The sequence below is a fragment of the Dunckerocampus dactyliophorus genome, chromosome 6 (genome assembly GCF_027744805.1).
Source record: "Dunckerocampus dactyliophorus isolate RoL2022-P2 chromosome 6, RoL_Ddac_1.1, whole genome shotgun sequence".
NCBI classification, from domain to species: domain Eukaryota; kingdom Metazoa; phylum Chordata; class Actinopteri; order Syngnathiformes; family Syngnathidae; genus Dunckerocampus; species Dunckerocampus dactyliophorus.
The window spans coordinates 6,977,547-7,047,860 of NC_072824.1; the positions used below are offsets into that span (position 1 = coordinate 6,977,547).

A 70,314-nucleotide genomic window follows, 5' to 3' on the forward strand; every position below is an offset into this window, starting at 1 on the left:
CTCACGCTTCCTCTTTTTTGTGCGTTTTCCCACTAAACATGTATTTACTTGTCGTCCGAGCACGAGGAGGCGTGTTTGAGAGAAAGCCATAAGATGAGGAGAAGTTAGGGTCGCAGCCCCAAAGACAAATTGGATTAGCAAGTATTGGATTAAAGGTAAAACGGAGGGATAACAAACAAGAAAAGCTGCCTGTGATCACAGGCTTTAATATATTTCTTCTCTCCCTCCTCCTTTTCTCTCTTTCTTTTGGGGGGGACAGAGCCCAGGCTTAAGACAGACTTATTAAAACTGGGATTAATTTGTAATGCTCCCCTAACCCTGAGGGTCAACCACAGATTTGTTATCTAAAGCAAACAGGAAAAAATGTACTAGAACAAGGCAAGGAGGCTTTAAGTGAGTGTCTGTGGGCCTTGAGGGAGATGGAAGCTTTGTGCCGACGCGTCAACCACGAAATATCGACAAGCACCACCACAGGAAACAGTCTGGACCCAAGCAAACAATCATCGTGGACACCAGCCTCATAAAACACGTCAGCAGGAAAAAAACCAAGCAAACTAAGTGACAATCAAGACAGTTTGATAGCTGGAAGTGTAACTGGAAAATCATCTTTAATGAGGAGACCAGTGGTTCCTGCACGCTGTGTTTTTGGGTGATTCTCCAGAAAGGCGCCGGCACTTCGAGGGGCATGATGCACACACTACAGTGATTTGAAGTTATTACCAAATAAAAATATATTGCCAACAGGGGAAAGAGTGTTGAATATTTACATTAGCTCTGATGTGTATAAAACACAATCTGATGTCAATTTCAGCCCGTTTGCGCATCGCCATTTTGTGATATGTAAAGGTTCGTCACAAAGACGATGAAATATTTCATACTTACGTTCGTTGTTCTTTTATTCAGCTAAACACTCTTATGTTATTTACATGACAGCATGTTTCGGGAGTTTATCATCTGTGATGACGTGTCTAGTTAAATGATGATGATTAATAATGATGATGATTAATAGATGTCACTTTCATGACATCTATTAACAATCTAGTTGCATGATGATGTGTCTTATTAATAATGTAGTTACATGATGATTATTATTAATAACAATCCAGTTACATGATGAGTCGTTAATATAATAACGTAGTTACATGATGGTGAGATTAATGAACTGTTTACATGATGACGTGTCTATTAATAGTAATCGATAGGTGATGATTATGAATAATGAAGTGGTTACAAGATGATGATGATTAGCAATAATAATCTACTTACATGATGTCTCTATTGATAACAACCCAGTTACATGAAGTGTATATTAATCATAATCTAGTTCAATGAAGTGTCTATTAATAATAATTTAGGATGTAATAGTGTAGTGGATGTAGCTAGTTGTAGTGGATTAACGTGACTGACTGGTGACAGTGTTCAAATCAATGTATATTAACGCTTTTTAAAGATTAAGTCATTAACATATTGATGACATTTTTGTGCTTGCCTTGGGAGGTTTGAGAGCTGCTCCACTGACAGAAGAACAAGAAGAAGAAGAGCTGCGGGCCTCGTGGTTCTCGTGGTAAAGTTTGGGAGCAAGGCCATCGTCATCATCATCATCGGGAGATAATGTCAAAAAGTGAAAAGTGAGTCATTCAGTTGTTTTTAGGATGCACGGCAGCCAACGCAGATTGATTTTAGCATTCGGCATTGCTGTGGGAGCTCCTCACGGTGATTCCCTCCCGCACCTGATAAGCTAGCTGATCCAAAGTAAATCAATTCTAATTAGTTCTATGTCCTCATAGCCGTCAGCCTGCAGTCATGTGCACATCTGATATCAGCTCATCTGATGATTATTACGTGTGGATTATTGATGGAGGACTTGTCTCTTGTATCAAGGACATGACACTTTTTGTTGCTCTTTTGTCAGCTGGGCTGCAGGCGCCAACGTATGCTCAAACTTAAAATAAAATAATTAAAATAAAATAAAATAAAATACAACCCTGCTGCCAGCAGCAAGTATGCAAGAGATGGAATGTTCGAGTCCACATGAGACATTTCGTTCTGTGATGAACTTGGGTTCAATTCCACCTGCCAATTCTCCTGGCCACCGCTGACCTGTGTCCACACTGATCACACTGATTGTGCTACGACCTGTTTACTTGTCCCATCGCTTCTGCTGTTTTACTGCCATTTCCAATAAAAGGCTGCGGCCACAAACGGCTAACTAGCCACACCTGGTGCAAAGAAACATTGCTCTGACTGCATGTGCCCTTTAGAAAGGCCTTTATTAGCGTATATGACATATGTAATTCATGTAACTGTTGCATACATCAGCGGTGTAATAAACATGTTCCAAATTCAAACACTACAGCAACAACACTGTGTTGTTTTCATTGTCAACAGCTAGTACAGTCTGCAGCAGGGGTGTCCAAACTTCTTCCATGGAGGGGCGCATACTGAAAAATGGACAAATGTGGTGGCCACTTTTATATTCTTCATCTTTATGTTTAATAAGCATGCCAAAATCCATCCAAAGCAGTTCAATACATGCTTTAATAAAAAGCCTGCGTCTCGGCTCTGTTATTTGTATTCTATTCATGTCCGTGTGTCCGACACGGGGGCGATTTACAGCCTGAAGCTTGTTTTTTTTATTGGCCCATGGCATATTAAAAAAAAAAAAACATTAAACACAGTCTGCATCAGAACATAACAGCATGATTCGGGCCACAGTGAAAATAAAAGAAAAAGTTCAGAGGAAAATGTTGTTTGCTGTGTACAGTTTTTTTTTTAAAAGCATTGACCTCAATTTGGATGTTCTAAAATAATTGAAATACAACTGCAAATTCAACTTAAAAAAACACTGCAGTCCATCATCTACAATTATAATTGTCTTGAACTATCCCAAAACAAATCATATTAACCAGGAATTATTGGAATCATTTTTTAAAATGACAGGTTAGAAAACCATCAGTATGAATGTGAGTGTGAATTGTTGTTTGTCTATATGTGCTCTGTGATTGGCTGGCGACTAGCTGGGATAGGCTCCAGCATACCACCGGGACCCTAGTGAGGACCAGCAGCATAGAAAATTAATGAATGAATGACTGAAAGTTACAAAACTTAAAAAAAAAAAGTAAAAATCACTAAATAAATGTATTCATATGATAGCTGTGGTATCGCGGGGGTATGCTGGCACCTACCCCAGCTGGCCATGGACGAGAAGCAGGGTACACCCTGGACTGGTCCATAAAAAAATTATTAAAGAAAATAATGAGACAACTACTTACTTAATGATCACTGTCAATTTCATAGGAGCTGATCAATCCTTTCCATCTTTATCCTTGATGATTGTCGCAACATTTGAGCGGCTTAGACCGGTCATGCAGCCAATGCTGATCAGCATTTCTCCACTTTCTGAGTACTTTACGACGCCTAATTTCACTTTTCACTGTCACTTTCCATAGCTTACACTCCTAGGACGACCACGTATTCTTCTGCCGTGCGCACGCAACTAGTTCTGTGTTTCTTTTTGTACAGTATTAATGATTCATAATTTATGGGAAAGTGTTGTAACACGAGGACTGCTTATCATATCTTGACTTACACAGGAAGTGGCCCTTAAATGAAAAATGTTCACTATGCTGCCCCTGGTGGAAGAGTTTGGACAGCCCTGCTAGACAAATATAATTGATGTGGAGGAAAAACAGATCTTCAGCTAAACAGTCTAAAAAAATCAAGGCGGTAAACATGAGGACCAATGTGGCCCGGCCATGGATTGGTCCACTTTTAGTTTCTCGTGAATGTATTTGTCTCTTAAAAGTTGATGTGGTGCAGGACCACTTTGGAGTCTTTCCAGCTCTGATAAGCTCTTTAGGCGTTGACAATCAATATGTAATCCTGTGCAGGAGCTTATCCGCCGGACCGACCGGGACTTTCGTGAGCCTTTGTTTGGTTCGGGTCGTCTGATGGTTCTGTGCTGCACATTGATTAGCCGCACTGCTACAATCCTATCATGAAGATGGAGAAAACTCTAGTCTGGACTCACCTGCCGACAAGACCAGACCAGGGCTTCTGGCCTCCTGAACACTGTGGGCCTGCCTGGGGGCGCTATGAAGACAAGTCCAGGCGTCATTAGCTTTGCTTCTTCTTTGACTTTTAGTTCTCCAAGACTCAAGCATGAGGTGGCTGATGAAAGGAGCCGATGACGTCATGTGTACCATCGTGTCCAAACATCTTCTCATTTGCATTTGGGCGCAAAGATTGTCGGTCTTCAATATTTCGATGTGGAGTGAGCGTGCATTCCTCAGTCGTAGCAGCGCTCACATGGTTACCACGGCAACGCTTTGTTGGACATTTGTGAATGGACACAAGTTTAAACGTGATCGCCTGAGGAACAACACAGTGAAAGAGACAAGAACGGGGTGGGGGTGAGGGGAAGCATAATCCTAAAAGGATTGGAAGTTAAACCCCCCATCCCAACCCAACACACACAGAGTGTTGGGGGGTGATGGGTACTGGACGGGGTCAGTTGGTCTCATGGTTCTGGTGTCTGATTCCACGCCCCCGTCCCTCCACCCCCTCTTCATTGGTTGTGTTCTTAATGAGAGGGGCGGGGACACTGTGGCTTTGACGGACGGTTTCACCGAGCCCTCTCTGAATTGGTGCTGCTGGTACTGGTTCTGGTACTGCTGCACAAACAAACTTCACTAATGTAAGAAAAAACCACCGCGCCGTGCCGGGCCGAGTCAGATGGGAAGAGTCCCGCCGGCACTGCTAGAGTTTCAAGCTCACATTTAAGCTCCGCCTCTGTGTCTAGGCACCAGCAGCACTTTTAAGGGAGAAAAAAAGTGTCTAACTCTAACACGCAGGTGAGAGCAGGTGAGAGGACACCACAAAGATGATTAGCGGAGGGAAAGTTCAAGCATGAAACAATTTCTACTGGACCTTCGGACTCAACTGTGTGTGTGTGTGCGCGTGTGTGTGTGTTCCTGAGGTGTATTCCATGGAGGAATGGTGTTCAGTGTTTGGACCTGACATTGCATAGCACCACAAGCACCAGCACTTTTTATCATTTTTAGGAAAACAAAGAAAAGCTAAAAACCAACTGCTGCCGGTGTCATCATACTCTAACTTGCTCGTTAGTTAAATTCATATTATACTTCTTTATTTCACTTCTTCTTACACTTGTATAACACTTAAGAATGTTAAAATGTGACTTCAGAGTTTGCCTGTAGACTAGAAAGGTTAGTCCAATGTAAATATGCTAATTAATGATATACAGAACGTCCTGCATGTCGACTTTGTGTTAAAGTGTCCAATTCCTATTATTATTATCATGATTTAACAAGGGCAATATCAATATGTTCATCATTTTCATATATTCATCATTTGTTAGTTTATGTGGTGTGTGCTAAGCATGAACCCAGTAAAGTAGTTTCACTTTCCGTGGCAAATTTCACTTGTGGCTGTTACAGTCCGCTTGCATCGGTGCCAATGGGACACTGACACTAAACTTCACTCGTGTTTATGGAGGTTTTTTTTAAATAACAGAGTGGGGCAAGTGTGCATTTTTTAAAATACCTGTGTTCTTCTCTGTTCATTCCTGCTAGAAATGTTTACTTTCTGAAGGCCGTGAATGTGTCCCCGACGGCTGATTGGATGAGCCAGGAAAAGATGGGGGGAGATGGCTGTGGATATACGACTATGGTTGTTTTAGCGTGGATGTTATTTTCAATAAAGTGATTGTTGTCAAGCACGTCTTCAGTCATCCTCTCAACGTCCGGCCAAAAGCTACAGCATTTTATATCCACACAGAAACATCACAATCAAACCCGGAAGAGTTTGCAGCTGTGGAATGGGCGGATTACGTGTTTCCCGGCATGCTTTGCTGTTGTTAAAATTATAATTTTTGCCAGGCTTATGCCTCTTTAAAGTGTTATTTTGTACAGACGGGTTACAATAGTTTTGAAGTGGTGTCGTTCTTAGTCGTGGACAGTTAAACTATTGTTACTTTGAGTCCGAATCTGGCACCTTTAGTAACAATAATGGTGCAGTTAGTGCTATATATATATATATATATATGTATAATACTGTGGCCAATTTAGTTCAGTAACGCTATGGGCAAAGTTCAAACTGACAGAATTACTTTACAGTTGTCCCTTGCAATAATGCAGTTTAATTATTGTCTTTGTTTTTTCAAAAAATAATTAGTTAATAAATTATCACTGTTTTGTGGTTGACTGTGGCGTATTATTAGTCAAAAAATATTGAAAGACAAAGGTGTATGTAATATTCTGGCCACTAGGCATCAGTAATGTTCCATTATTGAGACATGACATTAGATTACCATCACACTGCATGGAGCCAGCCAAGGCATGTCCAACATGATAGAGTGAAAATAAGTTCTCCTCCAATTTCGTGTGGAAGTGGTACATTTTTTACTTCTTTGTCCATCTTCCCCACTCCGTTTTAAACCCTTTCTTAAGTTTAGAATATTGTAAATATACTGCAAGCTAACTAGTTAGCTCGCGAGCTTGCTAATGTTTAAAGCCATGGCCGTCTCTTGTGTCCCTGCAGTGATCCCCTGGCCTGCACATTACTGTTGAAAAATGTGGCATAAACAAAGAATAATAGGAGTGTAAATAGGAGTGTTTCATGACTACAGGGCTCTAATAATGGTAAAGATTTAATTTAGAAGATCGTGAACAGAAATGTTCCATTTATTAATATTGAATCCTACTTCGGAGAAATTCACTTATTATGGTCTGGAACCAATTAACAGCAATAAACAAAGGATCAACGTATTGTGCAGATTATCGTAAGCACATTGTTTGATGAGTATGGCACAACTTGATGCCAAACTTTTCCAAACAGTTCCGCGGGCCACATAAAATTATGTGGCGGGCCAAATTTCTTCTGCGGGCCTTGAGTTTGTGTGCTAAGAAGTCAGACTATATTTTTGCATTTTTTCCATCGTCAGAATTTGCCGAAGGCCAATAAAAAACAAGCTGCAGGCCACAAATGGCCCCTTGACCGCAATTTTGACAGCCCTGATTTTGCATTATTGCCTGTGGGAATAATTGTGTCTAAATGCAAGCAACTCTGAGGTTGTCCCAGAACAGACAAGTGTAGATGATCTTAAAAGCTGATGTATAGTGAATGTATCCAAAACAACATTTTTGCTGCTTCAACCTAGCTAGCACTTCTCCGCAGCACGTCATGTTTGTCCTCATATACACGCTGGCAGAACAAAGTGCTGTCGTGCATCTTGAATTGTGGAGCAATGAGACAGCTCACTTTTAAGGGCACTACATGTACACTGACAAAGTTTTCATCATTTATGACACAGGTGAGCACGCTAACAATGAATACCTAACATAAACTGCCAACATACACAAGATTACTAAGATTATTCACGACCTCAATCATAAAAAAAAATCTGTTTTCAGTTCTAACTGTATTTGGAAAGAAGTGGTTAGCTTTGTCATACCTGGACCCCAGCAGCTCTTGTCCTAATGCATGCACACATGCCCCTCTGTCTTCCTGCCCAGCTTGTCTTTCTCCTTGCAGCCTGCACACAAACACACACTGCTTTACTTTCTCTTTGCTAAAGTCCACATAAGTGGCAGCATCCTCTGACATTAGTGACAAGCTCAGATTTACTGCGTGGATCGACAACAAGAGCAAGGACAAGGGAAGCCCACCAGCACCTCCTCACACACACTCTGGGCCGCCTGATCCCAGGATTTACTGGCTTAGTATTAAGAAAATACTCCAGCAATTTGGGATTAGAGTCCCCAAAACCCCCACAATAACGACAACTCAGTCCACTTGATATCTTGATACTTGTGGTCAACATGTGGATTAGCTGACATGTAGAACACAGTCTTTTTCTTCCTTCATCACATTCACTTTCAAGGCCTCATTTTCACCTTGCTGTTTTGCACTTTTATTTATTTCCAACTTTTTCTTCGGCTACATGAAGTCACCAAAATATTACAAACCACTGCAAACAATATCAGCATCATATTAAACATATTTTTTAAAGAATATCTTTTCGAGAGGCAATATTATTAGCTTTGTAAAGGAAGATAGAAGAAAAAAGCAAAGTTTATCTTGTAAAAGGCATTTACGTGCATCTGTCACAAGTTATGACAAGTGAAATAGCTATATTATTATTATATTCATGCATAGTGTACTTTTTTGTCATTAAAATGTTAAAATGTTGGTTACATTTTGGTTAACTAAAAACAGTGTTTTTTTATTACAGATGTTTTAATTTAAATAAAAAGATAAATGATTTTATTTTAAGATGCTTTAATTGTGTGGTGTTTTTACTTCAGATGTTTTCATCTAAGTAAGACAGTGGTGGTTTTGTTTTAGATGTTCTAAATTAGCTAAAGAAAACTTGTCGCTTTATTTGAGATGTTTTTTTAAAAACAGTGGTGGTTGTATTGGAGATGTTTTAATTTAGGATTTAAGTTTGTACACTCCTTTAAGCTAGGTGGTTGGATAAAATCGAAAATGCTGTTATTTAGGACAAAAAAAGACATGTCACCGACTTTAGGTGCGAGGAAACATTAATTAAACACAAACCTTATGAGTTGTAGTAGAAATGTGAGAGTGGAGTTGCAGAAAATCAACTTTTTTGTCGTTGCTGTGTTCTCGCGGACGTCGCGCTTCAAGTCAACTTTGTCAGCGAAACTTTTTTGCGCGTCACGTGAACACAGTTTACGACAAGTGGGTGGGAGCTTCGTGATCAATCTGGGAATCTGATTGGGCGTTCAGGTCGCCAGGGGATATGAGAACGCGCTGTGATTGGCTGATGTAAAGAAGGCCAGCTGCTTGCTTGGCTCTTAGGCCAGATCAGGATAGACCAGCGTCAATCAGCGGCTGACAGAAGAGATGCCTGAAGGACCAAAATACTTTTAAAGAAATTGGTATTTTACCTTTTTTTAAATACACTTTAACTCTTTTTTATTGGTTCTGGGACAAACGAAGTTGATTAAAACCTCCTCGATGTGGATATTTGATTTTGTTTTTATGAGGATATCATCGCTTTGACTTTTAGCAGGATTATTTTTTTAAGGAAACCAGCAAAGAAAGGTGAGATTATACTTGACTTGATTTAATTTTTCAAATTTGCCATGACCACATCAACATCCATGAAATAATTATTCCATTGCACTGCAAGTTTTATTGAGTTTTCTTCAGTAAATGTAAATGTGAGAGAAGTGGGGATGGAAATACAAACAGCAGCCATTTAGCATAATAAAAGTTTGTCATTAGTCAACAATAGTGCTGATAGTCGCCCTGTAGATCTCATCTCAATTGTTATGGGATGCATTTGCACACAACATCGCTGGCTTCGGGCCCTTCCTGCGGTGATGGAAATTACTGCTTCTTCTTCTCTTGTTGTTCCAACAAGGCAACATTCTCCTGCTAATTCTCTAACTACATTGTTTTTCACTAACATTGACACTATTCAACACGCAAGTCATTATGCGCAACATCTCAATCTATTTAGTTTTTGTTTCAATATTCAACTCCTCTTTCAATTGAAATTACACTCCTCATTGGTGCTACGTTTTAATTAGGACAGAAATCTCTTTCAATGGAATAGTCATTTTTACAATTATTTAATAAATTATCCAAATGAGCAATCCATTATATTTTAAGACGTTAAGTTAATTATTCAAACCGACACTGAAGAAACAAAACTGGAAGTGCGTTTAAATCATGAATGCGTTTTAACGAACAATATAAAATAATTTCATGACAGGTAAAAATGTGTGTGACTAATTGCCAAGTATGAATTCAAACATGAAGATGAGCGGATATAACTTTTTAACGTTTTTAAAAAATTTTAAATGTTTGAAATTCAACACATTGAAGGGTAAATGGAGGTAATTTAACGCCTGTATTTTTATGAATGTGTTCCACTATCGAGTATTCTTTTGAGTCTTGACAGGCCTGTTAAAATAAATATGATGTATTCAACCTCATCTGAGCATACAAATAATAATAATCACCTGGAAGAATAGTATTTCTTGTTTAGAATATATTCATTCATTCTGTTCGTTTTGTGTAATCATTTGGCTAATTGAAACACAATTAAAATGTGAAATATTGTAGAATGTAGAAATGTATGCAGGGAAAAATTTCACATATGGAAGGTCGAGCAGAACTTTGTGGGACAGCAATTGATTTTTTTTTTAAGAAAGAGAAAAGTTGCGTGGAAGTTTGAGGCCCATGCGTCACGAAATACAAATAAAAGCAGAAAATGTGAAATATTTGTAATGAAATAAATGTCCTGTCCCGTGCAGCAGGACGTCTCCAGGGGATCTGATTTTTCTTCCCCGGCCGGACCGAGCAGGTCTCCCCGCCTGGAGCATGATGTCTTACCTCAAACAGGGCCCGTACGGCATGAACGGACTGGGCCTGAGCGGAGCCGCCATGGACCTGCTGCACCCTTCAGTGGGGTACCCTGGTGGGACCACCTTAACCTTCACCTTTCACCCTTTCTACTTTTAAGAACATTTATTTCAGGTCGATCATGCTGCAAGAATGTGATGAAGCTGTGTCCTCTCGTGCTCACTCTTGCAGCGAACCCTCGGAAGCAGCGCAGGGAGCGGACCACCTTCACCCGAACGCAACTGGACATCCTGGAGGCTCTGTTCGCTAAGACCCGCTACCCAGACATCTTCATGCGGGAGGAGGTGGCCCTCAAGATCAACCTGCCCGAGTCCAGAGTGCAGGTCAGTGTCGATCCGAACCGAAAAAGTTTTAATACTAATTACAATTGTAAAAGGGCGTGACTGATAAGGACATTTAAAGCTGGCAAACTTTTAGGAATTAATTAGGCTGCATATCAATAATAATCAGAATTTAAAAGGATGCAAAGCATGTTTTTTTTGTATCGACAAGATAAGCGTTCATAAATGAGAGCTTTTTTAATGGTCATTCAAACAGACACTTTGAAGATACAGATAGGGAAATTGGAAAACAAAGTATATTATTTTTATTTACAGATAATTCGTTACAGCCGATTTGGGTGAAAGGATGACAAAAATGTCTCCAAGAAAATGGCTGCAAAGTAAATTCAACAAAATGACTTTTCAAATGCAAGAGATGTACTTGAAACGTGCTCCTATAGTGGAGCCTTTAAGTTTGAGCACATTCATTCTGGAATTCTAGTCTACCTCGGATTTGTTTCAATTTAGATTTTTGTTTTAAATAATGTAAATGTTACTGGTCTAAAAAAGCTTTACAGGCAAGGTTGAAGTCGCAGTAGTGTCATACAAATGTAAAAAGATGTGAAGCGGTGTTAAAAAATGTTAACTTTGCTAACAAGTGAGTTAGCCTATGGCAGGTGTGTCCAAACTTTTTCCATGCACTGAGAGCCACATAGTGAAAAATGAAAGGATGCAAGGCCCACTTTGATATTTAGTAAATATGCCTAGAAGTTATATATATTAAAAAAAACAGGATCCCAGCTTTGTGTTATAGGTGAAAAAGCCTATTATTAGTATCAACTTCACTCTTTGTTCTCATTTTTCCCATTTTTGCTGTTTTTAAAAAATTATTTTAGTTTGTAAATACACAGGACTTGATGGAAATGTCCTTTGTGCCAATAGATGGTAATCACATGAGGCCTTAATGTTGAGAGTGGCGTGGGAACTTTATCAGCCACTGGAAGGTTGTACATTTTAGTAGTGTACCTTTGACTCAGTGGGTGTTTCGGCCTTTCAGCACTAAACACCCTCATCAAAGGCAAATATTTCAACTTTTATCTGAAATAATCTTTGTAAATTTTCTTCTTGCTCTATTATGTCTTTATTAAAAGTATATTTTTCTTTTATTCCCATATTAAAACTTTTTCCCCAGGGTAATTTTCTAAAAATCACACCTTTTTTTTTTTTAAGCGTTCTTTTCTTTAATATTTAAACTCTATTAGAATTATTTTTCCTCATAATAGCACACGTTTGTTCTCGTACAATTGCGCCTTTTTTCTTGTTAGAACGCAACTTTTTTCTTTTAATATTTTTACTATATTCTCGTAAAATTACAGCGTTTTTTCATCTCTGGTGGGTTTTTTCTTCTCCCAGCTATTTAAACTTTCTTCTTTCACATTTTGTTCTTGTAATTATGACTTTATTTCCATAATATTTTGACTTTATTCTTGTAACATTAAAACATTTAACAAAAATGACAGCTTTATTGTTGTTTTGTTTATGTTTCATAATATTATGACTTAAAAACCCGTCTTTCTTTAATATTTAATCTTTGTTAAAATGATTTTATTTTTCCTCACAATATTACATTATTCTTTTAAAATGACTTTTTCTCGATAGATTACAAGTTTTTTCTCTTAATATTTTGACCATTATTCTTGTAAAATTACTGATTTTTCTATTTTTGCAATTGTTTTTTTGTTTTGTTTTTTTGTTAACTCGTATTTTTTCAGAATGTGCAGCAGGCCAATAAAAAATGGCCCCCAAATGGCTCCCGGGCAACACTTCAGACACCCCTGGCTTGTGGCACGTCTTTCAGTGTTACATAACTTCTGTCTATATTCTTCTTGTAAAGTTTGTGTGACTTTAGTGGTGTAAAAAGTTTTGTTTTAGTGGATCCAAATGTTCTGACCTCAGGGTCAGAAGTTCTACTGTCCAGGGTGTCCCTTAAGTCTGGACACACTAGTTAAAATCCATATACTGTAGTTTGCAATTAAATTATTATTTTTTAAATCTTCTCTTTTAAATGTGTCAATTTTAATACGTTATACTCATAAATATATATTTTTTAAATTACAATTTAACATTTTTGAAATTACTTAATTTTAATGTTTTAAAATAATTATTAGTTTTAATTATTCATTTCATGAAACATTTAATGAAACCTTTCTGTGTATCACTGTATATGTGTATATTATATGTCCAAAGAATGAGAAACTGTGTGTTGAATGTCCCTCATACAAAGGTGAAAGGTCATGGTTGTGTAGTGTTGGCGTGCAAGCAGTGCTGACCTTTGACCTGTGTGTGGTCAGGTGTGGTTCAAGAACCGGAGGGCCAAATGTCGCCAGCAGCAGCAGCAGAGCAGCAGTAAAGTAAAAGCACTGAAGAAGAAGTCGTCTCCCAGCAGAGACAGCAGCGGTTCAGACAGCAGTGGACAGTTCACGCCCCCCGCCGTCTCAAGCTCCGCCTCCTCCTCCTCAGCAGGCCTGATCAGCACCTCTTCGTCTGTCAGCACCCCCGTGTCGTCCATCTGGAGTCCGGCGCCCATCTCCCCAACGCCAACCACGCTGCCAGACCCCGTCCAGCCCACAGCCACCTCCTGCATGCAACGCGCCGTGTCCTCCGCTTCCGGAGGGACAGCATCCTACCCGGTGTCTTACAGCCAAACGGCTGCGGCGTATGGTCAGGGCTACACGGCCTCAGCATCCAGCTCCTACTTTGGTGGCATGGAGTGTGGCTCATACCTGGCGCCCATGCACGCCCACCAGCTCAGCCCCATGTCGAGTGGCACCATGTCGGGTCACGCCCACCACCACCACATTGCACAGACATCAGGCCACCACCATCACCACCACCATCACCCACCACACCCCCATCAGGCGTACGGTGCTGCCAGCTTGTCCTTCAACTCCTCGGACTGCCTGGACTACAAAGAGCAGACGGCCGCCTCGGCCTGGAAACTCAACTTCAACACCTCTGAATGTTTAGACTACAAAGATCAGGCGTCATGGCGCTTCCAGATGCTGTGACCTCCTTCTCGAGTCATCTGCTGTTGCCGTGACAGTGGAGACCAGGTGGATATGTCCATGACTCAGGGGAGGAAGAAGGAAGAGGGTCTGGGCCATGATTCTTCTTCCAGTCCAGAACTTTCAAGAAAACTTCCTGAGGATTTATTCTTCCAACAAGAAATCCTCCAGAGACAAGGTGGACTTCCATGATGCTGCTAAGACTTCCAGTTTGACCACTTCCACCTCATCCAGAACCCTGTGGCCCTTTTGTGAGGGTCCACTGGAGAGTGACTTGCAGCACTTGTGTGTCAGCGCATACATTGTCATACTTGTTCTTTTCAAAATGTCAATTAGACATCAAGTTTTTATAATAAAGTCAAAGTATTCAAACCTCTTTCTATCTCGTGTGACCACCATTTGTCTCAATCTAGAGCATCCCAAACATGCTATGGTACAGCCTGCTGGCCACGCAAGAACTGGGATGTTTTCAGCTTCCGGAAATTGTGTACAAAGCCTTGAAACTGGGGCCGTGCATTATCATGCTGCTACATGAGCCAACAATGAGCCTCAGTCTCAGGATGCCATGAATAAAATACACCTGTGTTTGTTGTGTGTAACATACGTCGGCTCACACCATAACTCCACTGCCACCATGGGTCACTCTATCCACAACGCAATATTATGTGCACAATATTTGAGAGAGTTCGGCCTTTTATGTAGATAGAAAAGGTTTTAGATCTTGGAGGTCAGCTCATGAGAAAATGGGAGCAAAAAAGTGTTGCGTTTACATTTTTGTTGGGTGTAAATAAAATCTTGTCAAATGACAACTTCTCATAATAACATTGTCCTTTTCTACAATTGCAACTCTTTGCTAGTGAAATTCAGACATTTCTCTCACATTTCAACTTGAAAAATTGCATTTTCTTCTTCACAAGATTGCAACTTTTTTTCTCACATGACTTTCATCTTGTAAAAATTGCAATTGCTTGTAAAATTCGGATATTTTTGTGAAATATTCAGACTTTTTTCTCTTAAAATTGCAATGCTTTCTCATAAAAACTTTTTCCCAGAACTTTTTTCTCGTAAAATTGCGACTTTCATCCGACCGAACCAGAAACTGAAACCAGCAAAAGCAACAAAATGGAGAACAGTGAAGCATACAAGCGTATTCAAAAGTCAAATTGCATGTCGAATACGACAAATTCATACATGTTGGCAGTTCTGCGCTCATATTGAAAGTCCTCCCTGCCTCTCACACCCCCCATTACACCCCTAACAGCCATACGTGGGCGATCTTCTATACTGAGTTATTTGTTGGACACTGAAGTTGTTCCAGATGCTCAAACGAAACAACAAAACATCATCTGACTTCAGAGGAGTGTCATGGCAGAAGATTCTAGAACAGAGAACTTTGCATGATCTTTCACCCCCAGCGAAGGAACCTGACACACACAAACACACAAAAGTGCACGTGTGTTGCCTCAAAACAACACCCGACCCTGCCTCAGTAGGAGGCGAAACTTAGACACCAAGCAAAACCCTGTCAATCATCTTTGCTGAGCTGCGATTGGTCCAGTGTGTCTTTGTGTCCATGGTGGGCTGATCTGGTCATGTGACACCTGCAATCACACCTGGGACAGCCGCAGTTAGCGCTACAAGACGAGCTAACGTCAAGCTGAAATTGGCATCTTTCAAATCCCTCTCAGCGGTGGAACAAAGTGAAGGTCGTGTCAATGTCAGTCCCTGAGGAAGATCAGACGCTCCTTGTGGCGGCGAGCTTGCAGGTTCGCAAACATGTCCGCTAGCGTGTTTGCTTGTCTGTGGACACAAACGCACGACTCATCTGATCCCTGGAAAAAAGGGACAAATCACGATTCTAATTAACCGTGGCCCCGCCTCCTGTGGTGTTCTTCCAGCAGCTGGACAAACAACATGGCGTCCAGGCTGGGCTACACCCCGCTGCGCTTTGGCGGCGTGCGGCGCTGCCGTGTAAAAACACCAGGCGGGATTATTTACGGCGTTAAAACAAACACGTCTTCAGTCGTCCAAACGTCCCTCAGCAGATGATCCGGTCCTGCTGATGCCAGTGTCGCCGTGGCGATGACAAGACTCAGCTTTGAGGTGACTTTGACGACTCTGAAGCTCAACTTCGTTTAGGTGATGACACTCCAAAGACATCATCATCATTGTGTTGTCTCCTTTGCAAACAGCAAACAAGGTTGTAAAAGAATGTTCTACAAGATGTCTTGTTAGAGCCAGGACAAATGAGGACTAAAGGCTGAGACACGGGCTAAGGCAGGGTGTCAAAATTTTTGCCAGCGAGGGGCACGTAGTGAAAAATGAAAGGATGCAAGGGCCACTTTGATATTTTTAACAACAAATGTACATATGCAGGCCGCACGGTGGTCTAGTGGTTAGCATGTTGGCCAACACAGTAACAGTCTGGAGATCGGGAAGAACTGGGTTCGATTTTCACTTGGGCATTTCTGTGTGGAGTTTGCATGTTCTCCCCGTGTGTGTGGGGGTTTTCTCCAATTTCCTCCCACATCCAAAAACATGCATGAATGGTTGTTTGTCTATATGTGCCCTGCCATTGGCTGGCGACCAGTCCAGGGTGTACCCCGCCTGTTTCTCGAAGTCAGCTCCAGCATACCCACGCGACCCTAATTAGGAGAAGCGGTACAGAAGATGGATGTACATATGCTGTATACACTGTATATACAGTATATTTCAAGAAAAAACTTTATCTCAGCTTTGTGACGTACAGTAGGTGAAAAAACATACTATCGGTATTATGAACTTCGGCCTCTTTTTTTTCCCAAATATTTCAACTTTCTTCTTAAACAATCCTCGTGAATTTTCGTCTCCTAATCGTACGACTTTATTCCCATAATAGTTTGACTTCATTGCCATTTTATCATAACTTTTTCCCCAACCAATGGCAATTTTCCAAAAATTACAACTTTATTTTGTTTAGTTTGTTTCTCATAATGTTACAACTTGAACATGCTGCAACAAAAACGAACATGCTACTAAAATGACATTATTTTTCGATGATACGAGTTTATTCTCGTAACATTGTAATATCTCGTCTATATTCTTATTTTTTTATTCTTATAGAGCTGTTTTTTCCATTTCTGCTGTTGTTTTTTTAATTTTCCAACTATTACAACATTCTCCTCGTACATTTTCTGCTTGTAATTCTGACTTCATTCCCATATTTTGACTTTATTATCATAACATTATAACTTTTCCCGTGTCTTTATTTGTCGTTATGTTGTACTTGTTGTAATATTTCAACTTTGCAACTAAAATGATGTTTTTTTCCTCATAATATTATGATGTTATTCTCATTATTTTTTTTTTTCTCCTAATAGTTTGACTTCATTCTTGTAGAATTATTGCTGACCTTTCCAGTTTTACGGCTGATAGTTTTTTTTTGTTTTCTTGTTATATTATATTTTCCACTAAACAGCTGTGGACCACAAATGCCCCCCCGGGCCGGACATTGGACGTATGCTGAAAGCTCTTTCTACAAACAAACTCATAAAAATAAGTATCATCTTGCGTTTCCTCTTCTTTCAAAATACAGTGGTACATAGGTTCAGGAATCCTGGACCCCATGAAAAAAAAAATCACCTTGTCATTGAACACAGTGTTGCTCACCTTCTTCACTGGGACAGGGAGGCGTAACGCTATGGGGAGACAGGGCTGCTGCTGACTCATTTGTTGTTAAATCTGGTAAATGGGGGACGGACAACTGATTTAATAGCGCATGCTAAACATTTACCTGCGCTGGTTAAATGTTAGTTAAAAAGGAGTGAGAAGTAGACTAACACAACAGGCTAACACTCTGCTAGCTTATTTCATTGTGGACATTAAGCTAACAGGTTCAATTCCACGACACACAGACTGGCTAGGCTACAAAAAAACAGGTCACATATTGAAACCAATTTTGTTTGCCTTTCTTCTCTCACCTTTCTCTCTTTCATTTTTTCACTCCCAGACGTTATTTTACTAGGCACTGGCAGCATTGTTTCTCTCTGCTCTGCTGCAACTTCCAACTGACAGCTGCAGCTAGGAAGCAAGGTGAATGTAGTAGTGGACCAAACCATTTCATGTAGCTATAGGTGGGTGGTCAGTCAATATGGAAGTTTACTTTTGGTCAGTGTGGATATATAACTGTTACTACGAAATACAAGAGATGGTTTTAATCGTTTTCTGACTATATTTTTAAAAAATGACAGCCAGATAGCACAATTATATACCTATTTACTGGGGCCCCCTTTATCCCCCCCTTTACGGCGCCCCCTGTCCACCCTGGTTAGCTTGTTTTTGGGTTAACATCCACAGGTTTAGCTAAAATTTCACCTTAGCTTGCATTTGCCCGCTTGTTTAGCATCCAAAGTACCGTCCGCTTTGTTTACGCCGCCATCTTAGACCGCACGCCAAAGACAAAATCTTGCAATACTTGTACGTGATCACGCAGAAAAACATAGCACACGTCACCAGGCATCCTCGCCAGCGCACTACCGCGACATCACTGCCGCCAAGGGTTGTTTTTTCAGTACTTGTTTTGGTATTTAGTTTGATATATTTTTAAATTTTTTGCAAATGGTGGTTGCAGCAGAATAATGGGCCTCATTCACGAACATCTTCTTAAAAGTCTTCATAAGAACTGTACTTAAGAAGGCGCTGGTTGGAAACTGCGCCACATTCACGACACGTTCTTAAGTAGGGATAATCGTTCGCACCGGTGTTCTTAGGTTGATGAATGCCAACCGGGATGCACGTGCATGTGAGGCCTAATTTGCATAGGTCACCGTCTATTATTTCCTATATAAGGTCAAAAATGTGCCGTGCGCAACAGGCAGCTAGAGGCCAAGATGCCAAAGCGCAAGGGCAAGACTGAGGAGCAGCTGGACAACAAACAAAAGATAAACTTCAATTCTACTGAAATAGAGGTGCTTTTACAAGGAGTGACCGAACACAAGACCACCTTATTTTCACGTGTATCCACCGGTCATCAGGCCATCCAAAAAGAGTCGGCATGGAGCACCATTGCAGCCAGCATAAATGCCGTTTCCACAGAGAAACGCGCCACCGCAGAGGTTAAAAAGAAGTGGTTTGACTTAAAATCAGAGTCAAAAAAAAAGATTGGACCGCACCTGAGGGATCTGGAGGAAACGGGAGGTGGGCCATCAATCATGAACAAAACCATTTCGGAAACTCTAGAAAATATTTACACAATCATGATGGAAAAATAACATCAAAATACATAGTTTGTGTGTGACAATTTATTTTTTCTGTGGTTACATTTGATTAGACGCTGTCTAATTAATACAGCAGCCCCGTGCTCTGGCTCAAGACGTGGCTGGGGGCGCATGTCCTCATCTGGGGGTGCTCGTGCGCAATGGGCACACCACGTTTCACTGTGATGTTATGCAAGACGCAGCAGGCCATTATGATCCTGCACACCTGCAACAACAGAGAATCAATTATTTATCCAGTTGACCAAATAAAACATATTTGCAATGGAGAATTCCTGGATTAATGAGAGCCTTCACAAAGAATCAGAATGTTTGCCTCTTATTTTTTTGCCATTCTAAAGCATAAACTATAACCTAATATTAAATACTACAAAACTTACCTTTTCTGGTTTGTAGAGCAGCCTTCCACCTGCAGTGTCCAAACACATCCAGCGTCCCTTGAGTATACCGATGGTGCGCTCCACGCAGGAGCGTGTACGTGTGTGCTTTTGGTTGTACATTTGTTCTTTTGGGGTCTGAGGATTATTCAATGGTGTCATGAGCCAAGGTGCCAGGGCATAGCCTCAATCACCTGTAAAATAAGTTAATGGCCACATAACAACATGCAAAAGGCAAGAAATTAACATTTTACGCACCAATTAACCATCCATCGCATGCTGCGCCATGACTCATGCGCATTCCAACGCAGGAATTTCAGAAAATGTAGGAGTCATGTGTACCTCCAGGGAAACTTGCAACAACATTCAGAATCTTGTTGCGAATCTGAGATTACTTGGATATTAATTGAGTGATACCGTTCGCGATTGAGGTAGGGAAATGGATGAATGAATTGGGATTTGAATATGTATTTATCAGTGGAGTATATTTTAGTTGTTTTGATGATAAATAATTGTTGGGATATTTTATATGCACTACATTTTTTGGGATCAGGTTGCAAAATCCATCATGAGGGCGATTGCGCATTGAAAGTGCAAGCTTTGTTTGTGCGTAAGAGTCCTCTTGAGCGTTCGTGGAATTTGTTCTTAGATCTAAGAACTGTGAGTTAAGAACACGTTTCGTGAATGCCAAAAATCTTCGTAAGAAGGCTTTACGAACACATTTGTGCATAAGAACGTTTCATGAATGAGGCCCAATGTCTTTATTTTGTGCTATTTTGTTAATTGATGGTTTTGTGGGGGGGGGGGAGTTTCCAACAAAACTTGGTAAAAGTGATGTTAAATGTTCAGTTGTCCATTCATTTGGCATTTGTAATTATTTTTCTTTTATTCATGTAAAACTATAATTATTGTCCAGAAAATGTGTTTTGTGTTAACATTTTTGGGTGTCTGGAACAGATTAATTGGAATTACATTATTTTCTATGGGAACGTTTCCTTTGGTTAAAGTCCGTTTTGGTTAGAGTCGGACCTTCTGGAACGGATTAATGACGTTAACCCAGGCACCACTGTAAAGTGTTTTGAAGCGTGATATGGAATGTCTTTGTGGGAAGGGGGTGGGGGACAATGACTCAGAGAACTGGGGGTGGTACTTATTGGGCTTCAAACACAAAGTTTGTAGAGGATTAACACTTAAAGCAGACAAAAAAGAAAAGCATTCCTTGGAATTCCCATTAAGTCCAATGCGGGAATGTGATCTTCTCCATTGGACGAAGACAACGTCATCTCCTGTTTCACCTCTGACCTCACCTTTCATCTTCTCGGGACACTTCATTCGGGACACATCCACTTTTTCTAATATTCTGACCACATTAGCTGATTACATTAGGGGGTCAAAATATTAGAAACAGCCTTCATGCCTCCAATGACAAAGTCAGCACTCACATGAACACAGCAAACATCATCATCATCAAGTATGGATATAAATAATAACTAATAACTCATATAGTCATCCCTTGTTTAATGCGGTTAATTGGTTTCAGACTCGACCGTGACATGTGAATTTACGTGAAGTAGAATTCAAAATTACTAAATTGAGTATTTTCGTAGTTATGGCATAGAAAATCTGCTTCCGATCTTCTAAATATGTTTTTTAACATTATTAGAGCCCTCTAGACATAAAATAACACCCATATAGTCACCTTTACCTTTGTATTACCCAATATAGTAGATATAATCAGAGAAAATTAGACATATTAGACATAAATAAAATAACAGACTCACACGTTAACAGTTCCTTGTTTATTTCTGGACAGCGTGCTTCCTGCGGCTATTGTCTCGTCAGTGTATTGTAATGGCGGCTTGAAATGGCTTTACACTCGTATTACCCAATATAGTAGACGTAATAAGAGTAAATACGCCATTTAAGATGCAAATAAAACTCCTGCTTGTGTGTGGCAATTTAAACCTTGGTGGCGCGCGGACAGGTGTGTGGAGGACAGGAAGCGACGTGGAAGGTTCAGAGTTTAATTTTAATTTGTCATATGTTATGGCCCCAACAGTAGCCCGTGTTATTATTATGGGTAACACTTTACAATAAGATACACAAAATTACAGTAGTTAATGAGGAACAAACCTACCTAACTACTACTCATTAGTTACTTATTGGTTCTTCATTAGTTCCTCAGTAACTACTCTACACATTATAGTTCCTCATTAGTTCTTCATTAGTTCCTCTGTAACTACTGTATTTTTGTGTACCTTATTGTAAAGTGTGACCTTATTATGATTATTATTTTATTATTATTGTGCCTGTTGTGAGATAATTTAAACATTTTCTGGTGATCACGTCTGGTCATTGTCTCACTGACCACCAACACATTGTGGTCAATGTACATTAACTTCTTCATTCATTCATTCATTCACAAGGCTTCTTCTGCCTTCTATTTGTATTTTTGTTCATTTAGTCATTTTTATGCTCGAAAATGCTTGTCGTGATTTAGCTTATTTAGCTTAAATATGCATATATTTATTAAACTAATAATAGGCCGTATTCAACCACAAAACAGTGATAATTTATTCATTAATTACTTTGTGAACAACCGCAACAGCGTGAGGGCGTGGTGTTTGAGGGGTGACGGTATAACTAACTGGTATATAACTACCGTACTACTAATTACTATGCTGTTATATAAGCAAATTTTCCAAAAAAGTAATTGAATTAGTAACGGAATTACTTCTTCATAAATCTAATGAGTTACCACATTTGACTGTCGGTAACGGCGTTGTAATGTTTGAAATAGTAATTAATTACAATACCATCCATCCACCTTCTATGCCGCTTATCCTCACTAGGGTCTTGGGTATATTGGAGTCTATCCCAGCTGACTTCGGGCGAGTAATTACAATATCCAATACTGGAAATAAATAACGGCACTAGTAGTGCACTGCTAATATATTTAACTACTATGTAACTACTCATATAGTACATCGGCAAAGTACATCGGAAGTGTTGTCATGGCGCCCGCCCCGTGTAATAATAGTTCTTATGTAAGATTGTTGTCATGGCGACCACACCATGTAAGAATGTTGTCATGGCGACCACGTGACATGTGTGTAGCGCTTGAAAGTTACTGTATGTTTAGTTAGTAAAGTCGATGCTGTTTCATCTGACCAAAATCAATTATTAGTCACATGAAGAAAACCAAGCTCACGTGTAGAGTGGTCCTCAGGACTCTGTAACAACATCACCACCACAGCACTTCCTGCTGCTCTTCTTCTTCCTCTGAGAGAACAGCAGCCAGTGATGGAAAGTTCTAGAGCTAAACACATAGATGACTTCAGGAATATCTACGTGTGTGATATGTGCATGTGATTATTGTGTGCGAGCGTGTAAGGTTAGTGTGTGTGCAGACTAATTAAAGTGTTGAGTGACAACTGGGTGAAACATCACCCCCCCACCCCCATCAAGATTAAAGTGGTCACAGGAGTGTTAATAATTTGACCCCCAAATGTGTTTTAAGGGGAGGAGGATCATTTGAAGATGGACCCTCCCTTCTTGTCTTAGACCCCTTCTTCTTTTCTCTTGTCTTCTTCTCCTCTTATCCTCTTTCATGCTCAGCGACCTCCACTCCTCCTCTTCAATCTCATCACTACTTTACTATGTGTGTGTGTGTGTGTGTGTGTGCTTCCCTCCTTCCTTCTTCACCCACTTGTCCCTGCCTCCTCCTTTCCTTCCATCCGTCCTCCCTTCTTTCATCACCTCCCGTTTCTTCCTTCCTTCCACGCTTACCTCGGGGCTGACATCATCATATTCCTTGTCTCTCCCCTCCCCATCTCACCAGGTCAAACTGTCCTGGAGCAGGTGCGGGCATCTCCTCGGAATGTGGTCTTGTCATGGGAGGGGGCGTGGCCCGGCTGGACACTTGTCGACTGGCTACAAAGGAACATTTGGACCCTGATCACACGTCGCCTAGCAACCACAAACAGGAAACACTTCTAGCGTTAGCATTAGCACTGAGGAGCTGACGCATCATTTTTTTCCTCTGTTTACATTCACAACCACTTTGTAAAACTGATGGGATGTAAAAGAACAAAGTTATTTACATCACGTGTGTCTCTGTTAGCAAAGGCCTTTGGTGGGCGGGGCCTATTAGACTTTCTCATGACTGCATAATGATTTTTCTATTCAGGAGAATTTCAATGGTTTATATTTCTTGTTAACAGCAAGGGTCGGTGGGGGGACGAAGAGCACATAGGAGCAAATAAGCTTTTTAAAAGCAGCGAGACTTAAGTAGAAAATGAGCTTAGCGTGCATGTAGTTAAGCTGATGCTTGGGGAGGAGCCTAATTGTAGTCCACTGTCCTGAAAGACAAGAATGAGAAGTGGATACAAAAATGCTACTTGTCTTGTTGACACAGTTAGCCAGCGCTGTTAGCACTGTGACGTGATGTGCGTCAGCCATGTTGTCGCTCTGCTGACCTCTAACCTCAACTTGATACTGTATCTTCTCTCTAGTGTCTCTTGGAGGAGGCGGCGCTGTCCCAGAGGCTTCAGACTGTCGTGCGCACAGAGGAAGGGACAGAATTGAGACATAAAGGGGCTAAGCAGTGCTACTTGTCCCACGAGCAGCTCATGTGCTAACCATAACATCATACTGTTTGAAATGGTTGTCATGGAGACAACAAACATTCACTGCTATTTAGCCAATTATTAGCAGAACTCCTGTGGTAGACAGCAAGCTAGCCTGTCGCTAACATTTGTAGCCCCCCCCCAAACACACACATACACAATGAGAGTGGCTAAAGTGTGCTTGGTGGGTCATCTTCTCAAAACGTCACAAAGACAAGAAGAACGAGACACTACTTGAGTAGCTCAGTCCAAGATGGCCACCGGGCTCGTAGAGGCCGGGGTCAGATTTGAGGAGGTGAAGAGTTCAGCCATCAAAGGTGAGCGAGGCCGTCATGCAAGAATGTGACATGAAGACAGGACAGGACAGGGGCGGGGCCAGGATTAAGCCGGGCTAAAGTGACACAGAAGAAATAAAAGAAGTAAACTGAGATGCCAGAAGAGGGGAAAAAAAACAGTCTTTGTGTTCACTACGCTTTTTAATGGCCCCGCCTCCAGCAGGCCACTGTCACTTCTTCAAGAGAGCTTCAAGAGAACTTTCAGAACGGTGTGGAAGTCGAAGCAATGCTGCACCGGAATTATCGCACATGCTCGTCATGGCGGCCGCAGACAAGCATGACTAACTGATGCGATGGGGGGAAAAGCATGATAGTGATCGTGATAGTTTGTCTTTCTGGTGGCGTGGTCTTTCCATCAGCGCCATAACAGACAAATTGTACGCTACATGTTAGCTAGCATCAGCAGGAGGGAATCAACAAGGAAGTCCCATGGCGTTCTTTCCCATGAAACGACAGTTGCTATCTCAGCATCTAGAAAGTTCTAATCCTTGTTTAGATGAGTCCGCAAATCCCTGCTGGAATGTGAGAGTGTTTGTGATACGGGTCCATTGGCGGCGCTCGCACGGCCAACTGCCACCGCAAGATGGCAGAGAGGCGGAGGGTTCATGGAGGCGACAGTGCTGCTGATGCCTGGGCACGACTGTGGGTTGAGCGGTGGGTCAGGAGACGCTCCCACAATGCAACACATGCCATGACGGAGGCATCACTCTGATGCAATCACGACGGACAACTAATCCTCGCCACGACACAACAAACATGACATGCAGCTGGCGCCAGCCAGGCCCGGAAAGCCACATCAGACTGCTGCACAGGAGGGTGGGGGCTTCAAAAACCTGCATCCCAACATTCCCCACCTACATACACACTCACAGGAGGGCCAACCAATGACATCATCAACATGCTCCTCAACGGACACTTGATTAGGTACACCATCTGACACGATACAGTAGATGATCTAATATGATAATATAGACTTGATTGTATTCATGTAACAATATGCTTATTCATGTGAACTGTATCATACTGACAACTGTTTCTAATAATGTGACCCTCTCATGCAGCTCAATAGTCACAATATTAGGAACAGCTCTCATTACGATGCAGTGTAGCTGTGTTGTACAGGTGTACCTAGTGAAATGTCCAGTTATTCCAACAGTAAGAATAGAAGAAGAAACATCAAAGTTTACATTCATGTTGATCGCACTCTGTAGTGAAGAAGAAGGTCAAAGTTCAGTCAGTGTGTGTGTGTGTGTGTGTGTGTGTGTTGATGTTGAAGGTGAGGAGTCAGAGCGTGAAGAAGACCGCTGCTTCTGTCAGGTTACAACCTGCATGGACGACGTCTCCAGGCGGCCTAGCAATGCGAGCTGACTCAGGAATGCTTCAATCAACTCATGGTCCAAAGAATTGCTGATGGGCCCTGACTTGGCAAGTAGGGATAGGACGCCATGTTGGGTCAGAACCGTGCACGTCACAGGACAATCACGGTGGCCACCTACTGCGTACATTGGGTCCTCAAAGCTGGACCTGAACAATGAAAACAACATTTATACTTTACTCCCGTTAGAATCCAATCAACAACCTCTAGTGTTTGATCCTCAACCTCTCATTTGGCCAGTCGCGTTAAAGCATGAGGCCTGCAGCGGCCTCTGCTGGACATTTATGGTAAGACCCCCAAAAATAGCGTACAAAAGAGACATGAGACAAAAAAACTCATTTTGTATGTTTACATTTGTAAATGCCCCGCGACCCTAATGAGGCTAAGCGGCATAGATGTTCTTTCACGTTTCGGTTAATCTAGAATGAATTACAGTAATTAAATCCTAGCTTTCCATAATAAATGTAACATGACATCTCCACATGATACTGTAATATATATAAGATGTGACAGTACATTATAATAAATATATTATAATAAATATACAATATTATAATAAATATAGATATCGAGACTTACGTTATCATAAATAATGTAAGTACATTGTCATAAATTGTATATATCATTATGATAAATAAAAATATATATACTATTATAATACACCTAATATATATGTGACATATATACATACATATATAAAGTACATACAAATATATGATACATGATATGATAATATACATTATAAAACAAGTCAGTTTACTTTTACATTATAAGTATATATTTCTTATATTTGAATACATATAAGAAATGATACCTGTACATTATAATAAATATAAAATATTAAAATAAATATGATACTTGTATGATAAATATAGGATAGGATATTTCTCATACATTGTATAAAATATAAGATTTTTTCTACATTATAGTAAATATAAGATATGATCATGTACATTATAATACATATATATGAGATTATACTATATACACTCCTGATGAAATTGTAAGAACAGTTGCTAAATTGCAAGAATTTACATTTGGATCTTAAGGAGGTTCTAAGTATAGCATCAAAATGCACAAAGAAGAAATCGGAGTGAAACAAAAAAAATTGCAAAAGTAATAAAAAGCATTAAAGATCAAATGTTTAAGACCTTTGCTCAAAAAACCCCAACCCCCCCTAAAATAGAAATAAAAGCTAGAGGGAATGTTGCTCCAGGTGGTGAAGATGGCTTCAAGGAGGACATCCACTGTCTGGAACTGACGTCCATTTTTGCAAACTTCCCTTGTCACCCATCCCCAAATGTTCTCTATTGAATTAGACCAGGGGAACACGCAGGATGGTCCAAAAGAGTGATCTTATTCCTCTGAAAGAAGTCTTTTGTCAGGTCAACATTGTGAACAGCGGCGATGTCCTGTTGAAAAAGCCAGTCATTACCACACAGACGAGGGCCTTCAGTCATGAGGGCTGCCCCCTGCAACATTTCCACATCACCAGATGCCATTTGATGCCTCTGTGCAACCAGAAGCTCCATTGTTCCATTGAAGGATCACGATGGTGCCCCCTCCACTGTGCTGTGTGGAAAACATCTCAGGAGGTATCTCCTTGTCGTGCCAGTAACGTTGGAGGACCGTCAAGCTTACATTTTTTCTCATCAGAGAATAAAACTTCCACCTTTCAATTTCCCATGTTTGGTGCTCTCGTGCAAATTCCAAACAGGCAATTTTGTGGTGGTCAAGGAGACAAGACCTTTGAAGACCTTTTTCTTTTTAAAAGCCTTTTCCCGCAGATGGTGGTTATTGGACTGCACTCGACACCAGTAACGACCTTCATTTGGGCTGAGAATAGTCCAGTGTCTTGATGGACAGTCAATGGGATTCTCTGGCTCAGGGTGGGTGACATTTTGGGTCTACTACTTTACTTTTTTTTGTTCCATAACCCTCAGGATCTTTGAAGAAGCTTCAAATGACTGCGTTACCGTGTCCAACCTTAGCAGCAATGGCACGCTGCGTGAGGCCTTGCTTATGCAGCTCAACATTTTATTTGCTTAAATGATATCAAAAGCTGGACAGCCAAAAATGTTCTGCAGTTAAATATGAAAATGACAAGTAATTATCATTGGCCCTGACACAAAAAATGCCACTATATGAAAACACCTGGGAGTGCTGGCCCCCACTGTTTTGCACAAATGCAATAATCTTTGGAGTAATTGTTGACAACAATCTTAATCTTGATTTGCCTGTTAACAGTGTCGTTTGTTCCTGTTTTGTCATTTCAATGTTGTTGTTTTTAACCTTGCTGTTGTCCTGTAAAGCACTTTGTAAATTTGTTTTAAAAAGTGCCAAATAAATAAAGTTTATTATTATTATTATTAGTAGTAGTAGTAGTAGTAGTAGTAGTATAACAATCCAGTCACATTCAAAGAGAGAAAGCGTTTTTGCCTTTGCCATTATGAGGTCATGGCAGTGTGAATACCTGACAGAAAATAACATTCAATACACATTTTTCCCAGGATTTTGGCTTTTAAAGGCTGTGCTCTTAAACTTTTGATCAGCTGATGAGCAATAAATTGCTTATGCCAAAAAACTGTTTTGGCTCACTCCCACTTTTTCTTTTTGCATTTTGAAGCTCTACGTGGAACCTCCTTAAGAGTGCAAAATGTGAATTCTTACAACTTTTCAACTGGACTTACCATTTCAATCAGGAGTGTATTATAATAAGTATAAAATATGTCACTTGTACATTATAGTAATAAATAAGATTTGATGAGTCGCATTCATGCATGACGTGTCAAAGTGGACCGCCATGCAGTTTTCAAGTTGAATGCTTTGGAACTACTGTACTTTGACATGATGACTGGTTCTGACGAATTGATTTGGACCTGAATCAACTGGGATAAATTAGCAGCATCTATTTTTGTTTTCAATCTCATTAAGAGACTAGACTGACTGCAGTGGCGCGCGTGTGCGTGTACCTGAAATCACCATGAACGCATCACTGCGGCGGGACCTGTTCGCGCATGCGCGTCTCTGCCTGTCTCGTTCTGTCTCTGCGTTGGACGTGAATGAAGGACGAGGAGTGAAGCATGTTGACGGTGCTGACCTCCATGTACCTGGTGGCGCGGACCTTTTCCTCGCAGGTGAGGCTGTTCTTGAATGCAACACACGGAACAACGTTATAATTATAATGGCTGTCAAGTTGACTGTTGGGGTTCGTGAAGGGTCCACTAGGACAAGACCTGGACGTCTACGTCACAAGGTTTACATACAGACTAACTGATGACCTCCTGGTCTCCTGTCACGTGGTGTCATAACGTTACATACTCGTCCTTCGCGTGAACTTATGGTCTTTTCCTCTGATTACAAAGTTGTAATGGAAATAACTACACTTCCGGTCAATGCCTTCCGAAATAAATGCCTTTCGTCAGGATACTATTGCCTTTACCAGTGGGGGAGTGGGGGTGAGCAGCATAAAACAAACACTAAAGTACTTTAATATTACTAAAGTACACGTCTTGCTCTAATTTAATGTGCTTTTCAAAATAATAATTCAAATTACAAAGTGTTGACACTTTGGCCAGTCAAAGTTACTTTAACAACCTAAAAATAAATAGGAATCAAAATGAACAAAAGTAGAGTATGGGCTGTCGGCGCTTTTATTGTGAAGGTTGACTCATACAGCTTCCTGTGTTGTACCAAAGTAACGCTTGTAAGCAGAACCTTGGTCAGCTCCTGTTTGAGCCAACAGGAATAATTAATATAAAGAAATATAATAATACGAATAATTTTATGTTTACACATGAATAGTTAACATAATATATTTATACAAGTCACCTAACTATAATAACTTCACGTGCACATTTGCATAATTAACATATGTTTACATAACATTAAATAAAAAAAATAAACATGAGATTTTAGATGTGAATAATTCACATTAAATACAACAACTTTGTTTACATGTGAATAATTAACATATGTTTACTTAATATAAACCTCTGACCTCGTCACAGTGCAGGCTAATGACACCAGACAACTTAACGGGCTGACACAGACGCAGTCAACTTGTCCTCTACTGACCCTTGACCTTTATGTGGTGCCTCAGTAGGTGTGACATCTCGTCAATGTTTAAAGTTGACTTTGTTGCTTTTACTCCAGCTGGAATCAATAATTACTGAGTTGTTGTGATCAACGTTTCTGATCAACAAGACTTACTTGATTGTTGTTGTGGGGCAACGACAAGGAAGAGGTTGATGAAGTTCAAGCAGCACTTCCTGTCACGTGGCTCTAAGGTTCTTAAAGGATCATGACGTTCATTCATGCTGCTCAGTAGCGCTGTGCTGTGGACACCATCAGACTTCATCTTTAGCATGAACTGACAATGCTCTTCATCACTTTCAAGATTTGTTGTTTTCTTCGAACTGAAACCTAACCTGTCTCACATCTGAGGACACTTTGAAGGTGTTTAGTTACATGTTGGTGGACTTCCAAGATGACTGACAAGATGTGTTTATCTACAGTGAATATCCATCTACAGCAGGGGTCACCAACGTTTTTCCTTGTGAGAACTACTTTTACAAAATGAAAATGGCCAAGAGCTACTCATTTTTGTAACATTTATTTTCAGAGCTTATTTTAAACCCAAACAAAGCGAATATGCTTGTTTTCCCAGAACATTAACAAAATGCTGGCGTCCACAACTCCATCCATCCATCCATCCATCCATCCATCTTCTACCGCTTATCCGAGATAGGGTCTTGGGGGTAACAGCCTAAGCAGGGAGGCCCAGATTTTCCTCTCCCCGGCCACTTTGTCCAGCTCCTCCCGGCGGATCCCAAGGAGTTCCCAGGCCAGTTGGTCTCTCCAACGTGTTCTGGGTCTTCTTCTCCTTCTACCGGTCGGACCTGCCCTGAACACCTCCCCTGGGAGGCGTCTGGGAAGCATCCTGACCAGATGCCCAAGCGACCTCATCTGGCTCCTCTCAATGCGGAGGAGTAGCGGTTCTACTCCGAGTCTCTCCCGGATGACAGTGCTTCTCACCTTATCTCTGAGGGAAAGCCCAGCCACCCTACGGAGAAAACTCATTTCGGCCGCTTGTACCCGCGATCTTGTCCTTTCGGTCATTACCCAAAGCTCATGACCATAGGTGAGGGTAGGAATGTAGATTGACCGGTAAATTGAGAGCTTTGCCTTTTGGCTTAGCTCTCTCTTCACCACAACAGACCGATGTAGAGTCCGCATCACTGCAGATGCCGCACCAATTCGCTTGTTGATCTCGCGTTCCATCCTTCCCTCACTCATGAACAAGACCCCGAGGTACCTAATATCCTCCACTTGGGGCAGGATCTCATCCCCGACCCGGAGATGGCACTCCACCCCTTTCCGGGCGAGAACCATGGACTCGGATTTGGAGGTGCTGATTCTCATCCCGGCCGCTTCACACTCGGCTGCGAACCGATCCAGTGAAAGTTGAAGTTCACGGCTTGATGAAGCCAGCAGGACCACATCATCTGCAAAAAGCAGAGACTCAATCCTGCAGCCACCAAACCGGAACCCCTCAACACCCTGGCTGCGCCTAGAAATTCTGTCCATAAAAATAATGAACAGAATTGGTGACAAAGGGCAGCCCCGGTGGAGTCCAACCCTCACTGGAAACGGGTCCGACTTACTGCCGGCAATGCGAACCAAACTCTGACACCGGTCATGCAGGGAACGAACAGCCTGAATTAGCTGGTCCGATACCCCATACTCCCAGAGTACTCCCCACAGAATTCCTCGAGGAACATGGTCGAATGCCTTCCCAAGTCCACAAAACACATGTAGACTGGTTGGGCAAACTCCCATGCACCTTCAAAGACCCTGCTGAGAGTGTAGAGCTGGTCCACAGTCTTTCATTATTAACTGAAAACCTGAATGAAAAGCAGGCTTGTGGGCTCCTCATGTGGTCGTGGGGGGCTATCTGGTGCCTGCGGGCACCACGTTGGTGACCCCTGATCTACAGCATACATCTATCCATAGTGTCTATGTATCTATCTAGCTATAGTATCTATCATCGACCCATCTATCTACAAACAGTATCTGTCTATTCATCCATCAATAGCGAATCTCTACACTGCATTACTAATACTTGCCACACGATGTCGCTAACGTAACGCATTACAGACAGCTAGCTAGCGAATGCAGTACAGTATATACAGTAGTTTATGATAGACACTCATATATTATAGATACATAGATAGTTTTAATCAGTTGAATCCCAATTAAATATGAAATGATTTTTCCAGTATGACTAAAAAATAAACAAAATGAACATACGATGAATACAAACATTGCATATAATCTTCATATTGATATGTTCATGTTCATATGCTTATGACTTGATTAAAATATGGACTTAACTAGCATTAAAATGTCAAACACAAAAAGCGTTCCAAGTTTATCGCAGTGTTTGGTGCGGTGGGCGCGGGCTGTGTGGCGCGATGCATGGTGGGAGATGATGTTTCTTACACGGAAGCTGACAGGCGGTGACCGCGTCAAAAGACTGCAAGACCCAGAAGTACAGTGCGTGGAGGCGTGGTCTCGGCTGTCTGTCAGCTCAGAGGTGACCTCTCCTCCATGTAGTCCTCCTCTGAGCTCTCACAGGCAACATCCTCTGCTTCTCGTCCTCTTAAAAGATGGTAAGAAGAACATTTGAGCTCCTTGCTAGATGCTAGAATATGCATTAACACCGAGACAACGACCGTCAAGCGTTCTCGTTTTTGGAGACTTAAAGATACAGTCGTGTCGGCCTCCATCTTTGTTTGATCCATTGAATGACATGTTCATTGATTCATTGATAAACTGATTCATTCTTCAATTATTCTTCAAGAGTTGGCCGTATTATTCTAGTCTGACGCATTTGGTGCTTGCTGAGGATGCGCCAAAATTTAGCCCGAAATTGGCAATAAAAGTTGTTATGACGTTTTTAATCCTCGGTAGAATGAAAGCGTTACGTCATCGACCTCCTGTCACGCGACTAGTGGGAAACTTAAATGCGATGATTTGAAAAAGTAGCAAGCGCTCACATTTACATGAACACTTCTGTAAAATTGTATTATATACCATACATAATGTTTACTTTACTCATCGCGCCGTTCGTTGAACAGTGGACGTGGCAGATTTCTGTTTAACATTTGCTTCCTGCTGGAGTGTAAGCCGAATGAAAGACTGACGCTAACTAGTTTGGGTTTAAATAAGTTTAAAATAAAAAAATTGCTGCGTCATCTTGTAAACTTGCAAAGTCATGATCCTTAGCGTGATTCTTAATGGAGTTCAGTGTACAGTCGAGGAGACATGGCAGGATACTCTCTAAATTTAGTCTTCCTCATTTGCATTTAAAGTTACAGCACCTGACCCAGTTTTTCCACACTAACAAAGACCCCTATTTTTTTCCGGGGGGTGGGGGGGGGGGGGGTGTCTGTCAGTGATTAATTAATGTACTTTCCCACAGGTCTGCTGTTCAAATGTGGAAGGGGTGGGGTAGTTGGCATCACCGTATGATTAGCATAATTGGTCACGAGGCAATAACACTGTGTTTGGACAGGTACAACAAAGCGTTTTGGTTTGTCTCATAAGTAATGCGCTGCATTATCATGTTTTTAAACCTTATTTAACAACTGAACATGAAGTTATTGACCTACGAGGGTTGTGTTTGTGGCATTTTATAGTACTGGCAAGCTTTTATTTTGAAAGTGCAACTTTACTGGCTACAGGATGTGGTGTGCTGGGGTTGGCCAAGCGAACCGGAAGGTCACTGTTGCTTGAGGTTGTGAATAAAAAGCTTCGATTGTGGAATATGCCTTGCCGCCTGATTGAATCCACGCATACAAAATACAACATGTTTCATTTTGTGCAGTGGTAGGCATGCATGCGTGTGCCTTATAACATGCACGGTTGATTTACAAAAACATAGATGTTTTCCTGCAGACATGGCTACGAATATTTTGTAAAGTTAAAGTTACGTGTGTGTTAACGCGTAGAGGTTGTTACCCACATACAATACAGTAGTTGAATAATGAATAGTGTGCCAACTTACATGTTACGTGTTGTGCTGTTTATTTTTTGGTTCGCATGATAGCTGGCTGCACTGTGTTGTAAAGCTAGTTGGTGGCTATGCGGTGCAAATGGAAGAGTGCCTTATGAAAGCTGAAGTGCTTCTGACAATGTAGACTTACAATGCCATCTACTGGACGGATTTAATACTGACAAGCCATTCGTTCACGTCATCACAATGTGAATGTGAGCCAGGGTGAGCAAATAGCACCAAATCTTCCAAAAAAAGTTAGTGCCTAGTATCTGCGGTGATCAACTCAATGTATGGGAAACCCTGGAATGAATGGGAACCTTTCACATTTGCTTCCTGCAGGCTGACCCGATCCGCGTGGTGGTGACTGGTGCTGCAGGGCAGATCGCCTACTCTCTGCTCTACAGCATAGCTAAAGGAGATGTGTTTGGAAAGGATCAGGTAAGACCGCTGTGTTTATTGCGTCATGTCGTGTTACACCCTGCAGGAATACCACAATGCTGTAGATTGCCTAGGGGTTGCCATGGTAACAGGATGTAGTGAGTGATGTTGAGTGTAAAGAGCGCAAAAGCTAAAACAACACGTGAAAGAGTTTGCTAACTTACTTTGTCTCTGTCTCAGCCCATCACCCTGGTCCTGCTGGACATCCCGCCCATGCTGCCCGTGCTGGACGGCGTCGTCATGGAGCTGCAGGACTGTGCCCTCCCACTGCTGAGGGGTGAGCCGCCATGTAGTTGGAACTCCATGTTGTCCTGTTGTCCTGGTGTGGCTGTAGGGACAGTGACGTGTATGGAGTTATTGTTGAAGTAAAGTCCAAAGGCCATTGTGGTTCTAAGTTCATTAGAACTTTTCAGTCCAGTTCATCTGAAACTGGATGTTTGTGCACCCTTTGACCCCTGTGATGCCGCCATGTAGGTGAGGAGGGAGTGTCCCTCAAAAGGCTCCTGATTGGCTGTGGTCAAGTCATCCAATCAGAGCAGTCCTCAGAGGGGATGTGAACTATAACTATGACTAAAGTCCGCTTTGATAACAATTTTCTTATCGTCATCACAGCAACACGTCATGCAGAACCTTTGTCTCTGATGTTCTAAAACGGGGGTCAGCAACTCTTATTGGCACATGGCGGCCGAACCAATAGAAGCCCAGCTAGTCTGTTGTAGAACTCTTTGCAGAAATGTGCATTCTTTTGTTAACTCCAGCCTGTGATGTTTACTGTGGAACTATTGTGGAATGACAGGAGCATCACTCCTGTCAACACACCTCCAAGTTACATTGCACTGTGAGAACTTAACTCCATAACAACACAACAAGCTTCAGTGAAATAACACAAAAGCAAACATGTTAACAGTCCCATGATTCGTTGCTGCTGCATTTTCTCATTGTTGACCTCCTCCCCTCCTCCTGTCTCCCCACAGAGGTCATCCCCACTGACAAAGTGGAGGTGGCCTTCAAGGACATTGATGCTGCCATCTTGGTGGGCTCCATGCCCAGGAAGGAGGGCATGGAGAGGAAGGACCTCCTGAAGGCCAACGTGGCCATCTTCAAGACGCAGGGCGCCGCTCTGGACAAGTTCGCCAAGAAGACCGTCAAGGTGACACCATGTTTTTATCTGCTAAACGTGCTGAGTCAGCCAAAGACCTCCATGTGAGGAAAGCGCCTCTGCTGTGGCAGATAACGGTGTGATGCTGAACTTTGATGTCAGGTTCTGGTGGTGGGAAACCCAGCCAACACCAACTGCCTCATCGCCTCCAAGTCGGCTCCATCCATCCCTAAAGAGAACTTCTCTTGCCTGACCCGACTGGACCATAACCGAGCCTCTTCTCAGGTCTGCTAAAACCGCTAATGCATCATGGTGTTCTTTTCCAGAACCTTCTGACTGTGCCACCACTGACCTGCAGGTGGCGATACGTTGCGGTGTGCCCTCTGACAAGGTGAAAAACGTCATAATCTGGGGGAACCACTCGTCCACTCAGTACCCTGATGTCCACCACGCCAAGGTGGACCTGCACGGCTCCCAGATGGCGGCCTACGACTGCGTAAAGGACGATGCCTGGCTCAGAGGAGATTTCATCTCTGTAAGCCGTGCCCACATCCTCTTTGTTTGACTTTGGGGGGACCCACTGACAAATTAAATGTCTTAGAAACATTTGTGTATTAGTGTGCCTTAGAAACTTTATGAACTTCTACTGTTTAGTAGTAGTAGAGAAGGTGTATCCTACGAAAGAAAAACAAACATGGCTGCAGCTGTATGACCTTCTTGTTGTTCTCGTGGTGCAGACAGTGCAGCAGCGCGGCGCCGCTGTCATCAAGGCTAGGAAGTTGTCCAGCGCCATGTCTGCTGCCAAGGCCATCTGCGACCACATGAGGGACATCTGGTTTGGCACCAAGGAGGTACAAGTACACACACGCACGCACACACACACACACACACACACACACACACACACACACACAGACAGACTGCATCATGCTAGGCTAATGTTACATAGTCATGCTATTAAAGGGACTGTTTGGATCTTTTTACATGAAGTTGTATCCCCATCAGTAGTGTAGTTTATCCACAGTGACTTATCCCCTATTTTGCCCGCTGAGCAGAGTTTTTGTCGGTTTTTGGTGTTAAAGTAAGTAGTTCTGGCAAAAGTAAAGTGTTTTGCTTCTCAAAACAATATGCGCTCAAGAGTAATACTTTTGCATCACAAAACCTTTTTCCGCAAAAAAGTCAGACATCACAATTGCTCTGTGCTATTTTCACTTCTTCATATCACTGCGCGCTGTCGCGTGTCAACTGTTCGGCATCCGTTCGTCACTGGTTTTACATGCCCGGATGATGACTGCTGTGACCCGAGAGCTAAAGGGAGAGGTAGAGTGATAAATATATTGTCACAAACTAAAATATCTAAAAATGGTGCACACTTGTAATTACCAGGGCTGTAATAACAAGTGTGTCTGAATCGCCCTATATAGTCCATCGCTTTCCTGTCATGGACATTGCTATTAGGCAACTTTGGCTTCTTGCCATTGGCTATAAAGTGGGACCCAAAGTGGTAAGGATGAAACAGCTTAGTGTGTGTAGTGCACACTTCAGCAAGGAGGATTACATTCGCACATACTCAGGACAGAGGAAGAAACATGTTTTGAAGAGTTCTGTTGTTCCAGCACCCCAGGTAAGAACTAGCTATTAACTAATTAGATGCCGCCTATCGCCTTGTTTACGAAACGGTATTACACTCGGGACAGCTTGTTAGTCACCCTGTCTCACACAGCTTCGGCTGTGAGTCCAGCTTCAGCTAGGACCACTTCTCTGTCCCTACTCTTTCTCTTTCTCTCTCTTTCTCTCTCTTTCTCTCTCTACCCGTTGTGACTGCGACTGGAGTCAAGTTCGGCATCAGTTTGTTCCGGTTTATAAAGGTATCCCTTTGGCTTTATGTTAAAAGTAATGTTGTAATCACTTGTTTCATAGTTAGACATGTTTACTTTAACTATCCTAGCAGTAAACGCTGCGAAACAAGTGATGTAAAGGTGACAGTAACAGTTGACAGGCGGCAGTGCAGAGTGATATGAAGGGAGAGAAAATAGCACTGAGCAATTGTGAGGTCTTTTTGTGGAGAACGGTTTTGTGATGCAAAGATATTGCTTGTTTGAAGGCATATTGTTTTGAGAAGCAAAACGCTTCACATTTGTGAGATTCTTCAACAACAAAAACTGACCAGAACTGACCGGTCATGAGATGAAGTAGGGGAAAAGTCACCGCTGTTGCACTACACTGCTGATGGGGATGTCATACAACTTCATGTAAAAAAAAAAATCCAAACTATCCCTTTATACGTACACATATTGATGTGTGTTACTTTGTGACAGGGTGAGTTTGTGTCCATGGGCGTACACGCTGGAGCAAACCCTTACGGTATTCCAGAAGACCTCATCTACTCCTTCCCTGTCCAGATCAAAGTGAGTCGACTTCATGACATTCCTAATTGACAGTGAATCAAGTCTGAATGAAACGTGTGATTGGCTGATCAACTTTAAATCAGAGTGTTGTAGCTGACCTTTGACTTCCCTCAGAACAAGACCTGGAAAGTGGTCGAAGGCCTCGCCATCAATGACTTTTCCCGGGCCAAGATGGACGCCACGGCAGCGGAGCTGGTGGAGGAGCGAGACACCGCACTGGACTTCCTTTCCCAGTGACTGGCACCCCCTGCTGGCCAGCAGCAGCAGCATGTCCATCTCTTGAAGGCTGGATGCTGCTCTCGGCTGTGAAGACCAAGCCCGCCACGCGTGTTCCTTCCCACATACAAAGTGTGTGTGTCCGTGTGTATGTGTTGGCCTGTTATCATAACCTGGCCGCCAATAGGCGTTCATGTTGGTAGAAGCGCTCACAAGCTGTCCACAACGATCCAATAATAAAACAATGAAACTAAACCCATCCAGTCTTTTTTTGTATCAAGATTAATGTTTGAAACACAATTCTAAACATGTAGTTTAATTGATCATCTTCAACGTTTACTTCTCTCTTAGAAAATTCAGGAGAGTATATTTTTAGCTTCTCATAAGAGACTACTCGGGATTGACAGATACGCCTGACCAATCAGCTCTCGCCCAGAAGTACGTCAGGGCGGTGTAGTCGCCTGGAGGCTAACAAGTTAGCTAATGAGCTAGCTTCAAAATGACCGCACGGAGACGTCTAGTCCCTTAAAGTCAACTCCTGGTGTGTAAGACTGACTGAGTCTGGACCCACAGAGTCCGCGTATGTGGTTCTAAGTCTGTCCTGTTTTTTTTTTTTTTTTACAGCGGCTTCAGGTAAGCGCTTCAAAGTAAAAGTTAAAAACGCTGGAAGAGTGTCTGCACTAGCAATACTTTATTGACGACTTTCGTCAAGAATTCATGTTACAAAACATGTGCATACATGAAAATGTGTCTCAATAAAGCAGTAAAATAGAGTTATTGAAGTTAAACTTATCTGCCAGCTTAACCTCTGACCTTACACCATAAAGTAAATGGCAAGTTAAACGTCACGTTTGTCTACCAAACAACAGTCATTTATTAATAATACTAACAGTTACCTTCGATATTCAAGTACTTTCACTACAGCCTAGGTTCCCAAAGTGGGGTATACGAACCCCCAGGGGTACGTGAATAAAAATGTGAAACAATTAGTGCCTAACACTCATAATTATGAGTGTAGCTGAACACCTCAAAGCACAGAACGCACCATCATAGCAGAAAGAAGGAAGGAGACATAGCATGGAAGTTTTTCATTACTCTGTGAGTTATATGAATAACTAGGTTTGATGATTATGTTGTGTATTAAGAGTGTTTCATCCAATCCAATGAATCGGTTCGCAGCTGGGATGAGATTCAGCACCTCCAAGTCCGAGTCCATGGTTTTCGCTCAGAAAAGGTTGGAGTGCCATCTCCGGGTCGGGGTTAAGATCCTGCTCCAAGTGGAGGAGTTTAAGTACCTTGGGGTCTTGTTCACGAATGAGGGAAAGGATGGAACGTGGGATCGACAGGCGGATTGGTGCGGCGTCTGCAGTGATGCAGACTCTGCATCGGTCCGTTGTGGTGAAGAGGGAGTTGAGCCGGAGAGCAAAGCTGTCAATTTCCCGGTCGATCTTCGTTCCTACCCTCACCTATGGTCATGTGCTTTGGGTAGTGACCGAAGGGACAAGATCGCGGGTACAAGCGGCCAAATTGAATTTTCTCCGTAGGTTGGCTGGGCTCTCCCTTAGAGATAAGGTGAGAAGCAGAGTGCAACCGCTGCTCCGTGGGCATCTGGTCAGGATGCCTCCCAGGGGAGTTGTTCAGGGCACGTCCAACCGGTAGGAGGCCTCGGGGAAGACCCAGGGCACTTTGGAGAGACTATGTTTCTCAACTGGCCGGGGAACGCCTCGGGATCTCCTGGGAGGAGCTGGACGCAGTAGCTGGGGAGAGGGAAATCTGGGCTTCCCTGCTTAGGCTGCTGCCCCCGTGACCTGACCTTTGATAAGCGGAATAAGATGGATGGATGGATGGATGGATGGTGTTCCAATCCCCACACTGTGAAAGAGAGTGGAGATTCCCCTGAAGTTTTTGTCACTGCTTGTATGTTTTTTTGTACTTTGGGTACTGCTTTATCATGTTTGTTCAACTTTCCTTTTCAATTTAGTTTGAACTTAATATGCAGATTCAAATCATAGCGACTGCAAGTGGGCAAAAGTGAAGCTCAAATTCAACCCATTGAAAGGGAAGGATCCCAACATCCGGCTGAAATAAAAGATATGTAAGACCAATACTTGGATACTTTATTCATCTCCAAGAGAACGTCACATCTATTTATCAGTGCTCATGTAAAACTTACCAAAATTTGACCATGCACAATACAAATGTTTGAACCAGAATTACTTACTATAAAATTAATTAACCAATTAATAATGTTTAATATTTCAATTTAATGAAATGTATAAATGGTTTACATTTTTTAAGTGTGCAGCAGTAGGGGGGTACATGGCTTCAAGTCAAATGTCTGAAGGTGTATGCGACTGTACAAAGTTTGGGAACCACTGCACGACAGTATTGCAAAAACTGTGTCATGGGGGGATACATGACACAGCAGTAACCTTTGACCCCTATATTTGTACCACACACACTGTCGTGATTGGCGGTGAGGCTTGTGGGCGAGGCTTGTGGCCTGTTTGAGTCAAAGCTGTCAATCTGTGACCTTCCTCTCTGCTGAGGATGAGGAGTGAGAGTTTTGTTGTGTGAGTGGCTGCAGTGTGTGGTGTTCAGTGAGCCTCAAATGTGTGACGCCATGTCTCTGACGGTGACAGGTGAGTCTTGTTGTTTTGTGTGGATCGTGACAATTAAGACAGCTGGAAAGAAGTATTTCCTAGTGGCATCAGTTACATGAACATAGCCATGCGCCATGGCATTAATGTTTGTGTGCAGACCTGACCCTAGGAGCCATGACAGAGTTCCAGCAGAAACTTCGACAGCAGCACGAGGCGTCCATGCACCGGGAGCTGGAGGATCTGCTCGCCATCGCCGGCGACGCCAATGCCCAGGTCAGTCTGAAAAGGAGTGTCAAAGGTTATAACAACCACAGCTCATTGCTGGAACAGGAAGGCCTCCGCACCTGACCTCACCTTAAAACAACATTGTTGTTGCTTGTTGTTTTGTTGCAGAGCTGCAGGAAAGACTTTGAGGGCTTCAAGAAGATCTTTCACACCTTCCTGCAGGTCAAAGGTCCTGCTGTCGACTGGGCCAAAATCAGCCGCCCACCTGAGGACGCGGTGAGTGCCACCCTCATGTTTGGTTGACATGCCACTGTCATGTTGACTGAACAGGAAGTTACTGTAAATGAGATGTCTTTATTTCCTCACTAGAAATAACGAATCATCATTGAGGTCGCACTGTCCCTTTGAATCACACACGCACACGTGCATACACGCATACATGTTCCCAGAATAGCAGTGCTCACTGAAGGTCAGAGCCAAGAATAGTGGTCTGGTGGAGTGTTCAATGTTCTGATTTTAGGTTATGTGCTCTTTGGACACCTGCTCGTCTGTAGGGACCAGCTCCGTCCCCTTGCACGTTGAGGGTGGTGTCTTGTCAGCCGTGTTTGAACATCAACCTTCAAATTCAACAAACAAGATAACAGGTCGTGTACAAGTCAAGTTACAGGTCATTAGGTGTGTAACGATTCATTCACTACATCGATGCATCTGTTTATATTCCTACGAATCAACTACATTGAGCTGGGTTCTCAAGTTTCAATTCAGGACGACATATATATATATATATATATATATATATATATATATATATATATAGAGAGAGAGAGAGAGAGAGAGAGAGAGAGAGAGAGAGAGAGAGAGAGAGAGAGAGAGAGAGAGAGAGAGAGAGAGAGAGAGAGAGAGAGAGAGAGAGAGAGAGAGAGAGAGAGAGATCTAACATCGTATAAAAGGTAATCAATTGATTGAATCCATACTAGGAAATAAAGCATTGGATGTAAGCACGGCAGGCTTTATTTGGATTTTTTAGCACTTTTAATGATAAAGACGTTAAACGTTACTCGATTCAGTCTGCCTGTCTGTGACGTCATCGTCTTCCGGGTATGTGGTGGTCATGGAAGTTGTAGTGGAACTGTGAAACAGTTGATTTGTGTCTTCTTACGCTGAGCCGTACGGCAACGTCACCGCCATGTTGAATGTGGCAAGAGTCGTAGATGCATGGAAGTATACGACTCGTTTTACTGCCCAAACCAAATCCTAGGGAATAACCTTTCACAGGTAAGACTTAACAATTACCTTTGATAGTATTTCAAGAGATTCAAGATTCAAGAGAGTTTTATTGTCATGTTCATGGTAAAACAGCAGTTATACCATGCAATGAAAATCTTATTCTGTTCATTCTCCCAAGAAAAGAAAGAAAACACAAGAAATAAGAACATAAGAAACATAAACACATAAACATATATACCAATAAATTAAGCAACAAAAACAGAAGACACATTAATACAAATAAATAATACAAATAAATAAATAAATAAATAAATAAAGTGCTATGAGTGTGTGCTTGTGTTGCGTGTGGCGTGTGTGAGTGCTTCGTTGAGAAACCTGATGGCCTGTGGGTAAAAGCTGTTTGCCAACCTTGTGGTCCTGGACTTCAAACTCCTGTAGCGACTGCCTGACGGTAGGAGTGTGAATAATGAGTGTTGTGGATGTGTGCTGTCCTTGATGAGGTTGTGTGTTCTGCGTAGGACTCTAGTTTTATAAATGTCTTGCAGTGAGGGGAGGGCTGCCCCAACAATGTTCTGTGAGGTCTTGATCACCCGCTGGAGTGCCTTCCTATCACGTGTTGTACAGTTACCGTACCAAACAGTGATGGAGGCGGTAAGGACACTTTCGATAGTACATCTGTAGAAGCAACTCAGGATTGTGGTGGACATGCCAAATTTCCTCAGTCTTCTCAGGAAGTACAGTCTCCTTTGGGACTTCTTCATAATTTGTTGCGTGTTGTGAGACCAGGTGAGGTCCTCGCTGATGTGTGTGCCAAGGAACTTGAAGGTTTTCACCCTCTCCACCTCAGTCTCATCAATAAACAGGGGTCTATGCGGCTCCTTTTCCCTTGTTCTTGGGTCGATGATCATCTCTTTAGTCTTATCTGTATTGAGAAGGAGATTGTTATCACGACACCAAGCTATGAGGTCCGCCACCTCTCTTCTGTATGATGTTTCAACACCACCAGTGATCAGGCCGATGACTGTAGTGTCATCTGCAAATTTAATGATGCTGGTGTTGTTCTGGGAGGCCACGCAATCGTAGGTGAAGAGCGTGTAGAGGAGTGGACTCAGCACACACCCCTGTGGGGTCCCAGTGCTCACAATTCTTGAGCTGGATGTGCGGTTGTGGACTCTGACTGACTGGGGCCTGTCTGTGAGAAAGTTAAACACCCAGTTACAGAGGGAGGGAGACAGGCCAAGTGTGAGGAGCTTATTTGTGAGTTTGTGGGGGCTGGCTGTATTAAAAGCAGAGCTGTAGTCTATAAATAGCATTCTGACGTATTTGTCCTGGCCCTGTAGGTGAGAAAGGGCTGTGTGGATGGCAGTGTTGACTGCATCATCCGTGGACCGGTTCTGGCGATATGCAAACTGTAGAGGGTCCACAGTTGCCGCCGGGATGCTCTTTTTGATGTGGGTCATGACTATTCTTTCAAAGCACTTCATAACAATATGAGTGAGTGCTATGGGGCGATAGTCATTTAAGCAGGTCACGTTGCTCTTCTTGGGTACGGGCACTATGGTGGTGGACTTAAAGCAGGTCGGTACAGATGCTTGTGCAAGCGACAGGTTAAATATGTCAGCAAGCACATCAGCTAGCTCTGATGAGCAAACCCGAAGTGCACGTCCTGAGATGTTGTCTGGCCCTGCTGCTTTTCGTGGGTTTGTTTTGTTTAGAACCCTGCGCACATCAGCTGATGTCACCATGAGAGGTGAGTCCTGTGTGCTCCCCAAGTCCAGCCACCCTCTCTGCTCATCAGGAGTTTGGGTGTCAAAGCGGGCATAGAACTCATTCAGCTCATCCGGAAATGTGGTTTGGCTGGACACATCCCAGTTTGTGCAGCCAAAGCAGTCCTGAAGTACTTGATCAGTTTCTTCATTCCACACTTTAACTGCTGTACTTACAGGGGGAGCTTTTTTAAGAAGTTATCTGTATGTTGGATAAAGGAATATAGAGATGTGGTCAGCCTTTCCAAAGTGGGGTCTTGGAACAGCCTTCAAAGCACCTTTCATGTTGCTGTAGACTTGGTCCAGGATGTTATTTTCCCTTGTGGGAAAGCTCACATACTGGTAATATTTGGGGAGGACAGTCCTGAGGTTACAGTGGTTGAAATCGCCAGATATAATGAATACAGCATCTGGGTGTTTGGTCTCGTGTTTATCAATGATGTCATGCAGGAGGCCTTGTGCGTTAGCGGTGTTAGCTCGTGGTGGGATGTAAACAGCAGTTAAATACACAGCGCTAAACTCACGAGGTAAATAAAAAGGTCTGCATTTCACCATCAGCAGCTCAATGTCCTGCGAGCAGTGCTTTTACATCGTCTGTACGTTTGGCCCATAGACTGCATGATTTGGCCATTTATAACATCGTTTTAAGAGCATAATTTGCCGACGTTGTGGAAAACACTATTCCCGTGCACAATTCATTCATTGTCATCTCCCACTCACTATTTTCAGACATACTCGCATACACAATTGCAAATACATGAAACATGTCAGTCATGAATGTGTATCTCTGAAACACGCATACACAGGCACACACAGTACTGGTAGAACCAGTGTGGCATGACGAGATTAAGAATGTGGGATAGTTGACATCACTTTGTACTAGCAAAGATGTGACTGGGTGATTTAGTAAGTGTAATATAAGCTTGAGTTATGTGAAGATGCCGTACCACATTCATTTACAGAGGAATTTGCATAATGTTCTGATTTTGTATTGCATTTTTAACTCATTTTTTGTACTCATTGATCATTTATTTTTAAGCATGTCAGCATTATTAATAATTTGTCAGATTCGCTTACAAAAAAGAAGGGGAATCTAGGAAACTTCATCTGCACTGTCCAGTATCCAGGTATTTATTTCACAGTCACACTGGTTGAATTTTTGGCTAAAAAGTTACTGAATCGATTTAAAGTTACTGAATCATTTCGGATCGTATCGTTCTAAAAGAACCAATATCGTCCTTGAATCGTATCGGCAACCACAAATTATGTGTCAAGTGATATGAATCGAATCGTTACACCCCCACAGGTCTTGTAACTTTGGCAGGGGACGCCACACCGTTGTTCCCGATCGACTAGTCAATCTTTTGGGCTTGCCCTGCTGATCGCTGTTGTTCCCTCATTATACATTATATCTTTAGTGCAGGCACTGTACAGTAGTCCACACTATTCAGGAAGGACTTCATATTTTTCACGGCAGGCACCTTACAGGGCACCTAAGGGTCCTTCTTAGGACCAGTTGCACATTTGAGCCATCCAGGCAGCTGCTGTTGAAATGTGCGTATAGGTTTATGTCTGTCTGTGTTGATGATAAAAGATACCAGACAATACGTCAGACTTTATATTAATGTCAAATCAGCCAGCTAGGTGAAAATTTGATCTCTGAATTATTAATAATGCCCATCAAATGTTCTGTTGTGTCTGGCTCTCTGACTGGAGCATTTGGTTGACATGTCCAGTGAGTTTGCTTAAAATCACATACAGTCCTCGCTCTCCGCCACAATTGCAATAAATGCATTATAACATCGGTGTCCTCCCCTCTCGGAACAACGGACACACATTTTGACACACCTGGCCCTTTGCAGGCACGCACCCTACCCTGAGCTCGGCAGGAGGTGGCCATTCCAAACCAACAACCAATAATTAGGGACGCTCAGATCGATCGACCATCGATGAATATTGGCCGATCTCACTAAAAACCATGTGATCCGCGTATGCCGATAACCGCCTTTGAAAGCCGATCACAAACCGATCGCTGTGCATGTCCTACGATCCTACATGTCTGCTGTGTCACGTAGGGTTGCCAACAAAATGATGCGTTTCGTACTGCGCTTGATACAGGCTACACAGATATATGCCAACGTGTTTGATCAATCCCTTACCAAACTTATTGCTGCCCCACTATTTGTGCATCGATGCGTACATGCTTTGCCCAGCTGTCACTGGCTGTACTTTGCATTGGCGCAGCTAGCTACAGTTATCTGCCTAGCTTATGGCCTTTGTATCCAAATGTGACTTTTTGCAACAGTGAGATTTTGGTTTTAAAACAAATAAGCAATGCGGTTAGTTCGAAGCTCGTTTTTGTCCCATGGGGGAAGCCACAAGTGGATGTCACGTTCATGGGGTTTGTACTAGGGCTGCATGATATGGACCAAAAGTCATACCTCGACATATTTACATTGAATATTAATATACGATATATATCCCAATATTTTTATAAATAAAGTGAGTTTAGACAAAGTCAAAGCAAAATATGCGTGCAAAGGTGATTTATATATTTTTTTAAAAACTTATACAAAAATAGCTGCTAAAATAAAATTGTTCATTCTCTTTTTGAAATAAATATAGAATGGGTAAAATATAATCTTCAATCTTCTTTATAACAAACCTTTAGCTATGCTCAAAATCTCAGCTAATACCAAAAGAGCAAAATATGAATGAAATAAAGTGCCCTGTTTAAGAGGAAATTTTGAAATACTTTACTTTGAACAGTAGTAGTAGCAGTATTGTTTTTATGTAAACATTTTTAAAAGACATACAGTAAGCATGTCCCTACTCCTTTAAAGATTTTGTGCCAGTAACACCAACGTGTCAACTGCATCAGGCTTAGCAACTGTTCATCTAACTTTTGTGGTAGAGCTTCTTGTGCTAAATAATTATGACTGTGAAGCTCGCTGGACATCGCCAGTCCATTGTTTTAAGCAGGTTTTTAAATAATTTTTTTCCCACCATTGCAACAGGGACGATATACAAGTATCTTTAGCAATGTGATAGGACACCGCTTTAGTAAAAGCACACCACTTTGCACTTTTACTTTCATGAGGGACGCAACAGGAAAAAGAAGCAAGCGGGGCTGTTTGAGCCCACAGCTTCACACACACGTACTGGAGTTTGTGACAAGTTTTAAGGTGGTGAAAAAGATTTGTAGTGCTTCCGCACTTGACAGTCACTTTTTCAAAGTACCTCCAAATGAATGAGCCACTGCTTTTTTTTTTCTGACCCATTTCTCCACCGGTTGTCGTTTCCTTCATGAATGAGCGGGGCTTCTGTTCCGCCACGCCTCTCTCCTTCTTCATGCACCAAGGGGGTGGGGCAGCAGCCCCGCTCAGTGGCGCTCACGCAGTGCAGAGTGATGAATGAGACCTCGACTTACAGCGCAAATCCAGTCTATATCGATATGAACCATATCTTTGTTTTTGATATCGTGTAGGGCTGCAGCTATCGAATATTTTAGTAATCGAGTATTCTGCTGAAAATGTTTTTGATTTACTCAAGTAACTGGAAAAACATATTTTTGCTTGTTTAAAGAGCAATTATAAATACACAAGAGAAAATCAAACATTTGACTAAATAATGAACGACCAATTGGTTTAATTTTTTAGATAATCAACCGTTTTAGTTCTTAAATTCACATTGTGCATAGGAACAAACTGTATTTTCTTGGGTCTGATGGAGTACATGATGGCACCATTGTAGATTAATTTATCCATCCTAGACTGTAAGTATTTACTGGAAAAGGAGAGAGAGACTAATTACTTTACTAAGACCAAATTACATATTATTATGTTGATGGCTGTGCATTTCTAAATCCTAAACTTATACAGGCTGACTAGAAATAAGACAAATATTCTTGCGTTTTTGCAGTGTTCAAAGTAAATGAAGACACCTTACGTAGTGGAACACATTACTCTCAACTAAGTGAGTGAGACACACACTTCCTTGTTCCACTACACAGTATTGTCTGCTAGAAATGAGCAGCTACTGATGAGTGAGCTAAAATGAGGATAAGCGGCATAGAAGATGGATGGATGGATGTTTGATGAACATAAACACAGTGTGTCCAGCCTTATGATGGGGTTATTATGACGGGTCTCCTGTTTCATCAGCTGATTTTGAGTAGCTGAGTAGCTTGAGTAGGGTCAAAGAATATTCGCTTCAACTCTTAGTAGTTTTTTTAATTGTTGACTGCAGACATTGTGCCTTTTTATATTATGATAAATGACCACAAAATAGCATAAAGATGATGGCCACACTGTTTGAGTGGAGATCTGTTTGGTAAATAAAGTAGTGTATATTTTAAATGTCGCCAGTCATAAATAAAACACAAGTACTTAACAGCTCTAGTAGTGATGAAAGTTGGAGACCCCTGCAAGCTGGACACTCAATTTATTGTATTTTAAGTTGAGCAGGTCAGATTTCTATTTAATAAAGATATTTATTTGTATTTTATTCTGTTAAAACCTTGATCGGCGCATCCTTACCAATAATAACACAAATTTTGTCCTTAAATTAGGGCTGTGAAATGATTAAAAAATGTAATTATATTAATCACAGTTTTCAAATTAGTCATGATTAATCACCATGTTACACTATGCCTGAAATAGATAGATATGCCCATAAATGACAGGGCGGGATTATACATACAAATATGTACTGTAAATATATATATATATTTACAGTACATATTTGTATGTATTACCAGCACCAAATTAACTGAAAATTTCAATCAAGTTAAGAGATGGCACACATCTGAAAATCTATTTACACTCGTTTCTTTAATAGCAGAATATTTGAATCAGACTTTAGGAAGGTTCACCACTGTTCCATGTTTTCGCCATTTGTGGATAATGTGGTTTGCTGGAGTCCCAAAGCTTTAGAAATGGCTTTATAACCTTTTCCAAACTGATAGATCTCAATTACTTTCTTTGACATTTGTTCCTGAATTTCTTTAGATCTCGGCATTATGTCTAGCTTTTGAGGATCTTTTGGTCTACTTCACTTTGTCAGGCAGGTCCTATTTAAGTGATCAGAAAATGCCCTTTGTTGTTAGCATCCTATTACCTAGTGAAAAAAATGGCAACCTGAACCGGAAGTCAGCCACGTTACGTCGCTCATCTATGACGTCATCGGCGGTTGACTCAAAAGTGTGAACACAGAACACATTTTTACAGTTTTATAGTTAGTTTTGCATGCACAGTAGAAAAATTGGATTTTAATACAATTTCAGTAGCATGTTCAGGAGAATGTGTGTTACCACGTGTAATAGCCTCCTTATTTTATGACGTAAAGTTACGTTCATTACACAAACTATGTGTACTTTACTTCCTCTTCATACATGTGATATCTTCGTATAGCAACTAAAATAGAGAAACTTATCTCTGGTTTGGTGTCTTCATTACAGAGAGTGCGGAAACGTCTAGTCTAGTCTCTGGCAGAGCGACAGCACCACTAATGGGCGCCACACACGGGAGGCGACATCGCCGGTACTTGATTCATTTTCAATGGAACCTGCGCGATAGGACGATTATTGCGTGTCACCGTCCAGCCACGCGACACGCGAAATTCGTGCGTGTGAAAGTTTGTGTTCGTGCGTGTCATCGTGCTCACGCTGGCTTGTGACACGATCCCAGAAAGTTGAAAAAATGTAAACTTTAGGACCAATCAGCGGGAATTTCATTGATCGACCAATGAGCAGACAGGATGCTAATCAGTACGCTATACTTGCCGTGTCAGATTTCCTGGAGCTGTTTGACATTTCTTAAAAAAAAAAAAAAAAAAAAAAGAATATAGAGATATAAAGAAAAAAGCGGCATGGGAACTCTTCGGTGCCAGATTGTGTGTGTGTGTGTGTGTGTGTATATATATATATATATATATATATATATATATATATATATATATATATATATATATATATATATATATATATATATAAAACTATAAAACTTGTCTATAGCGACCACTAGAGGGAGACTGCAAAAGTGGCCACTATAGACAGGTGGCCTCTATAGACAGGTTGGCAGCCATTTTGAATGTTGACCAGTAGGGGGGGGGGGGGGGGGGGGATGAATATTGACCAGTAGAGGGCACTGTGGGACTGCGGATAAAGGTTGTACAGCACTACTAGGCTTGTTATTATCCACCACCCAGAACAAAGCTGTGCTAGTAATGTCCTTTGTTATGCTTGTTTTTAATATTTTACTTTTTATACGGCAGTGTCATTACAGCTTTAGTTCATCAGGAAGTGACGGGAAGTGACGGTGGGCGTCCCGAGCAGGAGAGCTAGACTCAGTGCTAGCTGTGAGTTTCGAGAGAGTTGGGAAGTGTGTTTATGTTGGCGTGGATGTAAAGTCCTGCAGTGTTCTCCGCTGTTAATAAAGCCATTAAAGTGCATCGGCAACGTGAGTCTCTCCTTCCCCACAACAAGCGGCATTACAGTATTGACACACATTGTGCACATTGTCTCACACCAGGAAATAAACGGTGTCATTTCTTACAGGCATTGGCTGGACAGCTATGTAGTGGGGCTTGTTTAACCTTTGCCTTGTGGGCAAGCAGGAAGGAGAGACGATGCTGAGAGATGTGTGTGTGTTCTGAGCTGCTCTCTGGTGGCTGCGTTCAATAAATAAAGTTGGCAGAAGCAACAGGAGAAGTTTCCTTCTTTGCTTCGGAGCTGAATAACACTGACAAGTTAACAGACTAGTAGCGAACGGAAAAGAAGATGGCTTTTTTTGTGTCGAATACAGAAGATGAGGACTTTGATGGATTTGTGGATGAGGATTGATGAAAAATAACGTGAGTACATTCTAAAATACTTCAATTAAGTACAACCGAACTCAGTTTTGCTCCCGCTGCCGCATGCATGCTCGCGTATGTTTTTTTTTTTATTGTAGCGTCGCTGGGAGCACGTCCTGTTCCCAGCCTACTTTGCGGTAATGTTTTGGTGCAAATGCTCTTAAAGTTACATGTTTGACCAGGAAATAGCAAGCTCAAAAGAAGACTGCTTTTTTATGTGGAACAACTGACAGTTTGTGTGGATCTTGTGAATGATTGTGACTGAGCTAGGACTCAGTAATTAAAGTCTACACACGACGGCTTCATTGATTGAAAAACAAAACTTTTTCGTGCATTTAGCTTCTGCTTGAGTTGGTAATTTGGCCGCTATATGCGGTCAGATATTGACCAAGGGATACAAAATGGGTGGCTGCTGGCCGCGTTGGACAGGTGACTGCTATATACAGGGTCTATAACACGTAAATTTGCTGCGGGGGATTTTTCAGTGGCCGCTATAGGCAGGTGGCCGTTCTATACAGGTAGCCACTAAGACAGGTTTGATTGTAGTTATATTATTGAAAGTTACCAGTTTAATCTTTACAGAAAAATAAACATTTTGCTATTAACAATTCCGAGAGAACGCTATGACAGCGATGTCGCTTGAAAACAGAAGTGAAAACCCTCCCCCCAAGGCACGACCCCTCAGATTAATCTTAAATTTTTTTGTACAATGGTAAAGAGTCAGTTATTTTATCTCCAAAGTGGGCAGCATTAACTTGTGTGATGGACGTAATTCGATGCAAGACAACCTGGGAGTTTCCATGCATGCGCTCTGTGACGGGTGACTCAAGTGAATCGTGAAGCTGACGTGAGCTCACCGGTTCAGTGAGTCGGATAGGTGGACTTGTTGCACATATGAGTTTATTAGCAATATTATTTTGTATCATTCCGACAAATTTCAAGTGAGGATGTTTGATTGTCAGATTCAACCATATGACAAGATCAAGGCCAAAGGTCTCCCTGACAACATCACCGCCAGCCTCAACAAGCTCGCTGTGGTCAAACTTAATGGCGGCCTTGGCACCAGCATGGGCTGTAAGGGTCCTAAGAGTCTCATCAGCGTACGCAACGAGAACACCTTCCTTGACCTGACCGTGCAGCAGATTGAGGTAACGTGGTCGACTGCCGTGCTCTACCGCCAAACATCTCCTTCAACTCTTCTTCTGCTGTCAGGACTTGAACAAAACCTATGATGCCGACGTTCCTCTGGTGCTCATGAACTCCTTCAACACAGACTATGAGACCAAGAAGATCCTGCAGAAGTACCAACATCGATGCATCAAGATACACACCTTCAACCAGAGCAGGTGACACACACACACACACACACCCCTTCCATCGCGAGCACACGTGCAGGCAGGTTTTGTCATAAGACAGCGCTCTCACTCTGTTGCAGTCACATTTACAAGTATTTTTTTGGTATTTGGCCATCATCCACAATCTTTGTGTGAGACATGAACACACGTCTTTCTCTTTTCTTTTTTTTTCCTATTATTTTTTTATCTTTCTTTTGTGTCTCTCCTTTCTGTGCATTCTGAAGATATAAACCAGATAAAAAGAGGCAGCCAAGAATGCACCTAATGGGACACACCTTTTCCACCTTCCACCAACGCTACATTTACAGAATGTGACCTGCATATTAACGAAGCTACAGCGACATTGTTATTATTAATCACATGATTATGCCAAAGAACTACTGGCGTAGTGACACCTCGCCACACCACACCAGCTAGCGACTGGGCTTCACCACACACTCGCTTACAATGCGTCAGGCCACTACCGAAAGGCAATGCTTTCTATGTTGCTTTGTGAAATCAATGCGCTCAGGAAGGAAGTTCCAGTAATATGGCAAAATACTGTAAGTATTACATGTTATCATAAGTGCTGTCAAAAATAGCGCATTAACTGTGGTAACTAATATATTTCTTTAATTATGTTAAATTTTTTAGTGTAATTAACGCACACACATCATGGAAAGCCACAGCTCTCTGTTATGACGACAGATGGCGGCACAGAGTAACTCCCCTCAGAGTCACACAGTGTCTGACACTCGTTTATAACTTTGTTCTTACCTGAACACAACAACAGCATTCTAATTCCAACACCATAAAAATCTTAAGACCATTTGAAAAATTGTTAGAATTTGCATTTTGCATATTTGGATCTTAATGAGGTTTTAAGTAGAGCTACAATATGCAAAAGCAAGAAGGGGGAGTGAGACAAAAAACATTTTGAAAAAGTAAATTATTGAAAACAACAATTAAACTGAAATAGGCTGTTTATCAGCTGATCAAAAGTTTAAGACCATTGCTCAAAAATAACAAAACACTCTCCAAACCAGAACAAAAAAATGTTCTCAGTAGGACTCAGTAATGAGTAGCTCCACCGTTCTTGTTAATCACTTCAAAAATTGCTTTGGGCATGCTTGATGCGAGTGTTTCCAGGAGGCTAGTGGGAACAACCACGATGGACCCCCTCCACTGTGCCGGGTAAAAAACATCTCAGGTGGGATCTCCTTGTCATGCCAGTAACGTTGGAAGCCATCTGGACCGGTTGGACAGGTTACATTTTTTCTCATCAGAGAATAAAACTTTTTTCCACCTTTCAATGTCTTCTGATGGTTATTGCGCTGCAGTCGGCACCAGTAAGGGCCTTAATGTGGGTGGAAGACCGCCCTGTGTCTTGATGGACAGCCAATTGGATCCTCCGGCTCAGCACATGTGTATTTTTTTCCGTAATGCTCAGGATCTTTCAAAAAAAGGAGAATGACTGATTTACTGCACCCAACTTCAGCAGCAATGGCACGCTGCGAGAGGCCTTGCTTATGCAGCTCCACAATCCAACCACGTTGAAAAAGAGAAAGCTTCTTAGCTTTAGCCATCAGGAGGGCATGACAGTGTGAATGCCTGACAGAAAATGAACATTTTGGCTTTTATAGCCTGTGGTCTTACACTTTTGATCAGGTGATAAACAACCTATTTCATTTTTTTTTTTTAATTTTGTTTGACATTTGTTTTTTGTCTCACTCCCCCTCCATTGTCTCATTGACACTCCGAACAACACAACAACGTCTTTATTACGCCAGCACACTGGTCCATTTTGCCAAAATGTCATTGTAGCAACTCAAAATGATTCTCAGTAGTTTGTGTGGCCCCCACGTGCTTGTACGCATGCCTGACAACGTCGGGGCATGCTCCTAATGTTCCTTTAATTTTTTTGAGCCGTGTGTATACATACAAATATATATATATATACACATATATATATATATATATATATATACACATATACACATATATATATATATATATATATATATATATATATACACATATACACACATATATATATACATATACGTACATATATACATATATATACGTACATATATATACACATACGTACATATATACATACACATACATATATATACACACATATATATATATATATACATACAGTATATTTACATATACACATATATATATATATTTACATATACACACATATATATATATATATATATATATATATATATATATATATATATATATATATATATATATATATATATATATATATATATATATATATATATAGCAAGGTGCTTTTTGGTCTGCACTTAAGGGGACGAAGGCTCGCGGAGGGCCTGCGACACCCCAGCCGCATAACTCTTTGTCGACTCCCTCACTCCTCGTCCCTCCACCTCTCCCGCTCCTTCCTATCCGGATGAATCTCCCTCTCCCTCTATATCTTCCTATATATATATATATATATATATATATATATATATATATATATATATATATACACATACACATACACACACATAATCCTGCCCTGTCCTTTCTCTTTCTTTTAATAAAATACAGTAAAAACTGGCATATTTCAGACATGGTAATGGTAATAGTTTAATTTATTTTGAACATGCATACAAGTTACATTTGAATACATCACATAGTACGATTTACTGTTCTACATGTCCAAAAAGGAGTAGGAAGAAGGAACGCTTATTTAATCCTACCCCCTATGCGTTTTACATCAATTGCAATACATTTGTTCACTTCCTGTATTCCAAATGTACTCTTTGCTAGTTTAAAATGCATAGGAAAATGATAAGGTAATATGATATAGTGTGACATGGTGATTAATCATGAATAATTAATTTGAAAACTGTGATTAACATTTTTAATCTTGACAGCCCTAGTTATCATAAAACTGAGGTTTTTGGAGGTGTTTTAATCGCAGGCTTTCTAGGTGGAATATGCGACTCATTACATGCATTAATGAGCCAACTCTATCTGTTTTTATATCTTTAGAACGCACAGAAGAGAGAAAGACGTGTGTTTGTCACATAAGGATTGTGGATGATGGGCAAAATTTTAAAAAGAAAAAGAAAAAAGTTTAAGAATGGAATAATTTCCCACTCTGTTGGGTTTCCTGTTGTCAGCAGGGTTGGTACCATAGTTGATTTTGGGTCAAGTTGTCTGCATGCTAAACAGCTGTCTGTGGTGATTGATCTAGTAGCTAATTCCACCATTTCAGCCAGGTATTTCTGCTTCTTGTCAAATAATCTTAATCTGCTGGGAATAGCTGGGGCATAAGATTCAAGATTCAAGATTCAAGAGTTTTATTGTCATGTGCATGGTAAAACAGCAGTTATACCATGCAATGAAAATCTTATTCTGTTCATACTCCCAAGAAAAGAAAGGAAACACGAGAAAGAATAAGAACATAGAAACATAAACACATAAACATATATACCAATAAATTAAGCAACAACAACAGAAGAGACATTAATACAAGCAAATAATACAAATAAATAAATAAATAAATAAATAAAGTGCTATGAGTGTGTGCGTGTGTTGCGTGCGGCGTGTGCGAGTGCTTCGTTGAGAAGCCTGATGGCCTGTGGGTAAAAGCTGTTTGCCAGCCTTGTGGTCCTGGACTTCAAACTCCTGTAGCGTCTGCCTGACGGTAGGAGTGTGAATAATGAGTGTTGTGGATGTGTGCTGTCCTTGATGAGGTTGTGTGTTCTTCGTAGGACTCTAGATTTATAAATGTCTTGTACAAATAAGTACATCAAGTCTGAGTAATTTGTGGTGGACTAGCAGAATACCATAGTTCTTCATGTCAGTGCATACAAATGAGATGGTTTTCTTCCCAGCCGAAGTCTGGGGTCCGTACGGTCTCTAAAGCCAAACTGAGTAAGCCTTCTGTAGAGGCGGTCCCAATGAAAAAACTTCCCGTTAACTGTTTGTTGGTGCATTGGTCTGATCTGGGTTCAACCAGCATTGGCTAGATGGCTCGATGGTTTGATTTCTTTCGACCATGCATACACGGCTACATTAGCGTACGTCACACATTTATATTGCACGTGTGGGTAACACTTTACAATACACAAGGTACACAAAATTACAATAGTTAATGAGGAACGAACCTATCTAACCCTAACCACTGCCTCAGTAACTATCCATCCATATTCTCTGCCGCTTATCCTACTAGGATCGCAGGGTTATGCTGGAGCCTATCCCAGCTGACTTCGGGGTACACCCTGGACTGGCCACCAGTCAATCACAGGGCACATAAAGACAAACAACCATTCACTCACATTCATACCTGTGGACAATTTAGAGCAGGGGCGGCCATTATGTCGATCGTGAGCTATCGGTAGATGGCCAAGGCACTTTGGGTCGATTGCGTAAACGTCACTTTGTAGTTGTCATATGACGTCAGTCAGCTGACATTAAGCTCCCCTCCTGATTCGCGCTTGCTCCCCCGCAGCGTTTCAAGCTACACACGAAGATGCAACTTTCATCTTTATTAATGTGATTACGGATGAACTAACTCTGCGGTAAGATGTCTATATCTATAACTAAAGTTATCTGTTCACTTGTAGAGGCTAGTTACGTAGAAAAAAAGTGTATTGTTTACTGGCTTTGCTGGGCGTCATGAACTCTACTACAGAAATCAGTGTTTTCTACACATTGGCTTCTTAAACTATTATTTCATGATGAAATTAAAAATGTGCCCATTGGTGAAACCTTTTCAATATGTTGCCTTGACTTGGGCTGCATTGTCTTTTGAATCATCATTTTAAATTCTTGTACACTAAGTCCCCAACAAACGAACACAATTGGTTCCAGACGACCGTTCTTAAGTCGAATTGTTCTTAAGTAGGGGAAAAGGTAATATTACCAATGATATAGGTACTACATGTACGTGTATACATACAAAGTATATGCGTATGTATGTAAATATGAGATTGGATGCAGTAGTAATATTAAACGAGGATAAATAATGAAAAAAAAATAAAAATGATATAATACATAATGATGAATGTTATTTACCTTTGAAGAGGAGTGGTTGAGCATACGTCGTTGTGGTGGTGGAGGAGGAGATATTGAAAAAAAAGGACAAATCGTCGTCGTCTGTGGGTGGTGTAGAATTAAGCAGGCCTATTAACTCTTTATAAAACTTTAATCACACGCTCTGTCCGGGTTGTATCATACAACTACAATTTAGCTTTCTCTCCCCAGCAGCTTCCTGTACCTGTTGGTCCCATTAGCAGTGTCACAGTGCCCTCTACTGGTCAAGCATGTAGCAGTATAAATATGGAGTTACAGTACTAAAAGGCAAAATACATGAAAAAACAGACCAGTCGGCTTGTGTTCGTATCTCCCTAAGTTCGTATGTCGGATGTTCGTAAGTTGGGGACCTAGTGTATATGGCTAATGTTTGATAGCAAATGCTAACTGGATGTAATACATGAACTGTGTGTCCTAATGAAGGTTACATAGCTAATGTGACTGACATATTACCAGTACTCAGCTTATGTACACAACTATTTAGGAGTTATGTTTAATTATCTTTATTTCTATATTGAAGTGAATTATGATAGCAACTACTTTGATTACCTGTAAACTTTGAAAATGTGAATGTGAAATACTAATCATTCATATTTACAATAGAATTTCAGAGTTTTCTGGTTGCATTTGGATTATGATATGTTTTATAGAAAGAGGTAGATCATTTTGACTTGTACTTGCATGCTGAGAAAGTGCTGCAGTCCTGATATACATGTATAACCTACATAAATACCTACTCATATTTTTTTTAAATAAATGTAGTAAATATATATACTTTCTATATTCATAGTAGGAGGTAGATCTTTGGGACGTGGTCATTTTAAAAGTAGCTTGCAAGCTAAAAATGTGTGAGCATCCCTGAGTTAGTCTCTCCAATGAACCTAACATGCATGTTTTTGGAATGTGGGAGGAAGCCAGGGTAGAGAACATGCAAACTCCACACAGAGATGCCCAACAGAGATTCAGACCCAGGTTCTACTGTTCTGCTGACTGTGTGGCCAACAATCTAACCACTAGGCCACCGTGCGGCCTTCCTCAGTAACTGCTGTATTTGTGTGTACCTTTTTGTAAAGTGTGACCCACATGTGTTATCTCTGTTATGAACAAGCACAAATATGTTGGCAGTACTTATCCAAAACAGAGTTTAGGCTGCAGTGATGTCATGACATCAACAGAAGATCATGGCACAATTGTGAGGGCATCTTTGCATGGTATGCGAGTGTTGCTGTGATGTGTTCACCTCAGAGGTCCGTCTTCCTGGTAACTGTTTGTTGCATTTGGCGTCTCAGATATCCACGTATCAACAAGGAGTCGCTGCTGCCCATCGCCAAGAGCTTGGCGCTGAGTGGGGAGAACGAGGAGGCGTGGTACCCGCCGGGTCACGGCGACATCTACACTAGCCTCTGCAACTGTGGTCTTCTGGACAAACTGTTGTCCGAGGGGAAGGAGTACATCTTTGTGTCCAACATCGACAACCTGGGCGCCACCGTGGACCTCTCCATCCTGCACCACCTCATCAGCCAGTCGGCCGACAAACGCTGCGAGTTCATCATGGAGGTCACAGACAAGACGCGCGCAGACATCAAGGTGACGTTTTTGTTCTTGTTCTGACTGGCCGCCGGCGACGCCTTGTGGCAATCTGACAGCTTTGTTTGCTGCAAGCAGGGCGGCACACTCATCCTGTACGAAGACCACCTGCGGCTGCTGGAGATCGCTCAGGTGCCCAAAGCTCACGTGGACGAGTTCAAATCGGTCAGCAAGTTCAAGATCTTCAACACCAACAACCTGTGGATCTCGCTGGCCGCCATCAAGCGTCTGCACGACGACAACGCCATGGACATGGAGATCATCGTCAACCCCAAGGTCAGACTCACCTGAACATCCGCCGCCAGTGTGACGTCATTTCCTGCTCTTCCACAGACACTAGACGGCGGCCTGAACGTCATTCAGCTGGAGACGGCCGCAGGCACCGCCATCAAGAGTTTCAAGAACGCCATGGGCGTCAACGTGCCCCGCAGTCGCTTCCTGCCAGTCAAGACGACGTCCGACCTCCTGCTGGTCATGTCCAACCTGTACAACATGGACGCTGGCTCACTCATCATGAGCCACAAGCGCGAGTTCCTCACCACGCCGCACGTCAAGCTGGGAAGCTGCTTCACCAAGGTCGCCCTCACGTCTCGGCCACATGCCTTAAGTGCTAATTAGCATGCTAAGACTTAGCTCATGTGCTAATTAGCACATAGACTGTGGCTGTCTCTCAATTAGTGCACTTCTGCTCTTACAGTCTTTTGAGTACATAAGTGCGTTCACACGGAGAAGTACGGCAAAATGCAGTGTACTGTCAATATGAACGGTCTCAAAATGATGAGTGCACAGTGCCCGACACAGTTTACCTGTGCTGGATTTGGATCTCAAATGGAATACTTCTGTTAGTACACTTTAGTAAGTATAACGTGTACACTTGTGTTCTTAGTTCCTTTTGAGCATGTAGTGTTGTCCCAAATCAGTTACTGTTATTACACACTTACGCACTTCTTCCTCAGTTCAGTACTTAGCGCCACTGCGGCTTGCTCCTCAGACGACCTTATTTCAAGTTGGCGACTGAGGGTCCCAAGTGTCCATCGCTGCACACTCACCATTTTAAGTGAAACATCCAAGTTCTGACAGTGTACTGCATTTTAACATACTTTTCAGTGTGAATGCACTTGTGCACTCAGACTAAGTGCAAGTGCACAAGTCTACCAATTGAGACACAGCATCACACTTAGCTCATGTGCTATTTGAATTAGCATGGTAACATTTAGCTGAACATGCAATCTTATATTTGATGAGTGAAGATCCTCATCACCATCATGACATGTTGCCTTCAGGTTCAGGACTTTCTGTCGCGCTTTGACAACATCCCAGACATGTTGGAGCTGGACCATCTCACCGTGTCGGGTGATGTCACGTTTGGGAAAAACGTGTCACTGAAGGTAAACAGTCAACTTTTCTTCCTCCTGTCCATCAAACAGTTTTGATTGTTTCTGTCAGGGAACTGTCATCATCATCGCCAACCATGGCGACCGCATCGACATTCCCTCTGGAGCCATGCTGGAAAACAAGATCGTTTCAGGGAACCTGCGGATCCTCGACCACTGAGGCTGAGGCTGGGGAAAATATCAAGAGCACTTAGAAAGTTAGAGAAGACAGTCTCCTAACACTGGACAACCATCACAACAGGCCAAAGGTCATGCTGCCCACACAGCTCAGATGGAGGAAACTGGAAGTTACTGTCTTTGAGGTCAATAAAATAATTCATGTGATTTTTTTGTGGTTCTTATTGTGAAATCCTTGCAGGAAGTGAATATGAGCTTACTATGATTAAATTAAGAAGCAGATTAAAACAATGGCTCCTTCATTCTTTTATTCACGTCAGCTTTGAAGGCTTCACGCACACACACCAGTGGGAGAGGCACAGTGACGTCAGCTGACTAAAAAGTTTTGAGGTTTGGAGGAAACAACAAAAAAAAAACAAGGTTTTCCTGAGACGTCACCTTCGGCGCCGTGGTCCACTTTAGGCAAAGGTCACAGTTTGGTGGATTAGAACAGTTCTGAAGTTTCTGGATGGTTCCGACTTATCAGTGGAATCACAGAGGATTAAAAACATTTAAATAACTAGGACATGCTTCCTGTGTCATCATGGTGACATACTAAAGCCTCACCTTTGCTCACATCATGTGACCACCATCAGTGAGGCTTGAAGTCTGGAACAACCTTCATGGAGGAAAAACCCTTCAAAAGCAGCCCGGTCCAAGCATGTTCCCACAATTTTTTCGGAGCCCACATCTTTGCTGCCATCTTGTTCCGGTGGCTCAAAGCCAGCCCGTCTTCAAAGCACTTCTGGACATCCCGGAGCCGTCCGCCATCACCTCTTCTGCTCCCAGATCTCGGCCATGTTGAGGTCCAAACGGTCCAGGTTCTTCAGAACCTGCACATTCTCCACGTAAAAGGCCACATCCACCACCACTAGCCTGCAGACCCACGTCATGTGTCTCAATGCTTTTATTTTGAAATAAGGGAGAGGAAATGTGAGTCTTGTTACCCGTGCTGTGGTCCTCCGTCGTTGATGACGCACAGTCGAGCCAGCTGCCTCTTCAGGTGCATCTTGAAACTGCTGTTGATTCTCACAAACAACATCTACAGACACACACACACAGACACAGGATGTCGGTAGATTGGCAACGGGTGGTCCAACAAGAAGTGGTGAGGTGTGGACCTGTGTCTGCTCTTCAGGTAGAAGGTCATTGATAGCCTTGTGCATCTTGGCCATTTGCTTGCAAACATTCCTGAAGCATGACGACGGCATGGGCGCCTTCACCTCATACTGCAGCAGCAGCAACAACAACAACAACAACAACAAGTGACCGCACGGCACTCCTGCTTATGTTTCCTGTCTGAATCAGGACCATCACGTGACAAGACAACATGATGGCTGCGTGACACTACCTTTGACAGAACCTTCTCAAAGACGCTGTCCATGATGGCCACCAGCTTGGCCCAGATTTCCGCAATGTGATCACTGTAGTCCTGCGCACACACACAAACTGAAAGGCCGGCTGGTAGGAGGAGATGGGGTGAAGTACGCTGCATGTGCACGTTACCTTGGTGATGTGGTCAAAGTGCCGCAGGACGCTGAAGTGTTTGGACTGCAGTTTGCTCTCAAAGTGACGTCTGATGACGGGAATGTAGAAAACCACCAGCTGCAGGCAGCGGGAGGCTAATGCTATCTCGCACACACACACACACACACACACATCAGACATAGAGGCAGTGATCATGTGACCGTGTGTGTGTGTGTGTGTGTGTTCTTACCAAGGTTTTTGGTTGTGATGGTCTTGAGGCCAACCACCTGCAGTGCTCCAGCTCCGAGAACCAGCTGACAACTGCGAGAGTTGAAGTGCTGCAAAAAACACAGACTGTCTCTTATTATTGGGCAGCCAATACTCCGTGTCTTACGTTTTGGTCACATTATCTTTATAGCCCTGACTGCCCCACATGAGTGGACATGGAGTTGGACTGCCAGGAACCTTTCTATTCCAGCACTGCATGGATTTGCACTCCCTGTCCCACCAAAAAAAGCATACGGGAAATCAATGACTGTGTGTTCTGACCTTCAGAAGGTCAGACAGACGCGTCAAAATGTCGGGGGAAATGGACGGGATGTCGTTGGTGCACTGACAGTATTCCAGAAACATCCGTATGAGCAGCAGGACGGTCCTGAAGACAAAGACAAGACGTCGCTGCGGCATGTTCTCTCTCACAGGATGATCACGTGACCACACCTACCCGACCACGGCGTATTTCTGCCCGTCGACCAGCAGGAACTCGCTGGGCTTCCTATCATCTGGGCCTGCTGGACAAGATAAAGACATGATGCTATGCTAACTCTCTAAGGTGAGTGCTGGCGGAACGTTGATGCCACCTGCTGCCTTGCGTGCTAACAGTGTTATCCTGCCGTCCGCCATGGAGTCCACCAGCTCCTGGAACTCTGCAGGAACCTCCGCCTGCTTCCAACGCTCATTATCCAGCAGGAGACTGCAGGCACACCAAACCACCACCATTGTCACCATCATTCTCATCACTGTCATCATCCCCCTCACATTCAGCTACCTTAGTTTAGTCTTGCGTTCTTCATGGAAGCGGTGGACAAAGCGGTTGGCCTGACTCTGCAGCGCCCCCCGCAGGGACACGCTGCGTCTGCCACACAGTTCTTCCGTGTCTTTGGCAAAGTCCTCCACGGCCACAGAGAGGCCCACAAAGTCTGCTAAACTGAGACGCTCCAGGCAGCCGTCCTGTGAGGTGGCAACACTTTGATGAAAAGTTCTTGCCATGCCATTGACCAGTGACTGAGGTCAAATGCTGCCACCTACCTTGGCCCGAGCGGTGATGACCTTGACGCATCGGTCGTGGCTGATGTCAGAGGCGGCATGCAGAAGCTCCTGGATGGTGCTGAGCACTTGGTTGAGCTCCAGGTCAGAGGGCATCATGTCACCTGACCTGAAGGCGGTGTAAAGGGTGTGCTGGGTCATAGCTCCTCCAGCAGGGCAACAACAGCACCAACAAAGACAGGAGGTCAAGAAGAAGAGGACGTTGACCTACATGAAGTTCTGCTCTCTGCTGCCAGATGCTGAGTCGGCATCCGGCCTACGGGACAGCGTCTCCTGGTGGGCATGGTCCTGGTGCTGCTGGGCCTCAATGAGGGCGTCGCTAATGAACAGACCCTCGTGGGTCAGGTAGGCCAGCTCGGTCTCGCCACGCGTGAGCGACACCGCCCTGGTAGACTCTTCACCCAATTCCTCAAAGCTGGACTTCTCCATGAAGAAGGCCTTCTGGTTTGACTCCACAACTTCCAGAACCACCACCGTGATCACGCTGAGAGTGGCCTGACAGACCAAACATGTTCTGGTTCTGATCCTCGTTGAAGTGCAAGGAACAGGAAGTGGACACTGACCTTCATCCTCTGAAGGAAAATGAGGAACGAGTCAAAGACGTCCTTCAGGAGGTCAAACCACTGAGGGAAGGTCATCAGACGCATCTGGTCGGTCAGCCTGAAGGACACGTTCAGAACCTCATCAGAAGCTGAAGGTGCAACATGATGGATCTATGCTGAATTCTCGCTACATCTTACAGCATGGACACATTTCACTACTGGCAGCAGCCAGCAGAGGGGGCTATTGATTCAGGCCCGACTGTTAAGGTAAACATTACAAATGTATCATATGGGGCTAGCACTTCATCCAAACACCACTCAGGTCATCAAAGTCACATGTGACGGCACCAGCATGCCGATGACATCATGACGGAGTCACCAAGGCGAACTCACTTGGTGACGACTTCGGTGTCGATGTCGTCGATGTTCAGGAGACGCTCTGCCACGCACTGTAACACAAACATGACGCTCGCTCATCGTTTGCCAGGACGACACGCTAAGCCAGGTGGGGTCTGAGGTCACACCTGGGACACAATGGCTTTGGCCGCAGCGATCATCTCGTCACTGTAAATGTCCAGGAAGTCCAACTTCCTCTGACGCAGGAGCCCGAACACCAGCGACTGGAGACGCTCCTGCGCGCGTGCGCGCACACACACACACACACACACACACACACAGTCAGGTGATGATGTCATCAGGCTCTCAGACAGAATGAGTGACAGGTGAAACTCAGAAGAAGACCAGAAGATAGAATCATCTAGTTGTTGATTGAGCATAAAGGACAATGATTATGTTTTTGGATTGAAGTGAAACAAAAACATGTCATCAGTAAAACAGCACAAAGATAACTGATGATTTCATGTCATCATCTGTCTGGTGGCCCACCTTCTGAGAGACACTGTTAGCTTTGTGGACCTGTGATGAACACAACCACAACACATCACTGGGGGTGAAGACAAATGGACAAGAGCTCTTTGGACCAGCAAAAGGTTTCATTCATCATGTGATTCTGACTGACCTTCTCCAGGACCTGAGGCTCCTCCCTCAGACTGCGGTTCAGCTCGCTGCGGGCGTACATGCTGAAGTCCTCCACCATCATCTTGTCTATCAACTTCTCCAACTCACACAACTGAGAGCCCAGATGTCTGAGGACAGACGCAAAAGAGTAGTCCAGATACGTGTGCTTGTCCAGATACAACAAGTCTGGACAGAGCAGAATTCTACCTGAAGCTATGGATGCCTTGCAGTTCCTGCTGTAGAACTTCCTTGGTGGTGGCGATGAGTTCGAGGGCGCCCACAAACTCGGAGGTGGAGAGCAGCAGCTGCACGGTGGGCTGCGTCTGATGCACGGCGGCCATCAGCTTCAGCTTGTTGTGCAGCTTCACCAAGTTGTTGCGTGTCAGAGCAGCACGGAGGGCCTGCAGCGGCCCTTGGCACATGACGCGGTCAATGGCGGCAGTCCGACGACGCAGGACAGCCACAGCCTGCTGGGTCTCCTTCAGGCGGTCTTGCAGCTCATGCTGGGAGGACATGGCATGGAAGAAGGCCTCGGAGCGGAGAGAGATCTGCCGCGCGATGCTGACCTCCACCACATCCAGGTAGTGACTCAGCTAGGTGTGAAGGTCATCGACGTGAAGGTGAGACACATCCATGTGCGACACGTGACGTTGAGACATCTGAAGGGCGTGTACCTTCTCTTGCAGCAGCTTGGAGGAGGCCACGTCACGGCTGCCCTTCCCTGAGGCGCTGTTGAAGTGCGACCATGGCAGCACGGCGCTGAAGGTGCTGGGCTCCTCCAAAGCAAAGTCCGGCCTCATAAAGATCTGCAAAATCATCACAGTCAACATCGTCATCTTCTCGCTGACACAAGACCAAGGAAATAAAAGCAAGTATTACCTTGGGGACTTGTTCCAACTCTGCTCTGGACTTTTCTAGATGAAACAAGAGGATAAAACTGCTCAAGGAAGCTTCTAGAGAATGCTGACTAATCTCTGAGTGGACAAGAATGCCACTTTGGCCACATGACCTACTGCCGCCAGGCTGGGGCACCTGATGGAGTCACTTTGAAGTACTACAGCTACGAATATAATCCTAATAGAACAGAAGAACGTGTGTACCTTGGCTTGTGCTGATGCTGGAGACAGCATCCATGTCGTCATCTTTGATAGGACAGATGGTCTTACAGCGCTCGTGAATTCTTTCCCTCTGAAAGCAACAACACATTCAAAATACACACACAACGTACAATGCAGGGCATTTCAAAGTCAACTTCAAGTTGTGCACGAATACAAACCCAGACATGAGCCAAGATGAAAGTACACACTTTTTTTTTCCTCTCCCTTTTACCACATCATTGTTGTCAAATATTTAACAGGCAATCGCTAACACAAAACTACGCTACTGTCAACATTCTTATAACAAGAAGGAAACAAAGAGTTTGTTCGTTTATTAAAGAGCAGTAGATGGGGAGGCTTGTCACATGACATCTATGAAGGACAAAATAAATAACATCAAGCGCCAAAGAAGACCGTGGCTAAAAATAAGTCTCACACAAAAAAGGGGTGCTCTGTGACTCAGAGGAACCGGAGGATGAACTTGAATATTTTAACACACTGAATTAAGATAATTAAAAATAAGTGACCTTTGCTAGCTTGGCCTGTGTACCACTGAAAAACAGGGATGTGCCGATCCCGTATTGATATCGGGTAGGATATCAATATGGATATCAGCGGAAAAAAAAAAAATTTTAATATCGCATTATATCAACCTGCATTTGATATTGTCACTCAGATACAAGCAGTCTATTCCAGACTCTTCCCTTGCACGCCTATCCAGCAGCGAACGGATAGAGCCCATGTGATCACAACAACAGTGTTTGCTAATGTGCTAACAAAGGAGCAAAGAGCACGAGTAGTAAAGGACATTGCAGCTGAGTACAAAACATGTTGTGCACAAGTATCCCGTGGTGGCACCGAACTGGGGAAGTTTAAAGCGACCACCTCATTGCGAATATGAAGCGGCACAACACGGGAACTCCCGCGGGACGGAAGAAAGTCATTAGCTATAACAGAAAACAGCCAGCCCCTGTCGTTGGTGAGTAATTCCAGGTTGAAATGGTCTTGCTATGCCTAGCTGCCTGGATAAAACTATAACCCAGAGGCATAAAGAAGTACATGGGTGACTATTGTTCTGTTTTTCTAACATTCCACACTACAAAATAAGTAATAAAATTATGTATGATTTATTCTTTTCTAATATTTAACGCTACAAATTAAATAATAAAATGTATAATCGGCCCTCGCTCCATTGCGGTTCGAACATTGCTCTCTCACTCTTTTGCGTTTTTTCAAAAATTTGTAAATTTTTGTTTCATGGTTGACTACTATTCAGTCAAATCTGAGTTATTTGAGAATTAACAGTAAGCATCACATGACTGTACGTGTAGTCATCAAAGACTATGACAAGTACGATGCTAAAGGTGCGTGTCTTTCAAAACCCCTGATACAAATGATGGCAATTATGATGACTTGTTTAATACCCATGTGACATAACTATGACATGCATTATATGATACCAGGTGGTTGTAAAAAAAGCAAACAATTGGTAAATCTAGTAGACAACAGAAAGCACTACTAAGACTATTCAAATAACTGGAACAAGGGAAGAGCAGAGACACCACTGGTATGTAACAACTATCATTGTTGCTTAGTTACAACTGTGTTTAGTCTTGAGTAGTAATTTGGTGCTGTTCCTCTTTGATTCAAAAGGTTATCAACCTAACCTGTGCTCCTGTAAATAGTTGAAGTGCGAAATAAAACTCAAGAAAGGCTACTGGAGTCGAGTTGATAAAGCGTCCTCTATGATCTTGGCGGCCTTTTCAAGTGCAGGCAAGTCCAAAAGAACTCGGGATAGTTGCTAACCACGGAACAGTTGATAACCACGGTGCAGTTGTTGGACAGAAATAAAATCCATTTCTTAAATGTTCCAAACCAAACTGCTGACCAAAATGAAATCTATTGAAATGGGCGATCAAGTAACAGAACTCATAATACTTAGGAGGAAACGAGCTGCTGCTAAAGGTTCCTTCACGAAGAAATGTAACTTAATTCATGGTATGGCGTACAAAATGAAGGAGAATGAGCTTTGAGTGGAATTCACTTCGCTAAAAAAGTAAAGTGACACTAGGAAGACTAGGAAACTGGACTCCTCGAAATTGAAGCTGTTGATGAAGCACAGGGAAAAGAGAACTTGACACTTGTAGAGAGCATTTAAAAGATGACGTAAGGGAACAAAAGTAGCCCTGGCCAGTCTAGTGACAAATCATATGAAAAATCCGGCGTAAAATCAGAAGGGCTGAAAAAGAATGTGACATAGTCAACCCAATAACCACTGCTGACGTAAATCATGACTACAAGTCACACGTGGACGACCTGGAAAAACGGTTGACTGACGGGCGTCACCCTGAGGGGCTATCCACACGGAAACGTTTTCAGGTTAAAAACGGCAAAGTATGCTATAGTTTCAGATTCTCATCCACACGGAAACTGCGTTCTGGGTGCCCTGAAACGGTATTTTTTTTTAGTAACGGCTTCCAGAGTGGGAAAATCTGACAACGCCGGCTCGTTGTTTCCGTATGGACTAACAATACGCTACTTTTTTAAAAAACGATGACGTCAGCGACCCATCGCCGTCACGTGACCAGAAGTGAGCACAACACATCTGAATAGTCTGACATTCTCCTGGTATTTTCTTGTCTTTTACTCCCCCAAAATGATTCACATGTACTTCCACTGTAAAATTCTTCTTCTGTGGTTTGGTGTGTCACGTGGTTCCGGTCGCGTGTCAGTTCACAGCGCCACACATAGGTGTGCCTTTTATATTTCAGCCATTGCACTCAGTGATCCGTTCCGATTTGGATGCAACTATTCAACCTGCCAAAAAAAAATACCAAGAACGTTCCTGTGTGGACAGGGCCTTCAACAAAATTAGGAGCCTGCGAATTATGTCTGAGATGCCACGACGAAGAAGAGCACTGCGATGAAGAGTCCACCATTACTTCCATTACCTCTGTCTACAGTGGAAAGACGGAGGAAACCAGAAATCCCACCAGACTATGAAAGCCTTGTCAAGCTTGATCACTTATCGCTGGAACCAATTACAGTGATAAACGATGGACAACTATACAGTTTAGAGGAAAACTGCACTTTTTGGGGGAATTTTGCCCATCCACAATCATTATGTGAAACATGACCACATGTCTTTCTGTTTTCTGTGCTTTCTAAAAAGAGAACCCCCCCCCCAAAAAAAAAAACAGCATGTGGGAGCCAACAATGCACATAACGGGACACACCTATTTCGATGATAAAGCCCTGAAAATCTGAAAATCTATTTACATACTATAACTGACCTGTATATAAACCACGCTACAGCGACATTGTAATTGTAACAGCTAACACGAAGAACTACTTTTCTGGCATAGTGATGCAGCGCCTCACGCTGCTACCAAGATGTAGCGAGCCCACTCCTAAACAATGTGATAGGACACCAGTCTGTACTGACCAAGAAACAAGAACAAGCATATGAACAACTACAACGAGACAACCAAAATATTTGTGAAGTATTAGCCCACATTCCCTGTTTTGTTTATACACAGCTAGATGGACTGTGTTGTGATATCATGTGCTACGTGCTACATGTATCACAATCAATATGGTGGTGACTTACTCGATGGACAGTTGTCCGTCTGGTCCAGCTGGTCTGGGGCGTCTTTTCCGGTTTAGTTTGGGTACGTGGAAAAAGGTTTCTATCCCTGCAGGGTTTGTTAGCACTAACAATTCTTCGTTCATTGTGATGCAATCTCTTGGACCAATGTCCTCCTCGTTATACACACAAAGCCTTTCCATCGATGGTAACACTGTATGCCACTCAGTGCAGCGGAAACACTCCATTTCTGTCAGCATGGCTTGACAAGCTCCACATTTGCCCCACCAAGTTATGCTGGTGTAATGACTTGCCCCTCATCCTCCGTATATTGAGGCTCAAAAAGATAAGGTTCTGGATCCTCATTGGCCTAAAATTAGTACGCGGCTCTCACAAAGTCTGCCATGATTAGTAGCTGCAAACAGACACGTGCTTGACATGCTGCTGCTGTTGGCAGAAGTAGCACTAGTCCCTATCTATGGGCTATGTGAAATGACTGCACTCAGGAAAGAAGTTCCGGTAATGTTTAAAATGATGAATGTACCTGTCAGTGCATCATCACAGTATGTATATAAAACTGTCAAACATTGGCGTTTTTTTAGAGGGCTTTCTAGTCGAAAGAGGTGTGTCCCATGACATGCATTGTGTTTTTCTGTCTTTAGAACACACGGAAAAGGAAAAGCACACCACATGTGTGCTCATGTTTTACATAAGGATTGTGGATGATGGGCAAAATTCCAAAAAAAAAGTGCAGTTTTCCTTTAAGCCAATACTAGACGGTAATTAACTGTAGTCTACTGGCCACTAGCAACACGCACGAGTAGAGCCCTATAATTTCCACGTTAATGGAATCGCAGAATTGGCCAATAAAAACAGAATATACTGTCCAATGTGGAATCTGGTGGATATTGACATATTGTGAATGAAATGCTGTAATTGCGAGGAGAAGGAACGTTTGTGCGTGAAATATTTCCCCCAGCAGACCGCTCATTCTTAGCAGAATGTCCTCACACACACACTAACCAGCCCCATTCTAACGTAAGTCCATGAAAACATTCTTCACACTCATGTACAGCAATGGCCAGTGTAAACTGGCTGGGTTAGCTTAGTTTAGCGGAGCATGCTAAT

The 70,314-nt window shown here is 42.5% G+C and overlaps 4 protein-coding genes and 2 long non-coding RNA genes across 14 annotated transcripts in view; 3 read left to right on the forward strand and 3 right to left on the reverse strand.

Annotated features, from left to right (window-relative positions):
* Positions 1-2,792: 2,792 nt before the first annotated feature.
* LOC129183296 (uncharacterized) lies at positions 2,793-17,778 on the reverse strand. 3 transcript variants are annotated; one of them, XR_008570770.1, is made up of 4 exons: positions 17,704-17,778; positions 17,393-17,464; positions 7,475-7,555; positions 2,793-4,371 (listed from the first exon to the last, which is right to left on the reverse strand). It is a non-coding gene; the product is annotated as an uncharacterized LOC129183296 (long non-coding RNA). The 3 variants fall into 3 exon arrangements; XR_008570771.1 differs by lacking the exons at positions 17,393-17,464; positions 17,704-17,778 and adding an exon at positions 8,581-8,675; XR_008570769.1 differs by lacking the exons at positions 2,793-4,371; positions 7,475-7,555 and adding an exon at positions 15,750-16,389 and having other exon boundaries at positions 17,704-17,768.
* Positions 8,883-14,488, forward strand: LOC129183295 (homeobox protein OTX1 B-like). Its single transcript, XM_054780382.1, has 4 exons — positions 8,883-9,090; positions 10,311-10,474; positions 10,591-10,742; positions 13,031-14,488. The coding sequence occupies exons 2-4, from the start codon at positions 10,378-10,380 to the stop codon at positions 13,745-13,747; spliced, it is 966 nt and encodes a 321-aa protein (XP_054636357.1). The 5' UTR covers positions 8,883-9,090; positions 10,311-10,377; the 3' UTR covers positions 13,748-14,488.
* A 1,243-nt stretch (positions 17,779-19,021) lies between the features above and the next one.
* LOC129182304 (uncharacterized) lies at positions 19,022-34,585 on the reverse strand. 5 transcript variants are annotated; one of them, XR_008570620.1, is made up of 7 exons: positions 34,376-34,585; positions 32,216-32,374; positions 29,924-30,048; positions 28,684-28,859; positions 22,585-25,860; positions 19,377-19,567; positions 19,022-19,204 (listed from the first exon to the last, which is right to left on the reverse strand). It is a non-coding gene; the product is annotated as an uncharacterized LOC129182304 (long non-coding RNA). The 5 variants fall into 5 exon arrangements; XR_008570622.1 differs by having other exon boundaries at positions 19,377-23,342; positions 25,662-25,860; positions 34,376-34,581; XR_008570621.1 differs by having other exon boundaries at positions 19,377-25,860; positions 29,924-30,043; positions 34,376-34,583.
* On the forward strand, positions 28,701-38,189 carry LOC129182303 (malate dehydrogenase, cytoplasmic-like). Of its 2 annotated transcripts, none has more exons than XM_054778247.1 (9): positions 28,701-28,848; positions 34,113-34,211; positions 34,392-34,488; positions 35,186-35,361; positions 35,473-35,595; positions 35,669-35,845; positions 36,048-36,161; positions 37,629-37,718; positions 37,833-38,189. In XM_054778247.1, exons 1-9 carry the CDS (start codon positions 28,795-28,797, stop codon positions 37,953-37,955), a joined length of 1,053 nt encoding a protein of 350 aa, XP_054634222.1. In that variant the 5' UTR covers positions 28,701-28,794; the 3' UTR covers positions 37,956-38,189. The 2 variants fall into 2 exon arrangements, with proteins under 2 accessions (XP_054634222.1, XP_054634224.1); XM_054778249.1 differs by lacking the exon at positions 28,701-28,848 and adding an exon at positions 32,253-32,385.
* Positions 38,190-40,408: 2,219 nt separating this feature from the next.
* LOC129182302 (UTP--glucose-1-phosphate uridylyltransferase-like) lies at positions 40,409-60,319 on the forward strand. Its single transcript, XM_054778246.1, has 10 exons — positions 40,409-40,576; positions 40,695-40,810; positions 40,931-41,038; positions 51,570-51,755; positions 51,820-51,953; positions 58,304-58,601; positions 58,680-58,877; positions 58,935-59,177; positions 59,885-59,989; positions 60,048-60,319. Exons 1-10 carry the CDS (start codon positions 40,546-40,548, stop codon positions 60,153-60,155), a joined length of 1,527 nt encoding a protein of 508 aa, XP_054634221.1. The 5' UTR covers positions 40,409-40,545; the 3' UTR covers positions 60,156-60,319.
* Positions 60,320-60,405: 86 nt separating this feature from the next.
* vps54 (VPS54 subunit of GARP complex) overlaps positions 60,406-70,314 on the reverse strand; it is a 15,385-nt gene continuing 5,476 nt past the window's right edge. The window contains exons 4-24 of one of the 2 annotated variants that reach the window (XM_054778244.1): positions 65,604-65,691; positions 65,383-65,417; positions 65,178-65,309; positions 64,711-65,096; positions 64,505-64,631; positions 64,372-64,401; positions 64,011-64,118; positions 63,880-63,935; positions 63,508-63,604; positions 63,156-63,439; positions 62,927-63,053; positions 62,667-62,848; positions 62,479-62,591; positions 62,343-62,406; positions 62,168-62,273; positions 61,869-61,956; positions 61,658-61,779; positions 61,503-61,583; positions 61,273-61,380; positions 61,099-61,193; positions 60,406-61,027 (exon numbers count right to left, since the gene is read on the reverse strand). In XM_054778244.1, the coding sequence (XP_054634219.1) occupies positions 60,922-61,027; positions 61,099-61,193; positions 61,273-61,380; positions 61,503-61,583; positions 61,658-61,779; positions 61,869-61,956; positions 62,168-62,273; positions 62,343-62,406; positions 62,479-62,591; positions 62,667-62,848; positions 62,927-63,053; positions 63,156-63,439; positions 63,508-63,604; positions 63,880-63,935; positions 64,011-64,118; positions 64,372-64,401; positions 64,505-64,631; positions 64,711-65,096; positions 65,178-65,309; positions 65,383-65,417; positions 65,604-65,691 (2,535 nt within the window). In that variant the 3' untranslated portion in view covers positions 60,406-60,921. The remainder of the gene's footprint in view (positions 61,028-61,098; positions 61,194-61,272; positions 61,381-61,502; positions 61,584-61,657; positions 61,780-61,868; positions 61,957-62,167; positions 62,274-62,342; positions 62,407-62,478; positions 62,592-62,666; positions 62,849-62,926; positions 63,054-63,155; positions 63,440-63,507; positions 63,605-63,879; positions 63,936-64,010; positions 64,119-64,371; positions 64,402-64,504; positions 64,632-64,710; positions 65,097-65,177; positions 65,310-65,382; positions 65,418-65,603; positions 65,692-70,314) is intronic. The other variant, XM_054778245.1, reaches the window with a different exon arrangement.

What these genes read in the sequence shown, in the direction of transcription:
- LOC129183295 (XM_054780382.1), top strand. Translation starts at nt 10,378, where the DNA reads ATGATGTCTTACCTCAAACAGGGCCCGTACGGCATGAACGGACTGGGC. An exon ending in CCCTTCAGTGGGGTACCCTG is followed by an intron (nt 10,475 to 10,590) that starts GTGGGACCACCT and finishes TCACTCTTGCAG; the next exon opens with CGAACCCTCGGAAGCAGCGC. An exon ending in TGCCCGAGTCCAGAGTGCAG is followed by an intron (nt 10,743 to 13,030) that starts GTCAGTGTCGAT and finishes GTGTGTGGTCAG; the next exon opens with GTGTGGTTCAAGAACCGGAG.
- LOC129182302 (XM_054778246.1), top strand. Translation starts at nt 40,546, where the DNA reads ATGTGTGACGCCATGTCTCTGACGGTGACAG. An exon ending in CACACCTTCAACCAGAGCAG is followed by an intron (nt 51,954 to 58,303) that starts GTGACACACACA and finishes TTGGCGTCTCAG; the next exon opens with ATATCCACGTATCAACAAGG. An exon ending in AGACGCGCGCAGACATCAAG is followed by an intron (nt 58,602 to 58,679) that starts GTGACGTTTTTG and finishes TGCTGCAAGCAG; the next exon opens with GGCGGCACACTCATCCTGTA.
- LOC129182303 (XM_054778247.1), top strand. Translation starts at nt 28,795, where the DNA reads ATGTTGACGGTGCTGACCTCCATGTACCTGGTGGCGCGGACCTTTTCC. An exon ending in ATGTGTTTGGAAAGGATCAG is followed by an intron (nt 34,212 to 34,391) that starts GTAAGACCGCTG and finishes TCTCTGTCTCAG; the next exon opens with CCCATCACCCTGGTCCTGCT. An exon ending in CCTTCCCTGTCCAGATCAAA is followed by an intron (nt 37,719 to 37,832) that starts GTGAGTCGACTT and finishes GACTTCCCTCAG; the next exon opens with AACAAGACCTGGAAAGTGGT.